This window comes from Cupressus sempervirens, chromosome 8 (assembly GCF_028749045.1).
Source record: "Cupressus sempervirens isolate cs-2001-9-10 chromosome 8, ASM2874904v1, whole genome shotgun sequence".
Classification (NCBI taxonomy): domain Eukaryota; kingdom Viridiplantae; phylum Streptophyta; class Pinopsida; order Cupressales; family Cupressaceae; genus Cupressus; species Cupressus sempervirens.
Genome location: NC_143125.1, coordinates 519683657 through 519755745, shown reverse-complemented (window position 1 = coordinate 519755745; position 72089 = coordinate 519683657). Strand labels below are relative to the sequence as shown.

Sequence of the window (72089 nt, the reverse complement as noted above, 5' to 3'; positions counted from 1 at the left end):
AGGTGTGATACTTGTTACTCGCTATTTAATCGTTGATCACCATGAGTGTTTTTTCTCTTTCCAATAGAATCAAACCATCCATAATGTACTCAAAAATTCAAAAAAGGTTCCAACCACCCTCAGAGCTTTTAAGACCTCTCATTTCATCAAATTGATTCACTCCAATATGTCACTTTAACCTTGTAATACATTTAATATGTCAAGGCCTAATAAATGACCTACTAGAATTATGTCTTTAAATCACGTAATTTGAGTGTTATTCCAAAATATTCCAAAGGACCACCCAAAAAATCCCACTTTTGAATACCCTTTTCCAGATCACTTCAAGACTACCAATTTTCATTCCTTGATTTGGTAAATTGATCAGGTTTCTCAAAAACCCTCATATTAGGACTATTAGGCCTAACTTCCTACATGAACTCAACAAACCTTATAGCATGTTTTTCCTCTCTAGTAAAATCACTCCAAGATCATTCTTAGATCCCACCAACAACAAAACCCAATTTTTTCAATCTACACATCCTTTCCATCCAAACACCAAACTATATCACTCTAGGCTAGTCACATAGAGAAGCCTAGCCTTAAATGCTTCTCTCACCATCACTTGGTCCTTGTGCCCTTCAACCAAAATACTTGGAATCATGTAATATATAGGTAAATCCTCCATTACACCAAAGATTAGGAATTTACATCGATGAAATGAGGAACCATCCATTTAATGATTAAACCCTAGTTCTTAGGGTTTATGGACCTATGAACACAAAATTGATTAAAATCTTTGGATCTTTGCACCAAATAAGTTGATACAAATTTCAAAAGGAAGATGATCTCTCATCAATATCAAACACTCATACATATCATCTAATCCACCAACAACTTCTAGATGTTTGCAACAACAAAATTGAATGGTGAAAAATAGGAAAACAAAGCACAAGAATCCAAATTTCTTCATTAACTTTGAAAATACAAATTTGAAGGCTTAAAATAACCATTTCCAACTATTTCCTAGCATTTCCAACTAACCATTACTCATTTCCAAAATAGTTATTTGTCCAGAGAAACGTTTATGCAAAAATTGTCAAAATTGCATTGTTTCACAACTTGCTTATTTTCATCATTGTCAAATAGCAATAGCTTCACATTTTTGCAACTTGCCTATTTTATTTTTTTTTAGAAAATTTTATCAAATTCTCACATTTAGCATATTTGACATCATAAGTGAACTTGAGACATGAAAACATGAACATGTACCATGATTTCACATGGTTTAACTAGTGTTGACCAAGCATGGCCTTTATAGGACTTAATGGACAAACTAGCATTTTAATGCTTGTTACAAACCAATTGGTTATGGATGACCTTATGGAAAGTGTCAAGACTCATATAAAGACTTATTACAATGCAAATGAAAATTCAAAAGGTCCATGATCTTCATGTCATGGATGCTCTTCCACTATAATCTCACTACTTTTTTGCCACTTTATATCTTAAAAAATGATACGTGTTTGATATATGCTTAGTCTTTGAATGTAACACTATATTCTTAGACATATTATTAGTTCTTGTATAATCATAATGTATAATAATATGTTCATCAAAAGCTATACCAATGTCCTTCAATATTTGCTTCATACATATTAATTATGTATAGTTATTTGTAGAAACAACATGCTTTGCTTTAGTAATAGACTAAGATATACAATTATGTTTCTTGCTCAACCAAGAAACCAATCTCCCACCAAGGAATAAGGCTCCACTAGCACTCTTCATGTAATCAATATTACCTTCCCAATTTGCATCAATGTAAGCATACAATGTGAAATTCTTAGATCTGTCATACCACAATCCATAATCCAAAGCACCCTTCAAATATCGGAGAATTATTTGTATAGTTGTTAATTTTGTTCCCTTAATTTCTTCTTGAAATCTTGCAATAATTCTAATTGCATTAAATATGTATGGCCTTATGCTTGTTAGATATTGCAATCCTCCTATCGTAGATTTGTATCAAGTATGAAATGTACCAGGTGGATCATAAACAAAAGTCAACTCACAACCTGTCACCATAGGAGTACCTTCTAGTTTATAATTCTTCATTCCAACATCAACCAAAAAGTTCTTCAAATAATTAGTTTGTAATATAAAGAGCTCATTCTTATTCTGAGTTATTTGCAAACTAAGAAAGAACTTCATCTCTCCTATCATTAACATTTACAATTCACTATTCATCTCTTAAGAAAACTTGATACTCATTTCATCATTATCATTAAAAGCGATATCATCAACAAAGAATTCAATAATCAAGATACCTTTAGGACTAGTCCTCAAATGCAGATTTCTACCTTCATTACCTTTCCTAAAACCCAAATGTAAGAGATACCTATCCATTCTTGCATAATAAGCTCTCAGATCTTGATTCAAGCCATGCAATTCTTTCTTCAACTTGAAAACTATTTCTTCCTAATTTATCAAAGGAAATGCATCAAGTTTCTCAATGTATACTTTGTCTTCAAGTTCTCCATTCAAGAATGCAAACTTCACATCCATCTGATATACCTTGAAATCATTTTCAGTTGTATAAGCTAAAAATAATCGTATTGCTTCAATTACGGCCATAGGAGAAAACATATCCTCAAAATTTATACCTCTTTGTTGTGAATATCCTTTACAATATAATATTTCCTTATTTCTCACTACTTCTCCTTGTTCATTCATTTTTTTCCTGAATACTCTCTTAGCTCCTAATTTTTTTTTAATCTTTAGGCCTAGAAACTGATTCCATTGTATTGTTCTTCTCAATCTCTTATTTTCTTCCTAGATTTCTTTAACCCATGATTCATGTCTACAAGCTTCATCAATAATTTTAGGCTCAACTTGTGAAATCAAACATAATTCATTCCTCTTCCTTGCTCTAATCATAATACCACTACTAGCATTACCAATAATTTGATCATATGAATGATTCAAAGTAACATACCTTGGAGTTCTATGCTCTTCTCTTGGCTCTTTATTGTATATTTGTATTCTACTATCAAACTCAAATTATTTATCTTGCTCTTGGTTTTGATTATGATTATGACTTGTAGATGCCTAATTTGCTTCATTATCTAAATTATAATCAAATTTTCTTTCATGTATTTGAAATCTTTCATCAATATTCACATTAGCATTTTCAATCATCTTCCTCAAACTCAAATTATAACATGTATATAATTTTCTTTTAGTTGAATATCTGAGGAATATACCTTCACATCTAGGATCAAACATTTGTACGCCATCATCTCTTCTGATATAACACTTGCTACCAAAAATTATGAAATACTCAACTAATGGTACATGACCAAACCAAAGTTTGTATGATGTTTTACATGTACCATGTCTATTTTGAAATCTATTCAACGTATAGATTGTTGCATTAACTACTTCTCTCCTATGAACATGGGGTACCTTACCTTCAAACATCATAGTTCTTATAGAATCAAGTATTCTTGTATTTCTTCTTTCTTCTACCACATTCTATTGTGGATTTTTAGGGGTTGTCATCCTAAAAATTCCATGTTTTAAACAATATGCATTAAATCAATTTTGATGTGAATTCTCCACCTCTATCTAACCTTAAATATTTGATCTTAAAACTTGATTCTTTATCTACTTTTTCTTTATAAATATTGAACTTACCAAAGGTCTCATATTATCCTTGAGAAATGCAACACATGTCATCCTAGAATAATAATCAACAAAAGGAATAATGCATCTCTCATCTTCTTATCATATTAGGACCATATGGATATGTATGCACTATATCCAATATTCCTTTAGTTGAGTGTCTCTTGCTCTAAAAGCTAATCCTACTTTGTTTACCTAACACACATCCTTGCACATCATATTAGTAGGCTTCACTGACTTAGGTAGATTTCTATTTGTATTTGAATTAGAAATTCTTCCTATATTATCAAAGTCCACAGGACAAAACCTCTTGTTACACAACCAGTTGTCATCTATCTTCACAACAAAATAATTTACTTTAAAAGGTTTAACTAAAATACATTACTGTTGGTCTTTGAACCAAATGTAATCAAATTTTCTAATTAATCTTTGATTACACATCTTCCATCCTTGAAATGAAAATGATAACCCTTATCCACATGTTGACCAACACTTAACAAGTTATGCTTCAATCCATCAACAAACAAGACATCATGAGTGTTACTTTTTCCATCAAGGGTATTACAACATTTTATTTCAATCAAACACAAAGTGCTATCACCAAATCTAAAAGCTCCACCATCATACTTATTTGACTACAAAAACTTATCCTTATCACTCATCATATAATGTGAGCATCAACTATTGGTTATTCACATTTCTTTTCAACATGTAAAACTAGTGCTTTTTCTCTAGTATTGGGACTTTCATCTTTGATGGAAACAAAACCAATTTCATCATCATCACTATCTTTTGATTCATTATGTGTTACTCGTTTACTAGCAAAATAGAATTATTTAAGATGTTTAGACTTGTAAAGCTTTGGCTTATACTTGGGTACTCTAGTTGGAAATCTAGATGAGAAATGACCAATATTTTTACATGAAAAGTATTTCAAAGTAAATTCTCCTTCATATTTACCTTTATATTTGAATATTCTCTTTGAAACTAATGTCTCAAGCTCTTCAATCTCCCTTTCTTCTTCCTCTATCTCTGCCTAATCCTTAGCATACTCACCAAGATCTCAAAAAGCTCTACTAGTACTTAAAATTTTTGTTAGCATCCTCTAATCTCTATGAATAGTAGTCTTAAAAGAAGATTATACTTTAGGTAACACATCTTTTAATCTAGAAGTTTGAAAATATTGCAACTCAATAATCAATGTTTCCTTGTTGAATCCCTTGATGAGAGTTGTCACTAATTCTATAGTCATTGTATTGGTGTCAAAGATATCATAATCTTTTGTACAATCTCATCATCTATTATGGTTCCACCAATACTCCTTGTACTTGTAAGAGAGTATGTTATCCTCTGAACATTAAATTTGATATGATCATTATCTTGCATTCTTGCATTCTCTAACTTTGTTTTCCAATTTTGCAACTTCACTAACTTTGTGTATTTTCCTCCTCCATACAATGCTTCTAACCTAGTCGCAATTGTGTGAGTTGAATCTAATTCCTTGATCTTAGTGAACTCAACTTCAAATAAGGCCCTAATTAAGGTTTTCTTGGCAATCAAATTTAATGTAAATTCTTTCTTCTCCTAATATTTACATGAAGACAATTCATCCTCTATTTTTTTATGTTTTCCTAATTCTTTGCAATCATCAAATAATCAAGACCCAAGTAGATCATATGTTTTCTCATCTTGCTCTCCCAGCTATCATAGTTATCACCATCAAATTTAGGATTATCCTTCATGTAAGTGATCCTAGATCACCTCAACTTATTCAACTTCCTTATCAAAGAGGACCACAAGTTCTCATACCAATTGTTAGTAATCACAGTCCACACCACACAAATGAGAGGGTGGGGGGGATGAAGTAGTTGTGCACAATATTTAAAAACTTCAAACTTCTTAAACAAATCACCAACCACAGATATAACACTACATACCAAGATAAAACCCAATATCATAACACAAGAATTCTTGGTCTTGAGGAAATACCTATTAAGAGAAAAACCTTAGTGGGGATAATACCCACAAGATCATGCATTAATATGAAAATGTCCCTTTAAAGGACTTGAACCTGTTAGGAGTCAATTTTATACATTTAGTACATTTGTCCATGTTAAGGGAATGAATCCTTGTTAAAAGGTTTTAACCTTGTTAGGAGCTTATGAGAACACAAGGCTCACTATAAGAGCACATTGCCTAAAGATAGAAGGTTAAATCCATCTTCAAGGAGACTCACTATCTAAGATGTGAAGGTAAAAAAAACCTTCAAGGATTTACAAATTTGAATAATGAGTTCTTACTAGTTCCAATGAAGTGCATTTATGAATGATAAAAAATTCCACTCATACATTTACCAAAGTATTTGATAATCCTTCAGCTCTTCGTTGATATCCAACATTGAGGCTCACACTACAATTTCATTATGGATTTATTCCATACATTACAAACAAGGAAATTACTTTCCTTTATACAATTTATAACCAAGAAATTAGGTTGTCATGTTAGGACTTCCCCAATGCACAAATAAATAAATAAATCCATGCTAAGATGTAGAAGATACATTTTACAATTATATTACGCATCATGATCCATGATTAGCACTTGTCACACCAATTAATATGCTATACCATCCCGTCAGCTCCCAAAAGAAATAATCCATACACCACATGCTAGAAATCAACACAACATGAACCAAGTGACCCAAAAATCCTGAAGCATGCACCACCCCAAGTATTCTACCATGTTATATTCTTGTAAAGTTTAAGTCTACCTTGCCAACATGATATACCCAAAATAAAAAAACTACCTTTGGCATATTTCTATGTTAGTGGCCTATAACCAATCTTCACTAAAACATATGTAACTTACACAAATTGTCACATAAAGAGATACGACCAAAGGCATAAGGTTTACACTCATCCTAAAACATATATCCAAGACTTTATACTCATAAATGTTGTACATTGTTTGTACTATTCTGATAAATATACTATAACACACAAAATCTAAGTTTTTCAAACTCCATTCTATAAATCTTGAACATATGTCTTGCATGTCAACAACAATTCTAACTCCTTATTATCAACAATATCCCCTAATCTCAACACATCAAATAGAAATATAAAGCATACATGACAACCATACACATACAAGTATGGGGTCAATATAACTATAAATATACAAAACATTATCATATGCAAATCATCATCATCATCTAACTAATATGAAAACAGGCAAGCAATCTTAGTATCAATATTTTACATCATCAAAAACTATTGTAATAACATCAAAACATCATTGAATATGACTAAAGATCCGACATGTTCATGAAAAGTGGTCTAGAAGAGTTTCGTATCATAAACTAAAATGGTAGAAGATGAATGGGTATTACACATTTTCCTTTCTAAATTCACTTTAGCAATTGATAAAGAAAAATAGGAAATATAATTTATAATTTATTTATCTCACTTGTATAATTTTTTTCCATTATTCTTTTTCATTAAAAATATATTTCAAAACTAATTATAATTGAGCTACATTCATGAATTGATACATTGGGTGGGACACCTTTATATCTAAAATGTGGTTTTAGAAATCAAGTCATTCTATATTTAATTATATATACATTTATTATATTCGATAAATTTTAAACAATAACATATCATTGTAATGCATGATGAAATTTGTTTTTAATTTAGATATTTTAAAATACTTATCCCTAAAACATGGATATCTTTTCATTTCTTCTTTTATCTTAAAAAAATGAAATTGTCGATTAGTTACATTAGGTAAACAAGATATAATTGATCTAACATAATGATTTGTTGGAGGGCTTCCCAAATTATATAAATGCATGTTGGTAAGACATTTTAGCTTTCAAAAGTAGGTGGTCCCATGGATTTTGTTATATCGTGTATGCTTAAACTTTAAGCTTCATAGGTTTTAGAAATTTGGTAGTCATAGGATTAGTTTTTAGAAATAATTACTATAAAATCTATAGCTAAAACTATTATCATATAACTAAATCTGAAATTGGGTTAATCTTAAAATTGTATAGATGGATGATACTTATCATTACAATTTAAAATAGCTACCAGTGGAAAACTTTAGCCCCTTTCCAAGAAAAAAAACTTAAAATAAGGGGTCTATTTGATTGCACAAGATTATTATTTATTGTGTAGGAAATATTTAATCTTTTCATGGGCCCATCACTTCACAAATATAGTTTCTACAAAAAGCACATAAGATAGCTTCCTAAATCAACAAATAATAATAAATATTTAATCAAATTATATTGATGGACTATGAGAGTGGGTCCTATGATATACCTTTTTCTTCTTTATGATTTTGCATGTTTTCGTAGATTTTAGGGCCCAAATATACGACATCAATTGTACTCTAGGACAAACATAATATTATTCATGTGATTGCAGTGTGACCACAGTTGTGAAATGTGTCACAAATGCAAGGTTATTTGATGCATGTCCATTTTCTCCCTATAAGCATGATTTTCATAATCCTGCCCACTTGAATCAACACAAATGTTGATGTTGGGTGTCACAACTACTTGAGTCAACACAAATGTTAATCCTAGAAATCACAATTATGTTCTAATACGTAGTGCCTTGATTAGCATCAGATTTGGCTATAGTGCTAACATTGATAATTTTAGCAACATTATTGTCTAGTTAAACTAAAAATAAACCCATTCTATGAAATTTAACTTTTCATCCAATCCCCTGTAGATTTAGTAATGCAAGAGCATCCTGTGGTAGTTGGTCATCCTGCATGTTGGAGGGATTTTGGTGGAGCTGAGTGGACCCATTTGGGTCTTGGTTAATTGTTTTTGATGTATTTAATAAGTGTTGTAAGCCTTTAAAGATATTTGGTATTTAGTTTTTATTGGAGGCCGACTTGTGGTTCTTCAAGTATTTAATGTAAAGGATATTTAATTTGTAGCTTATTGGGCCAACTTGTGGCTTAGTTGGGTATAAGTATGAGGTATTGTGAAGTCTTTAGTCATTATTCATCCATATTGGAGAAGTGGATGTGGTAGAGGAGAAAATTTTGAGAAGGGCTAGTAGCTGAGGCTTGGGAAATAAGGAGATTGTTCGGTGGGCTTGTGAGTACCAGTTTGGATCTTCCTTAGAGGTTTCTACCAGAGTGTGGATCTAGACTAGCTAGAGTTTGGATGGGATCTTGTAGAACTATTACTTTCTTTCTATTTGGTTGTAATTGGGAAAGCCTTATAGCCTGACACATTGCATGTAATCAATTATTTTATGAATGAAGAGTTGTGATTTGGTACAAGATATTGCATTGTTGTTTATCTTCCATTATGTGGTTATTTGTTGGGGGCTAGGACATCTCCTTTGGGGATTCTTTCATCAAGCGGTATCAGAGCTAGAGTTCCTGAGTGTGTAGACTGAGTGCTGAAGTTGAAGCAATTTGCACCAGGAATTGTATGGAGGTTGGAAGAGAAGGTTGATCTTGTGGAACTAATTGATCTTCTGGATTTGTGAATTTATTGCGAAGGGTTTGCGAAAATCTTGGAAGATGCGTCCAAGAATATTGGACCCTAGGGCAATTGATGATCTTATTGATGCTATGGAGGAAAGGATCTCATAGAAGATTAGATTAGAATTCAAATATGAGATTGCATTGATGAAGAGTGACTTGATTGCTGAAATTGTGAGTGCTTTAGGTGGTGTACCTCAACATTTGGGTACTAAAGATGGTTATGAGGAAGTTTTTGAAGACTTTGAAGTTTCTAGATCAAATGGTGAGGACAAAACTAATCGTGTGGAGAGGCCTATTGGAACTAGGGTTGGTTAGTTTGCTAGACCTAGATCTCAGTTGAAGTTGAAGCATAAGATGGAGGTTTCTAATTTCTTAAGTACTTTGAATCCTGAAGACCTGATTGATTGGATTGGTGAATTGGAAGACTACTTTGAGCTTGAGGATATTGAGGATCCACTCAGAGTAAGGTTGGCACAAACAAAGATGAAGGGACATGCTGCTCTTTGGTGGAAGGAATTGCAAAGAGATAGAGATGAGGAAGGTGAAATGAAGATCACTAGATGGAGGTTAATGGTAACTAAATTGAAGGCTAAGTTCATTGCTTCTGATTATGAACTTGAGTTATTTAAGAGGTTGCATAATTTGAAATAGAAGGATATGGTTGTGAAAGATTATATCGAGGAGACAAGTTGATTATTCGGTCCAGGCATAGATAATTGTCAAAGGAGAAGGTAGCTTGGTACATTAATGGTTTGAGATTCAATATTCAGGATGAGGTTGGTATGCTAAACATTTCTTTAGTTGAGGATTCTTAGTAGTATGCTTTGAGAGTAGAAGATGTTAGTGTAGTTTTTTATTTTTTCCATTTTGCTAGGTTTTTCCTACACTTTTAATAATCTCGCTTAGGTTAATAAAGCATGTCTTATTAGGTGAATGGTTGTGAGGTGTCACCTTCCTACATGTGAGCATCCATTAGCTATCTTGGGAAGATACTTTGCTATCTTTAGTCTGATAGATGGTTGCTCCTCATTGGTTGGTGTTGCCACCTCCTCCCTCTTCCTTGCCTATATAAGCATGCTACCTGGCTTGTATTTGTATCTCTTATTTTTGCATCCTCTTAATGCTATTTTGCTTCCAGCATTTGCATTACTCTCTTGGAGACTAACTCTATGATGCTATTTTGATTTTGTATCATTTGCATTCATAGTTTAGAGATTTACTCTTTGCACTAGTTTTCTGGGTTATTAATCTTTTCAGATTCTAACATGGTATCAGAGCTTTTCTATGTGCAAGAGTAGATTTTAGTTTCCTTATTTAAGAGATTCGGGGGGGGCGGGGGCGGGGGGGGGGAAATAAACTTTATTGTAGTTTTTTGTAAAACAAAGTATGCTCTTCTCTTGCATCTTTGGATGATCCTGAGAATCAGAAAATTTTTGACAAAAACAATTTTTCTCTGGGGTTTCAATCTCAAATTTGACAACCAACTTGCATATTTGGAGTTTTCAATCAGTTTTGCAGGTTCCAACATGCCATTGATGGACTTAAGAAGCTGATCCAGCATTTGCATGTCATATTTTGGTTGCTGGGGTCGTTTTCTGATTTTTGGAGCCGTTTTTTACTGTTAAAGGCGTCTAATTTACACTACAGCAACATCTTCTGTTCATCAGCAAGAAAAATGCTTTATGGGTTTTGTTCGCAGCCCCGAAAAATGATCTAGGTATCTTTTAGATTTTGCATGCAAGTTGTATATTTTTCAGAATCGAGCATGCAAAGCTATAGCCATACTCCTCTCCGTTGGCAGTCACAGATTTGAATGCAATTTTTTTTCAAATCAGGAGGTCAGCGAATTTTCGGAGCACTTTTAGCCCAAACGGACATCACCATTGGATTCGGAAGGCCATTTGCAGTCAGGATTCATATAAAGCTTTTCGTTTTTGGAGACAGAGCTCTAGGAGGCAAATTTTTTTTGGTTGCAGGGCTTCCGTACGGATCGTACGAACGATTTCGGCATCAAAAAAAATAATTTTAAAAAATATTTTTCGGGCACTCAGTCGGGCGGCCACTCAGCAGCCGCCGCCGCGCAGCTCGCCGGCCGCTGCCACCGGCAGCACTGCCGCTGAGCCGCTGCGGCTCGGCGCCGCCCGCGGGCCACTCCGGCACCGCCCTTCGGCCACCGCCGCTCGGCCAGCACGCAACCTCCGCCATTCGTTCCGCAGCTCCTCCGCCCGCCGCGTGGCGTCACGTCACCAGTCGCGTCTGACACTTTGGCAGTGACACGTGGCGTCTTCTGCCGCGTCCTGTGCCTGACACGTGGCAGGCGTGCCACGTGGCCCCCTGCCACGTCATCATCTGTACTGCCACGTCATCATCTGTACTGCCACGTGGCACCCTTTTTTGCGGCGACGGTCTCCAAGCCGTCAAATTTAATCGTCTGACTTGCTGACGTCAGCGGTGTGTCATCATCGCTGCTTGCACTCTCCTTCTATTTGGTTTTGGACCTACTTTTGATTTTTTGGCCATAACTTTTGCATACAGAGGTATTTTTCCGATCCGAAAGAAGCGCCAGAAAGTTGGTTCCGAGACGGAGATGCTGGTATAGGTGTTTTTGAGTTTTGATTCAGTTTGGTTGCCTGTTATGGCAGTTGAAGCCGGATGTTCTATTTTGCACTCCGGAAGGCGTATCTTGAGCTTCCGATCTCCAATTTTGGACTTCTTTATATCGTTGGAAAGATATTTCTGTGCTCTTTCTAGTGATGCTGGTTGTTATTCCAGATTCTGTTCCAGACACATCCTATTCAGTCTTTTGCATTTTAGCATTCTGGTGGATATTCTGTTTGTTTCAGCTCCGGAGATCGATTTTGTTGCTTCAGTTGCTTCGTTTTGGACTTTACCTTCTGTTGTTTCAGCCTTATATTTTTTCTGATCATTGTTGATATTCACTGTAAGCATCTTTATGCAACGCACTGAGATAAAGTGCCACTCTTGCGTTTTGGGATCCTTTTCATCATTGTGATTCGTTGTACTCGCATTATTATATAAAGTGTCATGGGGGGGATAGTTGTTTGCCGCTTATAGGCTCTCTTTCTCTAATTCCTCATGCAGTGTCGACGACACATGTCTTTATTTGTGTTTGTACCTCACTCTCGGTGAGTTTGGCTCCTGTGTTGTAGGAGATTTTTGGCCCATCTTTTCAGCTGCCTGTCACCTCACCTACCTTAAGGGGAGGTTATATTGTTGTTCTATGCTTCTTTGGTTGATGGTTCGTGCCTTCTATTTCCATGGAGGTTTCTTTGGTTGATGGTTCGTGCCTTCTATTTCCATCGAGGTTCCTTTGGTTGATGGTTCGTGCCTTCTATTTCCATGGGGGTTCTACAGATCAACATTTTGACAGAGTTTTGCGGTTCTTCATGCTTCAGTGATGCTGCTTCTTCATGATCACTCCTTGTTCCTATTTTAGGAGACAATTTCCCTAGCGGGAGACTTCTTCAGTTCTTCACTAGGTTCTTACCTCTTTTGGGGGAGGGTTTTTCCCATGTGGTTTTCTCTCTTTCCCCGCTTTCAAAGGTTGCATCTTCTTGCATTGTACTTGGGTACCTAACATGGCCTCGTTGCCGGGACCCATTTCTACATCCACCTAAGCTTCGCTTATGGGGGGGTGTTAGTGTAGTTTTTTATTTTTTCCATTTTGCTAGGTTTTTCCTACACTTTTAATAATCCCGCTTAGGTTAATAAAGCATGTCTTATTAGGTGAATGGTTGTGAAGTGTCACCTTCCTACATGTGAGCATCCATTAGCTATCTTGGGAAGATACTTTGCTATCTTTAGTCCGATAGATGGTTGCTCCTCATTGGTTGGTGTTGCCACCTCCTCCCTCTTCCTTGCCTATATAAGCATGCTACCTGGCTTGTATTTGTATCTCTTATTTTTGCATCCTCTTAATGCTATTTTGCTTCCAACATTTGCATTACTCTCTTGGAGACTAACTCTATGATGCTATTTTGATTTTGTATCATTTGCATTCATAGTTTAGATATTTACTCTTTGCACTAGTTTTCTGGGTTATTAATCTTTTTAGATTCTAACAGAAGAGAAGTTAAGGGAAGAATCAAGGTAGTTCTTGAGGGAAGGAGAAGCAGGACTACTCAACAAAGGCTAAACTGAGTGCTGAAGATGAACCAAAACCTATTGATCAGAAGAGAAGGACAAGTAGAGGTGAGTTTAAGGGTACTTGTTTCAGATGTCATGAATAAGGACATTGATCTTATGAGTGTTTGTAGAAGATTGGTGATATGAGAGCTACTGTTGTGAATGAGGTTGAAGACCATGAACCTAAGAAAGGAGAGAGTTTCTTGGCTCGACGAGTATTGGTTGGTCAAAGGACATTGGAATATTTTCAAAGGAGTAATCTGTTCAAGACTCATTGTAAGTATGGTGGTAATATCTGCAATGTGATTGTGGATGGTGGTAGTACTGATAACCTTATTGCTAAGGAGATAGTTCAGAAACTTGGTTTGAAGAGAGCGAGACATCCTTATCCTTATAGGATTGGCTAGTTGTGAGGTGAGCATGCTTTGGAAATGAGGGAGTAGTGCCTTGTTGATTTCTAGATTGGGTAGTATAAGGATCAAGTGTTGTGTGATATTATGGACATGAATAGTTGTCATGTGTTTCTTGGTAGACCTTGGCAGTATGATTGCAGGGTTGTGCATGATTGTGTCAAGAATGTGTTTACAATTGTGAAAGGTGGCAAGAAGCATTCCCTGATTCCTTTGTAGAATGAAGAGGTCAATAGAAGGAACTTGAGTATTGGTAGCCGAGTTGAGTTGATAGATTCTAAAAGGGTTAGCAATAAGTGTGGCTAGAAAACCTATGGAACACTAAGGATGGAGGTGAAGAAGAAGAAGAAGAGCAAGGGAAGGAGTGTACAAGTTGAAGATTTGGAGGGCATGTATGTGAAGAACCAGTTTGGGATTTGTGTGTTGAATCTTGAAAGATGTTCTTCCAGCTATTGAGAACATCTTTTCACACTTAGGGAGTTTGATGCAGGAGCATCCTGGGGTAGTTGGCTATATTGCATGTTGGAGGGATTTTGGTGGAGTTGAGTGGACCTATTTGGGTCTTGGTTAATAGTTTTTGATGTATTAATAAGTGTTGTAAGCCTTTAAAGGCATTTGGTATTTAGTTTCTATTGGAGGCCGACTTGTGGCTCTTCAAGTATTTAATGTAAGGGGTATTTAATTTGTAGCTTACTGGGTTGACTTGTGGCTCTTTAAGTATTTAATGTAAATGATATTTAGTTTGTAGCTTACTAGGCTGACTTGTGCCTTAGTTGGGTATAAGTAGGGGGTATTGTGAAGTCTTTAGTCATTATTCATCCATCTTGGAGAAGAGGATGTGGTAGAAGAGTGAATTTTGAGAAGGGCTAGTAGTTGAGGCTTGGGAAACAAGGAAGTTGCTTAGTGGGCTTGTGAGTACCAGTTTGGATCTTCCTTTGAGGCTTCTACCAGAGTGTGGATCTGGACTAGCTAGGGTTTGAATGGGATCTTGTAGGACTATTATTTGCTTTGTATTTGGTTGTAGTTGGGAAGACCTTACAACTTGACACATTGCATGTGATTAGTTATTTTATGAATAAAGAATTGTGATTTGGTATAAGATCTTGCATTTTTGTTTATCTTCCGCTATGTGGTTATTTGCTAGGGGCTAGGCCATCTCCTTTGGGGATTCTTTTACCTTGCACTACATCATTTAGTCATAGGTTTACATTGACTGAGTATGCTAATTGAAAATAGGAAATATTGTTGTCCTTATATACTCATGAGACTATTCCTACATCATTGGATTTAAATCATCAGTTGGATGAAGGTAAGAAAGCTTGTCTAAATGCCCTATAATTACACCACATTACATTTGCACTCAAGATCATAATTGATTAGGGTATTATTACATCATTCCTCGATAGATAGTTCTCAAAGACCAACTCTTTCAATTTGTCCATAAAGGGGCTAACTAGGGCCTTTTAGAAAACATGTTGATAAAAGATAGTCTATGAGCCTAACTCTAGTATTATGACTTTGGTTTGATCATCCAAGATTGATGTTTTATCCATATTGTTTTTAGTTACATGATGTGACCTATAAAAGTCCACATGGAGTGACACTACTCTAGGTTTGGGTCTAGGGGCATATTGTGCTTTGTTGATCTATTGTTGGCAAACATCTAGAGCTAAAATTGTTTTATGTATGTTATTATAGAGGCATAGTCAATCAATCTTCTTTAGAACATGATATGTATTGATGACATATTTTGGATCTTTTTGTTGAGTTTACATCAAGACCCTGTAGACAATTGCAACCCTAAGAAAATAATGGAGACCACTTTCTTTATTGTAGGAAGGCTTGGTATTTAATCAAGCATCTTTATTGTAGGAAGGCTTGGTATTTAATCAAGCATGCAATACAATCACAAATTTTTTTGTTGAGAGATAGTTCTTGAGATTTATCCATAGTATAGGGAATGACATAATGTTCCCCTTGGAGAGGCCACTTTGCTTGTTCATCATGAGATGTATGTGATTGGGGGTTGGTTATCAATTCATGAGTTTTTTTGTTAGAGTTTGATGATGTAAAACCATACAACATGGAGTTTGTCCTCATCTTGAAAATGACACAACATGCAAGTATGATACATTGTTTGCAACACAGTCATTACCTTCCAGCTGTAAACCTCCTTTGCATCGATCGCCCTCTTTCTGCCCATACAATAATAGGGCCGCCGATAGATCACCTGCCCGCCCCTACGGTCCCGACCAATTCCTCATGAACCTCCCCCGCTACTATAATGAATAGAGATTGGGAACAATTGATAGAGGAGATTGGGACCCGTAAACCTCCAATTGATAGAGATTACCCCTCCTCTGATCCTAAATAACCCTCCCATCCGCCCGCCTCTTTCTTTTATTTCTTTCTCTTTGTTTGGCCACCCGGCTATAGATATGCTCCGGCTCTGGATAGGTATGCCCACCGCCCCTCCAGCCCTAGATTAATATGTGAATCTCTGCATTGCATAATTATGCAGCTCTGGCTGTCATTGTTGTAAGACCCAAGAATTCATATCCCATGGAAAATGAAAGGAACAGGTAGGAGAGGGAGATTGGGAGGTTGAGATTGAGGCAAGGAAGGTGATGGCGGTGATAGAGGGAATCAATATGGTGGTGGTGGTAGTGACCTATGAAGGAGGTGTTCTAGTGGTATTGATGGATAGGTAGTAGTGATGTAGGTACAAGTAAAGGTACAAGTATACATACATGCAAAAATTGGGAAGGATGAGCTCAAGGGGGAGTTGAGGATGTGTTGATTAGTGGCCTGGACATTGGGTTGATGATGGCTATGGATCTAGCTATGACATTGGGTGAGTTTGTGACTCTTTAGACACATGTGGGGGGCTTTAGAGGAATAGATGGCTAAATTCACCACATAGAGGGACATGTAGGGAGTTGCCAAGAATCTGGTAATTATTAGAGCACAACAAGAAGATCGGGTAACCAGTAGATTCATTAAGAGTTTGGAGGTAATGAATGATGTTAACATATTATTTCCTATGCAACTTTAGTAATCTTAGTTTATGCTTTGAGCTCTATTATAATAGTGTCAATTCTTTGTTATACATTTTATTGTTTATAGTGATTGTAGACTTCACCTTTCATAAAGTCTTGTCATGTTCTTACTATTTTGAGCTTTCTCTTTCACTTCTAGCACATAGTAAAATGTTTTTCCCCATATACAAAACACTCACTTTTACCTCGATAACAAAATACTTATTTTATAACTCATCAAATATGAATTTAATATGATATTTCTATTATAAAAAAAAATTAATACTATTTTTTTATGAAAATTATTTCAAAGTTAATCACAAATAAGCTCTATTCTTCAATAAATATAGTGGGTGAGATACATTATATCTAACAAGTGATGTTAGAAATCTAACTTGTTCAATATTTAATGAGATGGACATCACTTATACTCTATAAATTCGAGATAATAACACTTCATTGTTATTTGTGACAATTACATGTTTTTAAATACTTATCCCTAAAGCATGGATATCTTTTCACTCTTTTTTTCTCAAAAAAATAAAATTGTAGATTCGCGACCTTAGCTAAACAAGATATAGTCGATCTAAGGTAGTGGTCCCATAGAGGTGCTTCTCAAATTATTTCAATGTGTGTTGGTAAGACTTTAACTATCATAAATATGTGGTCTCATGTATTTTATTGTAGTGTGCAAGCTTAAACTTTAAGTTCTACACTTTTTAGAAAGTTGGTAGCCATATGATTAATTTTTAACATCCACCATTGAGATTACAAATATAATTATGTAGCTAAATCTATACAATATTGGTCAATTTAAAAAAAAAAATTATAGACAAATGATACAAGCATTAAAATTTTAAAAAGCTAGTAGTGAATTTTTTTAGCCCCACCCCAAAGAAAAACCTTAAAAAAGGGGCTTCATTTTCTTACACAAGATTCCAAGATTCTAATTTATATGAAGAATACTGCTCTTCTTTTCATGAGCCTCTTGCTTCACAAAAAAATTGTTCCTAAAGTGATCTCTTAACATTGCTTCCTAGATCAATAGATAAGAATAAATATTTATCCAAATTAAACAAAACTACAACATTATTGGACTATAGTATTAATTATACTTAATTTATCATTAATAAAATAAAAATATTAACAATATTTTAAAATTTAGCCAAATATTTAAAGAAGTAGCTTATGATCATGCCATTCAAAATTAAGTTGTTGCAATAGTCAATTTTATCCCTTAAAGATTAAATTTCATCTTTTGATATTTTTTGAAAAATGAACATTTTAAAATCAGGTAATTATGAATTTACGAATATTTAAAATTTGGTTTCTAAGACTTTATGATATACAAATAAAACAAAGTATGCCACATGCATATAAGATTTTGAACTTTTTAAAGTAGTAAAATATTATAGTTTAATTAGTTGAATACAATTGATAAAGGTGATTGTACATTCATTACACATGTATGAAGTTTTAAAGTCACCATAGGTGTAATAAATAAAGGGTGATGTGAGATCATGCACTAGAGAAATTTGGCAAATTGATTAATGTCAATCTCTAACCTCATCATGTTATTAAACTTTGTTAGAATGGATAATTTTATTCATGAATGTGAATAAAAATGTTTAATTATTTGTATAGTTTAGATTCATAGTATCAATAGAGGAAACATACCAACATCCATGATCGATAATTTTGTGCATCCACAAACCTCTGCTTGCAATTATTGTTAAGGCTTTTGGACAGTAATATTGTTTATGCAAACAATGGTACAAAAGTAGTCATTCCAAAGTGTCATCTAATACCTAATTATGATGGCCTATACACTATCCCTGCCTCAAAAATTATCAATACTGAAATAGAAATGCCCTAGTACTTATGTGTTATAGGTTTAATAACATTGGACAAATCCTCCAACTGAAATATACAAATTCTAATTATATGTAATACAAGTGACTGACTCATGTAAAATTGATTAATAGATTTTTTATTGTCATTTAACAAAATTAAAAGAATGAATTAACAAAGAGTGATTGACATAGACCATAGCTCCTAACTAGGAATTCAAATATAATTGAGGATGAGATCTCATCACCTTAGGGGCAAGTGTGAGACGGGAAGATGGAAGATGTCCAAAGAGGCTTGGGAGCAGAGAATTTGCATAGAAAGGGAATGCCATTTTCTCTCACAATGCGTGGCATACGACAACATCTGGGTTGTTCTTCGGTCCCTTAGGCAGGGGTCCCATGGAGGGGGCTTCAGCTCTATATTTAAGGAGTTGGAGGTCCCATGCTTATTTTTTGAGGGTGCTAAAGCTTAATTTTGAATCTTTTCCTATTAACTAGGAGCCCTTACTTTTTAGTCGGGTGGATGAAAATGGGGTGGGGCTGGAGATAGTTCCACTAGTTTAGGGAAGAATTCTCCCACTTGGCAAGAACATCCGCTTCATTTTCTCTCCAAAGTGAAATAATCCGACCAAAAAATCTAAAAAGAACAATTTATATTATCATAAATTTAAAAGTTTAAGCTGATTTCATTTTCAAATTCATGGGACCACCGGCTTCCTTCAATTTAGGCGCTAATTTTTTTAAGTAGATTTATATCTATAATTCATGGGACCACTCCCCCTTTAAATCTTCCTAAAAATGCTCAGAAGCACCTACTCTATTTTTAAGCAAGCGGGTGCCCATGGGACCCCAGCCTTAGACTGCTGTGGTCTTATGAACGTCATTTAAAAAAACTTTTATTTGTTCATTAAATCGAAAAAAGTATTTGAAAACCTACCAAAAATCTCACTTCCACAGTCTTCCGCCCCTCAAATCTAACCTGCGGTTCATATTCTTCAAAGTCCATCAATGGAGATGAGACCCTTCTCGCAGTAAATACATCGCACATGGGGAAAAAACCAAAAGAAAAATCATACAAGCATTTCAATTCTTTGGAATCATCGGAACCGTCCACGAACAGATCCAGACTTTGAAATAATTGGGGACGAGGAACATGTGGGATTCCAAATTCTTGCCTACAGCTAAAATACTTTTTGGGATAGCGACTGATTTTCTACGAGTATGGGTCGGTACTCCGAAAAAATTGTAATTACCACTGCCAGCAAGGACTGGATTGAAATTGAGGCTGACACGACTTAGAAAGATTCATACCCCACCTTCCAGATTTTACCACCCATTTTATATTTCGAATCCACGAATATACGATTAAATCGTGATGTGTAAGAATAATTCGAACAAGAAAACTCAGATCATGCCGCAAACAAAATAGTTTAAGGAAACTCTAATTTCGATAAATCCAAGCTAAAAGTCAAAAAAGAGCTTTTCTGGCATTTAGTGCGGGTCAGAAGTCGGACTAATTTTATGAGATGATTTGGGTACATGTGACGAATGCATTGAAAAGGAATTGGATCAAATTGAACGACAGAAATACAGGACTAATTAGAGTTATCCTGGAAGCAACTGCAAATCAAAATTACTGTCCATACTTTGGATATATATGGTATATTGTTCTTTTCTTGAGAGATGGATTAGATTGAAGCCGATGCTTGAAGCTGGAGAATGCAAAAAATCTGTTTTGGTAGAGGATATGCACGCTTCTGCATTTACAAAAGTGTTTGTCCAGCTGGGATTGGAACGGGAAAATAACTTCAACTGCAATGGATTCAAATGCAAAGCTAGACAAATCAGCAGCTTTTTATGAAATGGGGTTGAAAACCATACTATTTGGGGTGTTATAGTGAGGTGCATTTTTCATGAACCAGGTGCCACTTGGGGTTTAAGACCGAGGACCTCTCAAGCCTCCTTTACATCATGCTCTTAGTCTACCTCTAAAAGCATGTTGAGTCTTTTAATGGACAAATCCTTTTATTTCCTTTTGGGTACTCAAGACCTAGCCAATTCTCCTTGCTGGTAACTAGAGGCTTAACTACTGCTCTACCTTTTGTTTGCTGAAATTGCCCAAGGCTTAGCTACTTCTCTTTGTTGTGTGAATCATGAATGATTTCCAAGCTTCTGCCTCTTTCAGACTTGTTAATTTTTTTTCAAGTTGGTGAAGCTTAAGGCTTAGACGGGAGCCATCCAAGTTCAGAACAGCGCCGCTGGCTTGAACATGAAGCTCTACATGTCAGCAAAGATGAGGAGATGACTCTGGATATAAAAATATGAGATAATCTTTATCTGAGTGCTTTGGTTTACTATATTCCTATCCTTTAGAGAGAGAAGCCTTTCAGTGCTCTGAAAATTGAGATCTGATGGATAGATTTGTGGCTTGTGATTTCTGTGAAGAATCACAAGCAATATTATATTGCGAAGCAGATGATTCAAAACTCTGCCTGTGCTGTGACAATGAAGTCCATTCTGCCAATTCACTGTCCAAACGCCACTTTCGAGCCCAGCTGTGTCATGTATGTGGAAATAATCAGGCGTCAATTCGCTGCTGCACCCAAGACCTCCTTGTCTGCAAGAAATGTCAAAACTGTCCCAGGGGGGCACAGCATGAGCATGATACCATCGAGGGATTTGATGGCTGCCCATCTGCGACACAATTGGCTTCCAAGTTTGGAATTGATAAGACTCTCTTTAAACAAGTTGGCTTTTCAGGTTTAGGGACTCATGGTATCGCTGATAGTCATAAAACCGTCAGGAGTTACATGTATGATGATTATGACACACTGGATTGTGTTGTTTCGGGAAGGAAAACAGTGGATCCGTGGCTCGGTGACGGGGTTGTTCCACTTGAATCGTACATGACTTTGCCCTCCTACGATAAGCCTTTAGCTCCGTGCGTTGAGGTACTAACTAATCTCAAATATACTCTTTCTTAAAATCAAATTTAAAGGTGTCAATGCTTCCAGGATATTATTTTGGCGAAGAACAAATTAGTAGCTATTGTAATCCTGCGTTTCCCAAAGCTTTAATATGATACGCATGAAATTTATAGCTCAAAAAATGCAGCTGAAAAGCGTACAATGTTTATGAACTTTATGAAAATGTACGATTTACTGAAAGGACATTTTCTTCAAAGAGTCTAACAGCGTCCTTGCAATTTCATATAAATCGTTAGCAATGGCAACCGGAATTTCTGCTAATTGGGGATTTAGTTCTGTGAATTAAGCTTGGCCAATTGGCAAGAAAACAGCCCAGAAAAGTTAACCTTTTCAAACTTCTTATTCTATGATGCTAATACTACTGGTTGTGTCTAGATAAGTTTGAAAATTAAGTACATTATTGAACATTTGTAGTAGCTATTAGAGGAGTGCAAAACAGTCTCGGTTTGCTGCCAATTTTATTGAATATTTCGGACATGTTTTCTTCCAACTCCAACGACAATCAAGTTAGTTTTCTTTAGTTGGTGAGCCTCAGAGTTCAAAATCTCCTGTCACCAATTACAACTGTGACATTCAAACCTCGGGTTGGAGAAGGCAGTACTGAGGGTTACAGGTAGGAGCACAATGATTGTCCACTGCCATACTAGTAATCCAACATTACACAGAATTCAATGAAAACCCACTCCAATTTAGAACATGGTGTTACACCGATTGAAGGTTGAATTTCCCTAGCCCTAGGGATTGTAAAATTCCAACAACCTGCCCAACCAACACAACTCTCATTGCTGGTGTCAATTTAGCCTTGGATGACAGGATGATTGCTACAGTTTTAATCATACTCTTTATCTTTAGCGTCTTCTTGGGGGCCTCTTAGCCTAAGTCTTCCTTTATACATTTAAAGTTTTAGTGCTTTTTGCTTTGTTGCTATATTTGAAGTGCACCACTCCCAAGGGTGTTCACAATTTTGCAAATAAATTTTAAAATTGAATTAATTTAGTCCCAGGTGTCAGCTATAGACCATATCATCTATATGCACAAATGAATATCTATCTCCTAGCTGCCTCTACTCAGCATTGTGCCCTTTTTGGTGAAAATCCTGTTTATTACAGAATTTGAAACATATACAAGATAGGTCCTGTTAAAAAGGTAATGTGACATTCATTGATCACTATATTTACTGAATGTTTCTTGATTTGCTGCAAAAATTTCAGGCACAATGCAGCAAACATGAACAGATAATTTACCAACAGCTACTTCAATTGCTGAACCAAGAAAAGAATTCTGAGGCACAACAGAGGGGTAATGTTCAGGACGGAGCAATATCTGATTCAAGACCACGCACACCTAGATCACTCCAATGCTCTCCCATGTTACAAATTCCAGATACACCTCATCAACAAGATGGGGCAAACCAAAGCCAAGCAGGGATGGATCATTTGCAAGATCAAGCAGGATATTCGGAGTTGCAGTGCATCACACACCAGTCTCTGGAGAGAATGCAGCATATAACTTCTACTTCAATGCTAATGCCACAAGAAACTAGCTATCAAACAACAGAAGACAAATTTGAAGATGGTCTGTTGTGGTTATGCCAAGGAGAAATGCAGTCCGAACAGGTACATTCACGTGGTATAGTGATTTTAATGTCAGCTTAATGTTAATTCTTTCTAAATAAAATTCGTGCACTTCTGTGAAAAATTGGATGGTATTGAAAGATTCCTAGTTATATGTTGTTTTGTACTTTTCAGGCGATTTCATGATTTTTTGCTTTCTTGTTTATCACTTTTCGTTTTTCTTATCATTTCATAAAAAGTATATTTTCCTTTTTTAAATTTACTCATTCCAAGTAAATACCAATATTGTTTTCACAAAGTTTTTCATTTTTCGAAATTCATTTTGATGATGGTTTTCCTAAGCCATTTCATCAATTTTTCCTTCCTCTTTTGTCTTTGTTAATCAAATGTTCAAAAAAAATCCAGTTCAGTCAATTTGAAAAGACTTGAAATTGCTTCTTTGAAATGGAACTTCCAGATTAGATAATTTGGAGCAGGTTTAGATCCAGTGCAATCCTTGTTCCAGCACAGCCCAATTCCTCATGTTTTCCTTAAGTTTTCTTGCCTCACACTTCTGATTAACACATTAAGTGGCATCTTAAGTATTATCGTGTGGTTTTTTAGCTTTATTGTAACAGCTAGATAACTAACATTTCATAAATATTATTATGTTATTATGTGGCAAAATTTCAGGTTTATTAAAGTGAAGTTGCAATAGATTTAGCCAGAGGTTTTATTTCCTTTAAATTAACAACTTCCATCTCTTCAAATGTACATAATTTCTATTTAGACTCACAAATGTAATATTGTATTTCAAGCAAGTCTATTGTGTCTTGGTTTTCACGGAATGAATTAATTTTATTTTCTACTCCTGAGGGCATCTTAATTAATTTCAGAGCCTCACTAAAACTCTCTTTTCTGTTTAGTCGCTTCTGTGCCTTTTAGCCATGTTCCCTAACTCATTTTTTCAATAATTTTTTTGCATCTGTCTTAGTTCCTTATTATACGTTTTGCCTAAGTAAATAGCATTCAGGATGTTCAATAAGACTGTTTCATAAACATTTTTTCACTTTCTTTGGGATTAGAAAGTTGGCTTTTGTACCCCTGTCTGCTCAAACTTGGACTTCCATTTAATTTGATTGTTTTGTTTTCTGTTTTATTTCACCAGTGCTAGTTACTGCAGCATTGTTATAGTTGTGTTTCTTGTTATGAGATCAGTACATGGTACCTGAATGCTCACACACTAGCTGAACACTTTCTAGTAAAATTTAACTTTCCTAGACTATGTTTCTAAGTATATTATGGGTACTGGAAATTATTGTATTTCGCAGGAAGAATGTAATTTTATTAATTGACTTGTTTCAACAAGTCATTCATATAGGACAAGTGAGGCCCCTGGTTTCCTCAAACAGCTTTAAAGATTTCACGAGGACTAATTAGTTGGCATGGGTGATTATGAAAAGAGCCCAAATGCAGAAAGACTGAGAGTTAATCAATACAGGAGACTTTATAAAAGGAGCTCAACATACGAACTAGTTCCTGCCAAATCAATCCTTCAGTTGCCTAAGTGAATTTCTGAGTCCAATATCACATGCGCTAGAACCTTCCAAGTTGGTAATCATAACTCAAAACTCTAGGTCAGAATTCAAAGGGAGCATCATCATATCATGTTTGAATAAAGGTGATCTCTGATGATATTGTGAAGCACTGCCCATGTAATTCGAACAAATTATGAGACTATTTTTGAATAAAGGTGTCTTCTCATGATTGTCACTGTGAAGCACTGTTGGTTTGCAACTCCAATTAACTTCATCTTCTCAATCAAGTCGAAAACAAATAAGAACAACTAATTCCATGCAATTTAGTAGCTCAATAGAGTCCAGCCCCTTTCAAACAAAGGCATTTGAAATATGAAATTTTGGCTCACCTCTCCCAAGGAGATCCCTCAATCAAAGCAGCATATCATGGAAGTTAGAACAAGGAATAATATAGAAACCAGGTCCTTTGTGATAAGTAATACACCAAACTAGACTCTATCTTGATATCATAAAGAATATCAAGACTGGCCCCATCCCAAGATTCTTGATATATAATGGAATTTGCATGTTAAGATATGATAGTGTCAGTTAGAATTCAAGGATATACCAGCATGGCAACTGTATCCACATGTGTGTGCATGTAAACATGCATACTCACACATATTCATAGACTTATACAATTATCTTGCCGAGATCATCCTTGCATTGAACTAAGTATGAAAATCTGAGCAATCAGATTATGTCTATCTCTTGGATCAGGCAATAAATCTCTGATCAAGATTGATTGAATGACATATTCAGATCAGAGGCTTTAATGTTGAAATTGGCTTAGCAAATAATCATGCCCGATACCATAGGGTCTCTTGATAATATGTTTGGTGACTAATCAAACCTGATAACCTTTGGGTTTATTATCTAATTAAGTTTATGCCTTTGTGTCTCTACAAAGAGATATGCAGTTGAATAGTCACAATCACCCCTTATATGCCTCTTGATTACAATATATAATATGGCTGATCACAAGAGATAGATTATCAAAATTTATCTAAGTTACCAGATTCTCTCCAACAACTCTCAAATTCTGGTTCGATCCTGTAGAAAGTCTGATCCTTGTCAAATTCTCCCCAGATTCGCTTGTAGAGCTACGAATTTTCTGCAAATTCTGTCAGAGGAACCCATGCAGAATTTGCAGCAAATTTTGAGGAATTTGCTGCCCAGTGGCTGAACCTAGGCTGTTTTTGATCTCAAAACATTTTTTTAGACTTTTTCAAAGTGTTTTCTTATAGAGGAAATCCAAATTGATGATTATAGAGGAATTTCTTTAAGAAGATATGATGTTTTTGAATCCAGGGCTTAAAATTTGAATCTCAACTTTTGATCTAACCTTGTTAGAAATCCTCTAACCAATACAAAATAAAAATTCAGATAACTGCATTATCTTTTGAAAATTTCTTTCATTCTCAAACTGCCCCCTTGATATGGAAATATGTTCCATGCATATGACCAAGGAAGTGTATCATGCTGTATGTATGGCTAAATGATGCAATTAATATCTTAATGATCTGAAACATAGATTGTTGGAAGCATGAATGCTGATGATACTTCTATGGGCGAGTATTGTAGAAACATGATTAGATCATTATCATGATGATATGTTACATTCATGACTGTGTTTGTTATTGATGTCAACATAGCAGTTTTCTATGGTATCTGATAGAAGAACAACAAAAAGATCAAGTTGGTATGGACAGATTGTTGAGCACTTTCACTAAGCGAGGTTAAAGGGAGATACTATAAGTGTCTAGTATATGTAGCTAACCTTGGAAGCATAAGATATTAAGTGTGGAATAAATTATGCAAGTTTTAGTGAAGACTGTTATGAGATAGAGTGTACAGAAGCATGTTCTAGTAAACTTGTTATATCTCTTAGCAAAGTTGTTATTCTAAGAAACAAGGTTAAGGGCGTGTAGAAGACATGTTGGAGATGACGTGGCTAAGCTCGCTTGTCATGATATTACACGCATGGAAAGTTATTCAAGTTACAAGGCGGCAGATTAATGTTATCGCTAAGTATAATGTGTTCTTAATGAGGTCCTATAATAATTAATTGAGAAGGTGTAATAGCCGACGGAGGGAATTGTTTTATGGATTCAATATAAAGGAAGGACATTTTCCTTTGTTATGGAGGAATGTATGAACGATTGCAAGAAGCACGAAGAGCGGAACAAAAGAGAAACAAGTTGATATGCAGAGTAGAGCAAAGTTGGAGAAAACTTCATTGCCGAGGTTTTATTGTGAGATACGAGGTTTGATATTTGGATTTGAAGTTCGTGACTTGGTCTACAAGGTCTGACAGTGATTGGTCTGGTTGAGAAGACAAAGGAAAGGGGTTAAAGTACAATACAAACAATTATTCTACAAGGAATAGTTGAGAGATCAGTTGGATAGTGAGTTCAGTGGTCTTGCCCCAGAAGTTGTTTGGACAGTGGGTCCTTTTGTCTTCGACAACTCCTAACAGGGTTGGTATAATTCCTAACAAGGTTGGAATCTCCTAACAGGGATTCAAAGTCTCCTAACATGGACTCTTATGTACTGAATGTGTTTATAGACTCCTAACAAGGTCCATCCTCTAACAAGGAATATATATATATTAGTATATCTTTGTGGACATCATTCCCACTGGGGTTTTCCCTTTGATCAAGGGTTTTCGTAGTTAACAAATCTAGTGTAGTTGTGTATGTGCATCTTGTTATGATTGTTGTTTTCTTTGATTGAAAGGTTAAAATTAATTAAGGTTGATAATTGTTTTAGTTGGATAACTAATTCACCTCCCCTCTCAGTTATCTTGGTGGACTATTGTTTCTAACAATTGGTATCAGAGCACCAGGTCCTTGAAGGATAAGCTTAACAACTTTGGGAGATCAGTGGCGAGTTATTTCAAAAATGATAGTTCTGAGTCTGATGGAGGAAATTTCGACACCCAGAAGATGGAGCTTCTTGGTAAGAGATCAAAATTGTGTACAGATTTGAGCATTGAGTTTTTGGATAGAGGCACAAGTAAAGATATATCGAGATTCGAAGAAGACATAAAGATCAAGGAAGGTTATCGATCTCCTCATGAAAAGAGAGCCAGAAGGTATGGAAGTTTTTGTCTGTTGGACATGTAATGAGTTTGGTCTTTTTTCATCTACATGCCCTAAGAGAGTAAGGAAAACTAGAAAGAGTTCACTTTCTGATGAAGATGAAGAAATTAAAGCAAGTGTGGAAAGATTCTTGAATGATTGTGATAATGAACCTGAATTAGTTAAGAAAGAGGAAGTATTAGAAGAGATAGCTTTGGTAACTATTGTTGATCCAAAGGCTAACCATGAAAATGTGGAAGTTATCATTAGCAATGATTTGCAGAATGAGAATCAGATTAAAGAGAAGAGATTCAATCCTAGAGCAGAAGAAAGAGTTGAGTTGAAGACTCTTGAACAAAATGGGATTGAAAGAAAAAACAGGTCAATAACAGAAATAGCAAGAGTTGTGTTAGTTGAGAATGATGTATCCAAGATGTTTTGGAGAGAAGCTGTGAATACAACAGTCTACACTATGAACAGAGTGCAAGTCAGGAAGGACACAAACAAGACCCCTTATGAACTGTGGTTTGGTCACTCACCTACAATTAAGTATTTCAGAATTTTTGGCAGCAAATATTATATTAAAAGAGATGATGATGTTGGTAAATTTGATGCTAGAAGTGATGAAGGTATGTTTCTTGGTTATTCATTACAAGGCAGAGCTTATAGATGTTATAATCTGAGAACTAAGACTATTGTTGAAAGTGCAAATGTAAGAGTTGATGAGAAATTCAGGATACAAGAAAGAATAGTTGACTATAATTCTGATGATGAGAATGTTGTTACTAAACCAAGGAATGATGAAGTATTTTTTGAGATTAACAATGATTTGCAGAATGAAGGAGAGCTAAGGCAAGAACAAATTTCGAAACCTAGAATAGAGTTAAGAGTTGAGATAACAACTCCTACTTCCGGTAAGAATATGACAAAGAATCATCCACCAGAGCAAATCATCGGTAGCAGAGATAAAGGTGTGACGACAAGAAGCAGAATCAATGAAGAATTATGTCTGATATCTCAAGTAGAACTAAAGAATACAGATGAGGCATGTAAAGATGACTATTGGAAGCAAGCTATGAAAGAATAATTGGATTAGATAGTGAAGAATGGGACATGGGAATTGGTTCCCAGGCCAATAGACAAGGATGTGATAGGAACAAAATGGGTATTCAGGAACAAGATGACTGAACAAGGTGAAGTTGTAAGGAACAAAGTGAGATTGGTATGTAAAGGTTACTCACAGCAAGAAGGAATAGACTATGACGAAACCTATGCTCCTGTGGCAAAAATATAAGCAGTAAGGTTATTCGTAGCCTATGCAGCACATAAGAAATTCAAAGTGTATCAGATGGATGTCAAGTTAGCATTTCTGAATGGAGAACTTGAAGAAGAGGTATACATAGAACAACCTAAAGGTTTTCCTTTAATAGATGACAAGGACATGGTATGTAGATTGAAGAAAGCATTGTATGGCTTAAAAAAAGCACCCAGAACTTGGTATGCAAGGTTGGACAAGCATTTGACAAAGTTTGGATTTAGAAAAGGTATGACAGACAGTAATCTATATTGGAAAGAAATAGATGATGGATTGATGATTTTGATAATATTTGTTGATGATATTATATTTGGAGGAAATGATGATGAAAGTGACAAGTTGACAGAAGAGATGGAGGAATTTGAAATGAGCATGATAGGACAGATGAAGTACTTCCTAGGATTACAGATTGTGCAGGATAAAGAAGGAATCTTTATTTAAAGAATGAATCTTTATTTCTCAGTATTTGAAAGATCTATTGAAAAGGTTTGGTTTGGAAACATGTAAACCAATTAGAACACCTATGATAACTGGACATAAGTTATCTACAAAGGATGAGACACCTACTGTTGAGCATAAGAAGTACAGATCTATGATTGGAGGATTGCAATATTTGACTCACACAAGGTTGGATATAGCAAATGCATTTGGAATTGTTGCAAGATTTCAAGTTGATCCCAGAGAAGCACATTATGCAACAGTTAAAAGGATATTTAGATATTTGAAGTGAACACCAGAGTTCGGATTATGGTATGATAGATCTAATGATTTCACTTTATATGCTTATACTGATACTGATTGGGCAGGTAGTATGGATGACAGAAAGATAACCAGTGGTGGAGCTTTCTTTCTTGAAGGAATATTGGTTTCTTGGTTCAGCAAGAAGCAGGACTGTACCTCACAAAATACAACAGAGGCAGAATATGTTGCAGCAGCAAACAATTGTAATCAAGTTGTTTGGATGAAGCAGATGCTGAAAGATATAAGGATAGAATTCAGTGAACCTGTTGTCATACATTGTGATAACACAAGCACAGTGAATATGTCTAAGAATCTAGTGTTGCATTATGAGACTAAGTACATTGCTATCAAATATCACATGTTGAGAGAGAGTTGCAGAAAAGGAAATTAGGTTGGAGTATATAAGCACCAAAGAGAAGATTGCAAATATTTTCACCAAGCCTCTTCCCAAAGAGACTTTTGAGTATTTGTGAGGTATGCTAGGGGTTATGCCCCTACCTAAATCAGAGTAGAAGATGCAAGAATGCATCAGTCTAGTGTTACAAAACACTATTGTTTGTCTGGACTGAATGCTAATGCTTCTTGTATGGGGGAGTATCTGTGATGGACAGAGTCATCTAGGACTCTTGATAGATATTGTTTTGAATAGTGTCTTTGGACACTTGAGCAAGTCAGAGGCAGTTGTTGCAGAGATAGATGGTTGCTGAAACTTTGACATTGATGTCAATGGGGGAGAGATTACAACATGAAAAATAGTTTGATATAGAGCACATTGAGGTATATCAATGGGGGAGAATGATTGATAAAGAGGATTTGAAAAGAAAGGATAACAGTCTTTAATGTTGGTATTTTTGGAACTAGATGTTTTTCATCTATGTTGCCATCAATGCCAAAAGGGGAGATTGTTGGAAGCATGAATGCTGATGATACTTCTATGGGGGAGTATTGTAGAAACATGATTAGATCATTATCATGATGATATGTTACATTTATGACTGTGTTAGTCATTGATGTCAACATAATAGTTTTATATGGTATCTGACAGAAGAACAACGGAAAGATCAAGTTGGTACGGATAGATCATTGAGTACTTTCACTAAGTGAGGTTAAAGGGAGATACTACTATGTGTCTAGTATATGTAGCTAACTTCAGAAGCATAACATTGTCTAGTATATGTGGCTAACTTCAGAAGCATAAGATATTAAGTCTGGAAGAAGTTATGCAAGTTTTGGTGAAGACTATTCTGAGATAGAGTTTACAAAACCATGTTTTGGTAAACTTGTTTTATCTTTTAGCAGTGTTGTTATTTTGAGAAGCAAGGTTAAGGCATGTAGAATACATGTTGGAGATGATGTGGCTAAGTTCGCTCGTCATGATATTACATATACAAAAAGTTATTCAAGTTACAAGGTGATAGATTAATGTTATTGCTAAGTATAACATGTTCTTAATGAGGTCCTATAATAATAAATTGAGGTTTAATAGCCGACTCAGGGAATTGTTTTATGGATTCGGTATAAAAGGAGGACATTTTCCTTTGTTACAGAGGAATGTATGAACGATTGCAAGAAGCAAAAAGAGCGAAACAAAAGAGAAACAAGTTGATATGCAGAGCAGAGCGAAGTTGGAGAAAGCTTCATTGCCGAGGTTTTATTGTGAGATCCGAGGTTTGATATTTGGAGCCAAGGTTTGTGACCTGGTCTACAAGGCTTGACAGTGATTGGTCTAGTTGACAGGATAAAGGAAAGAGGTTAAAGCACAATACAGACAATTATTCTACAAGGAATAGTTCAGAGATTAGTTGGATAGTGAGTTCAGTGGTCTTGCCTCAGAAGCTATTTGGATAGTGGGTCAATCTGTCTTCTACAACTCCTAACAGGGATTCAAAGTCTCCTAACAAGGATTCTTATGTACTGAATGTGTTTATAAACTCCTAATAGGATCCATCTTCTAACAAGGAAAATATATATATATATATATATATATAATGTATGTATGTATATCAATATATCTTTGTGGGCATCATTCCTACCGAGGGTTTCCCTCTGATCAAGGGTTTTCCTAGTTAACAGATCTGGTGTAATTGTGTATGTGCATCTTGTTATAGTTGCTGTTTACTTTGATTGAATGGTTAAGATTAATTAAGGTTGATAATTGTTTTAATTGGATAACTGATTCACCACCCATAGTTGTCTTGGTGGACTATTGTTTCTAACATAGATATGGCTGTATATTTTGCTATGTCGCTTTACTACTAGAATAGTGATGCATGGATTTATTTGTTGTTGTTGTTGCATATATATACACACATACACATATTTTTAAAAAAACATATGTTTTTGTACGGATGAACCCAAAACAAATCTGAATCCAACCCTCCCCCAAAATTGGACAAATTTCGAACCAAAATCTGTACCAGAATCCGAACTGGCAACTTAGAAATTAATAAATGGTTCTATCTCTCTACAATAACATCAGATCGAGCATCAGAAATAAATTGCAGTAAGACTTATCTCTCAATTGGATAGTTATCTAATTCATATCTGTAGCGACTTATTATATCATAGTTTGATATCACAGTCTGATATAAGTTTAACAGTCATTTACATGGTGTTAGAGCCAAGTTAGGAAGATCAGAGTTGAACTTGAGAAATCAGACCACCTAACTTAATAAGTACAGTCGCTCATGGATTTTCACAATCTATGAAATGCCTGATAACAGGCCTGTGAGCATAAGGAATGAATATTATTCTGTAGTGAATATTATATTTGCCATGCCAGAGGTGATATCATTATTTACAAAACATTAAACTGAAGCGGCTACCCTTAAATCTATAGATTGCTTAATCTGTCCTGTATAGTGGAAGGTGGCTGATTCATCTGTATACATATGAAATTGTTTACATTAAAGGTGACGTGGTTCTTATATTTAGTGATGGAAGCTAACGTATCATTAGCAATTATGATTATTTCCAAAGTTCAATTGCTATTTGGAATTGTACGGTTGGAACGTGGACCGAGTCTAAAGAAATATAGCAATACAGTGATGATTGTCAAGTCAACATCACTTGTTGATGAAGACATTCACAGTGATTTGGCTGTTTTATCAAATTAGCAGAGATAATGTGTCTTAAACATAGAGATTATAGTTAGAAGAGAAATAGTTATTTTCAGGAACTGACTTAATCATGACTTCAAAGATAAAGAGACTAATGACAGCAAATGAACTAGAATTGGGAATCTTATCAATTGTCTTCCATATTCAAATTAGAAGAGATAAACAGGATAAATATTAAAAAATAATCTGTATGAAATAGAATGGTCTTGTCTTGAAATTCTTGGACATTCTACAACCATGGATAGACGGAAATAATTGATGCGTATATATTGGGTCAAATATAATATAAAAATGTGTGGTGTGAAGTGTACTGATGTAAAAGGTAATACTGAAAATGTATGTCAGCTAAGAAAAGAGTTGTTGAATGCTTGTGGTGTGCTTCTGCGAATTGCTGGTTTCACTACCACATAATCACTTATCTAATATGTCTGAGATATAAGAGGATTAGTGTGGACTTGGCCACTCCTATTGTTGTAATATCATGATCAGTGCCATCTACAATACTCTTTTCAATTTATGTCATACACAGGGAATCAAAACATAGAGTTCTCAAGTGATGATTAATAGGTCCAATTACAGATGGTCTGTGTCATTTTCAGAAACCTGAAGCTATTATTGCCAATGAATAAAGGTGAGGATAAAGAATGCATGTATGGTTTAACAAATAGGGAGCCAAATGTGCATTGAATCAATATCCTAAAGTTGGGACTATTGGTTGATGTTTGGAGCAATTTCTCATCCAACAACATTCATTATGAGAAAACAATATTATTCTACTTTTGTTTTGTGCAAGGAAAGAATCCTTTATAAATAGGAAGTTGGAGTCTGCAGATTGTGATGACTGAGATGGTAATTATTATTCAGAGTTAGTCACTGGAATAGGCGGTTGGTGAACTGACTTTGCATTTTAAGTTAAATCAAGAAAATGTTGATTATCATTTCTCTAGAGGCAGTTATTTTGGAGTGTGTGTCTCTGCAATGATCTATTGTTGGCTGCAAATTTTATGTGATCTAAAAGTATGATGCAAACTAATAATTTATAGGAAGTTGCATAAGATAGGTGCAACAAATATGACATATTGCGAAATAATAAGGAATGGTGATTAATGAGCGAATATGACTTCTGTGTTTAGTGTTGAGCTCACACGTTGGAGATGTATGACTCACGAGCTCTCTGTTGAAGTGGATCCCTGTAGAGTTGATTTGAGGTTCCTTGACCAGTACGTGATTGGAGCATTGCAAATTGAATTACCAACACTATAGCGGTGAGATTTGCCTGAGACTGCATTCTTAGCTGAAACTATGACCACAGGTCCAGATGTTGCAAAACTTGTCCTTGGATAGTGAGACAAATGATGAAAACAAGAATGGCACCTTACATTGATAGAGAACTAAAAGTTCAAATTACACTTGGGTATCATGGAATGGAGGATACTGCATTTAAAGTTTCTTCTAGAAAAGAAGAGTGGACCTGTAAAGATTGATGAAATACAACAATTAATAATGGCAATGATTTGAAACAGAAAATGGCTGCAAAGTACCACGTACAATCTTGATGTGTGTAGTCATGAGATAAAATAATGATTGAGAACTCTATAAAATGGAGTAAGTGGGAAGTTTACATTGTGGGGGGGGGGGGGGGGTGTAATGATAGCCAATGTTCCATTCCCATTGTTTGACAAATGCTTATGTCGAGACGTTTTCAGATTTGATGCATATGGACCTTCATTAAAGCAACTTGTGTCAAGGATGTGCAGATAAGTATTCATTTGTTCGTTGCCTTGATCTTTTCCTTTGTCTATGAGGATAATCTTGTAGGAAAAGAAGAATGGTACATTAGGCATGTTACCGTATATTGCGGAGGACTCAACCCTATGACAATAGCTCCAAAGAAGTTTTGATGTAGGATTCATTAGTCATTTGACGTTCATACTAGATAAATTGAGGCTATTGGAGCAACAGATTTTTAATGATCAGAATCATGAGTATCCTTATATAAAAAGAGGGAGTCTGACACTTTGTTAGAGGCAACCTTGGAAAGAGAAGAAGCATATAGAGGATATGATTCAGTCAACTTTTGATGATCTTAGTTGTATTGATGTAGATGGAGAAGATCATGTCGGGATAACTTCTCTAGTGACTAGGAAACTATAGCAATCAAGAGGGAGTTCGATAATCTACCAGAAGAAACCATAGATGAGGAGGTTTGAAGGTTGATATCACATTCAAAAAAAAAATCTAAGGCAACCTTGGACGAGAAGATCAAGGGGTTGATGCATGTACTTGAAGCTTCATATAGAAGCCACATTATCATGAATATTAGTGTCACCAAGCGTGGGGATAAATCCATAGTTTATTACATTCACTCATGTTACTATGAAATCAGACAAGAATGTTTGAATATGAGAAGCTACTCCTACAAATAATGTTGTGATCAGAGCAGAGAGAGTCACTAGAAGCTCTGTCAAGTGGATCTTTGATCATAGTGATTTAGAGGGAGTAGACCATGAAGATTTTTTTTTAGACAAGGTACATTACTACTAAAGAACAAATGGCTGATATTCTCACTAAGTCTCTTACCAAAGTTTGTGCATTTGGAGACTAGCTTGGAGTTGTGAAGAATGAAGCCACTGCTAAGACGCAGTCTTCACATCAGTGATTTCTTGAAATGTACTTTATTGGACTCTTAGTGTGAGAGAAACTTCAAGTGGAACCCTTGTTCCACCCTCTAATATGATGGATGCCATTTGTGTGATTCTATGACTTTATGGGTCCCTTGTATACATTACTTAAAGGTGACGATCTTTCTGATAATGTACACTTGTATTCAACATTGTAAGGTGATGACTTTACAATGTTCACTATCATGATGAATACCATGTTGACTTGATATTCATGGAAATATCTCTTGAACTTATTGATAGCTATCATGCTGACTTGATATCAGTTATGTATCAATATGTTCTTAATGAGATAGTCATGGTGGATATTATGTGCCGTAATATCCGTGGACATGTCATGATAGGTTATGGTAGACATCATGTGACGTGATGTTAGTGCACATACCATAACTAGGATATATGAATGTCATGTGACTTGATGTTCTGTATTCTCCTTGATATCATGTGTTAGGTGATATCTAAGCTAGTTCATGCTTAGTTATCTTCCCTAGCTAAGAGGAAGTGTTAAGATATGATAGTGTCGGTCAGAATTCAAGGACATACCAAAATGACAACTATATGTACATGTGTGTGCATGTATGTATACTAGTTCACCATGAGAACTGATATACATGCACACACACACATGCATAGACATTAAAATTATCCTATTGGGATCATCCTTGTATTGAGCTAAGTATGAAAATCTGAGCAATCAGATTATGTCCATCTCTTGGCTCAGGCAATAAATCCCTGATCAAGATCGATTGAATGACAATCGTATGGGATCGAGTTGTGATCCTTTATATTCAGATCAGAGGCTTTAATGTTGAAATTGGCTTAGTAAAGAATAATACCTGACAACCATAGGGTCTCTTGATATTTTTTTTGATGACTAATCATACTCGATAACCTTTGTGTTTGTTGTCTAATTAAGTTTATGCATTTATGTCTCTTCAAAGAGACATGTAGTTGAACAGTCACAACTGCCCCTCATATGCCTCTTGATTACAATATATAAGATGACCGATCACAAGAGATAGATCATCGAAATTAATAAATGGTTCCGTCTCTCTACAATAACATCAGATCAAACATCAGAAATAAAATGCAGTAAGACTTATCTCTCAATTGGATAGTTATCTGATTCATATCTGTAGTGACTTATTATTACCTGCAAAGCCAGAGTTCAGATCAGTATTATTAGAGTCTGATATATTTAGATTAGTATTTTCACAGACTGATATAAGTTTAACAGTCATTTGCAGTGCACAAATTTACACAAGGAAAATAACTGAATGTGGACTCCCCTTGGGTCAAGAGGTATCCCACAAAACACCAAATCTGGACAAGGAAACATACTAGAAGTGGGCTCTTTCTTGGATCATAGAATGTAACAAGTTTGTTTTCCATCTCAAGGTAGAAAATGTAGTAGAATTTCGCCCTCACTCGGTAACATGAATGGAAACTCAACCCAGGAGATACTAAACAATGCTTTCACTCAGTACATGGAGACTAATATTATTGATTTTAGCTTGGTTCACCTCCTTTGCAGATTCAAGGGGTACAACCCCAACAATAAGTCAACATATTTCATTACCACCACCTAGTTTGATGTGGTGCTACCTTTGGAATGATTTCAGAAAGATGACTTGTCTCATCTTCAATGAAGATTATTACTTCGTATATTTGTTGAATTCATATTTGTACAATGTGCTTCCTTTTGAGGAGATTTGTCATGTATAGAACTATTAACATTAATACAAATTTCATTACAATTTTTATTGTCAATATTGTTCTGAGTGCTATTAAACACGTCTATTTTTTGTTTTCCATTTAAATACTATTTACATTACTTACTCTATAGCAAACATTTATCCTATTGTGTTCTCCAAATGTCTTCCAGGATTGATCACACGTAACACAAATATACTCTAAGCAAGTCCTGTTTCAGTTAAAGGAACCATAGAAGTTTCTTGCCAACCACCAGAACTAATAACACGCAAAATAATAAAATTCATCAAATTGTAAATGCAGCATTAAAAGCCCACAATAAATGTAATATAAGTCCCAACTCCAAAATGATCAAACAGTCAAAAATACAAATAAATGATCAGTAATCCAATTTCACATGGCAGGACTAAAGACATACTTAGACATTCAACATTTCATCTGTGAGCTGATAAAATGAAAAGATCTTGAGATAGTCTACTGTAGCACAGAGAATAGGGCAGCAAATATGTACCTCAAAGGACAAAGGTAAATTTCACAAATTTGGAGATAAATTTCAAGTCTCACCAAATGGTCATTGTGGTGAGGAAATGTTGCAATAATGCCCATTTGAAATTCACATGGCCATTTGAATAATTTTGTAGTTGCAAGTAGTTAGTAATTAAGTATATGCATAGAAGTAGATATCTTTCAAATATCATGATATATTCCGATATATCTTTTCTTGGCAGGGTTCCACTTTCTTAAAAATATTTTGCTGAAAGTTTCACCAATATAATGACAGTAAATTAGTTTATTTCAGTGTTCCACAGGAACATATCCCTTCCAAAAATCCCGATGTTCCCGAGCTGCAGGGACATGGGGGAAATATCCCCTGGCCGTAAGACCATCTCCATCAAGCACTTTATGGTCTTAACAGAAAGGAACCTTACCAAACTGAATGTGTTTAATGTTTCAGTGAGAGGTGTAAATCACTTATGACTGTGCCAACTGAGAAGTATGCTGGTGGAATACTTGCATGGTTATACCAACAAAAATGTATTTTCATCAGCTCTTCTTTCATCCCTCCATTCTCCCCAAGATTAGGGCTTTGTTCCCCAAAACCTGTCCCCATGACCCCCCTTCAAGAAACTCCATGGAGCTATTTTTTTATATAAGCATCATACCTACAAGTTCTTGGTCATTTTAGTCTAGAACTTTAATAAATGGGCTAGAAACCTTGAACAGTCTTAAGTAGCTGTTAAGATGTCCAGCTGCTGATATTGAATAGCAGTTATATCTGTTTCCAAGTAATAAGACAATTATTGCTGCTGTTATTTGAAAAACGAAAGTAGTTATCTACAGCTGTGAAGACATCTGCTATAATTGGGTTTGAAAACCTTGTAAATAGAAAACTTGACTACCTTTATTCTGATTTGTGATGTAATTTGGTAAAATGGGGAAGAACTCCACTTACATTAGGGAATCAATGGGGAAATCCTTTCCCACAAATGGAAGAACTCCACTTACATTAGGGAAGCAAGTGCTACTAAGGAGGAAGAGCAAAAGTACAGGACCTCAACCTTGCAAGTGTGGAAATCTCTTTGTGTTGATCCCTAAAGTTGATATGGATGTAATATGTGAGATATGAACGTGTGTAAATCAGATCTAGAAAAGGAAATGTAAGTAATGAGGATAGGGAATTTTGTACACTGTGTGAATCAATGCAGAAAAGAGGCCAAATGACCGATTTACTGTTTATCAGAAGCCCAAAATGACCCGATTTCTGTTTTGAGGCATTGGAAATTGTCAAATCTAAACTAGGTTGAACTATGTTTCTGGACTAGACATGGATGACCTGGGTGTTAGGGACAATCTCGCCCTTGCCCTCTACCCGAGCCTGAAATTGGTCTCAGAAACTACAGATTTGCAATCTGAACTCCTTGATTTGCAACTGAACTGTGTCTGTAACTGCAGGGTCAGGGATGACCTCGACCTCGACCTTGGAATGTCAGAATTTGGAATGAAATATGGATCTGGAAAGTGCTCTGAAAATGATCCTCAGATCTGTTCTCAAAATTGTGATCTGAATATTTCGAATCTAAGAAAGTGTGTGTGGGTGGCGATATAGGTGTTTGCCTTGGTCAACCCCATGGTTTGGTGATTTCCACCTCCACAAATAGTCATTAGAAAAAATGTAATGTGATGTGCTTGTGAATCTAGAATTTGGATCTAGAATGCTAGGAGCTATGTAGTGTAATGTAAAAATGTCAAATTCTAACTCTAGAAAGTAAAACCCTAGCATGTAAATCTAATCAATGTGTACTTGAGTGCATACAAAACGTGTAAATATGAAGAGATAAAGTGTAGATCTCAAAAATAACAAAGAAATCATATCAAGCCACCAAGGGCTAAATTCTAGCTATCTTCACATTCCGTTTGCAACTCCATGATGTTTTGAATGCTTGTTCGAAGGTTGTTTGTAGTGCTTAATTGAAAATGCTTGATCAACTCTTTTGCTTTGATGGATGAATCACAAAGCCTTTGGTCTTCACCTTGCAATTTCTCTTACGTCAAATTGGGGTGTCCACCAAAGCATTCTTTTTCTCTTGCGCAATGTCATTCATGTTTAGATTACCAAATGAAGCCAAAGAGGGTGTTTTATAGTGTTTCGGAGACGAAAACCCACAAGCACCGACTAAATTAAGCGTTAAAACCCCAAATTTGAAATAGACCCGAGGTCCTGAAATTGTGGTACCCAAGGTAAGGGACGATCCCATCCCTTACCCCAAGTAGAGGATGAGGTCATCCCCCACCCAAGAGGGTTTTAGGCATGAAAAACCCCTCAAGATCTCAAATGGTCAGTTTTCATATGGATTTTCTCAATAGATAAGCAGGAAACAAAGTTTTAAATGCGGAAGTAAGGTTAAAGTGGTAAAAGAAGAGAAGGCCCCACATGGGTTAGGTCTTACCTCAGTTTTTGCACAGTAAAAAAAGGGAAATCAAGGAGGATGTGTTACATCCTACCCCGAATTCGCCTAGGAAATAGAGAGAGAAATTGAGACAAGTTTGTGCAGAGTGCAAGTGTACAATGCAAACACACTAAAGAGGAGCTAAACAATCACTAAATTGAAGTGCTTCCAATTTAGGACAGTACAAGTGACTATGGCTGTTGCCTTTGATAACAATGAATACTGTTGTGATGTGAATATCAGGATTCACATCACAATTTGACTAGCTGTGGAAATCATCTCCTACTTATCAATGAATACTGTTGTTATTATTTAATGATTTGTGACCATAGTTATTGCTAGAAAAAACTATCAAATGATTATGCTCTCCTTTGGATTGTCATGACTCATTATTGTTGCATCACAAATGTTAGTGCTCTGATTTCTACTAGTCAATAGATATTGTTGTCTTTATTTCATTTGTAAATGGTTATATGGTTGAGTTATTTGTTTGGGAATTTTTATTGGTACAGATCAGCGGTTAATAATGTCGTACTCATTGAGATTGTTGTCATCATTATTGTCTTTTAACATAAACCCTTTTGTGATTAATAATATTCTTACGATTCCTGATCAGAAGCATCCTGTAATTATTGTGACATCTACACTCTTGATTGGTATGGTGTTCAGGTAGCATTCTTATTAGTTCTGTGTTCAATTAATACGAGCATCAACACTGATGTCAACATTGTAGGAAATATTGCTGATCAAAGTGACTAAGATAATGTTAGGTCATAAGTTGTTCTGAAATGCCAAGTATAAGCGTTGCCACTTCTATTCTTAAGACCAATTTGAAGAGGTCAGGGGGACTTTTGTTGTCAATAGTAGTTACCATGTTGTGGATGTTTCAAACTTTATTCTTTTCGACTGAGTAGTTAAGGATAACATTAGGGTTAACAAGTCATTTTTACCTTACAGACATTTTATTGCATTAATGGTTCATTATCATTCTGGCAGTGTTATTTATTAATGTGGTTAAAGACATTTATATTACTATTATTTATGATCAGCGAAAGAAATCCATATTCAAATTCATGCTGTACGCTCTTGTTTACTTTCATATTCACTCTATGTAATTATGATGGCTTCAAATGTAAAAAAACATCAGCTATTCTTCTCTTCTTTAAAATAACTATTGCATTTTTTAGTTCCCATGTTTTTCCAGTTCTTTACCAATAATATCCCCATCTCTTGGGATGCCAAGAAATTTCAAAGAATGATATTTGTTTCTGACACTCACTCACTGGATTGACATGCTACAAGCTTTCTGCCTTCACCTCTGGCATTGGCTGTGTCATGGTTCAAACAATGCCTCCACTGATCATTGGCCAAGTGGACTGTAAACAATGGGAACACCTTCTCACCCTCTGTTCTCATTTGAACAATAGAGTCTAGTCTTATTATGCTTGTGAGTATATGTTCATGTAGGTAAGACGTATCTTTATGTACAGCCATTTGAGCAAATAACTTTTAGTGAATATCATTATGTGGAGATTGATAAGATGAGGGACATTGATACGGGTTCTCATCTTTGTTAGTCGAGTCATCATTGTCTTAAGTCCATGTGTGTTGAAGGCCAAGAGTCTATACGGTGTTCAATTTTTGTTAAGAAGTTTTCAGTTCACTAATGCTACTTTCTTTAAGATCCAATTTTTGTATTACAAATTCTGTCAAATGGCAGATTACAAATTTTCTCCATCTTGAGACAAATAGGCTTAATATTAGAGATTGACAACTCCTCCTCGTAAAATATAAGAAAATATATGCCCTGCAAAATCAATCTTATCTGATAAAAGAAATCTTGTTTCATAAAGTTGATCACTGTGTTGGGTACTGTCTTTTGATATAACTAAAAGTACACAATTTTTTATTGGAATTTATTCAGAATTATTTTTTGGCTGGTATATTATTTTTAATTAATGTTGAACAGTGAAAAAATTCATTCATCATATGAATTTTAATATTGTTGATTGTCAATTTTTCAAGGCCTGCACAGCCAGTTGAATTATTATACATTTGGTTGTTGTGACTGGAACTTATATGTATTTCTTTCATAGTTCATGTACAGGCATTTGTTATCCTTAGAGGTATTACGATGGAAGAGATACATATAAGATAACAATATAAAATTGGATGGTCACTACCCTTGTTCTGAGTGAATTTTAAATGTGCTGCTGAAATAATCATATATATGTATTTTCTATCTTTGTAGTTTCCAAGCTTGAGCGCACAACCCTCCAAAAGCTGCAAAGATTGGCAACCATCAAAAAGATTCAGTCCTCCTGATTTGGGCATCGACATTGTTACATGCGATGATTCATATAAAAGTTCTTCTGTTAATTCAATGCCAACTTCCTGTGACTTAGGGGTGTTAAAGCACTCTTCTGGATGGCAATCTAAATCTTCATCAATTCTTCACTTTGCTTCAAAAGATGTAAGTGCATCTTTATTCTCTTATGCTAAATTTCTCCTGCAGGTTATATAAGTTTGATATTGTTTATTTTGTTATTATGGTAAAATAGAAATTACTGTTTCTCAATGTCAGGAAATAAAATGTAATATGAGAAAGAATCTCCTAAGCATCAAATCAGGACACGTTTTCTATGCTCTTAAACTTAAAACCCTAAACGTTTTCTGCTAACTTTCATGTACTCGATGTTTTACACCCACAAGTTATATGCTGCAGCATTTCTTGCACAAGTAACCTTAAAATTTTTGATATTTTTTCAAAAATACCCTTTGAGTTGTGAAAAAAGCTAATATTTTAGAACCCTTGTTTACATGCTAGCCATTTTTATAAATATTTGACTTGTTAAAGGATTTTTGCATCATTAAAGAAACATATCCTATCTCGCCATATGTATCTTGGAATCAATTCTTCATTCCATCACAATTGTAAATCTTGGTTTATTTTTGAAAATAATTTATTTCAAAGATTCTTGTTTCATTTTATTAGAGGCTGTTCAAGGGCTCATAAATAGAGATCACTTTAAACAAATTGAAGACATCAACACAATGACTTGGACAAGCCAATGACTTGGAATAATCTACTATCATGGAATAGCTCAACACAGTAGTACATTAAAACAAATGTGCAAACCAAGGATTATTTTAAGTGTTAAGGGATATAAGCAGCAGTGAAGGAATGATGAATACGTCACTCACAAGAATGTGAAGGAAATTACAGAAGGCCAGCCAAAAACACCACCAAATTAATCTTGAGGCCATTGAAACGTCAAGTTTCTTTAGTAAATTGGGAGAAGATATTTAGATGGGTTTTAAAGGGAGGCAACAAGTGTGTACCAAGCAAGCATATCATTGGCACATATAAGATCACTATATAAATACATTGATGTCATGCAAAAATAACTCTCAACATCTGACTTCTAGGCTAAAACATGACTGACTTCAGCTTGCTGCATGTGAAAAAACTTAACTTGTGATGTATTCACCCAAAAATATGGCAGTTGTCGTCTATTCTCGTAGTGTTGTACGAGAGAACAGAGTATCTCATATTTGCTAATCCCCATACACAGTACCAATCTGGGAATCTGTCTCAATGTGACCATGGTAGATTGTGTAAGAGAATCAAATGCTTAATCCATGTTTCTTATATGGAGTGAGAAACCAAAATTGAGGAGACAAATTCTAAAATACCAAATGTGAAATGGAATAACCACAAAAGACTGTTGCTAGATTCTTTTTCCATAAAATACATGAAGGTGATAGAACTAACATGGTATGAAATTAACTAGGTCCTACGGATTTTATATTATCTGACATTTGGGATGTCAGAAACCAATATAGTCCAAGTTACACTAACCTAACCAAAGTCACAGTTCCAGTCATCTGATGAAATTTTATTAATGCCCACCAGGGCGTGCAGGGGATGAGTATTATTGTTTTGTTGCTTCACCGAGCCATGTTAGAGAGGTTTTCCAAAGCCTTCTGTTACCTAGATGGAAAATCAACAGCACTCAGATGCTCTTTCTTAAGAGAACACTTTGAAGACTTTAATACTATAGGATGCACCAGACGAGAGGCAACTATCTTGCCAAGATCCCCAAATGTAAAACTCACTTCACCTTCTATACTTAAGTGAGAAATGGGTTTTCTGTTATTACAACTGAAGTATGTGTTATTAGCTCTATCAGATGGTAAATATATCCACAATGATGATTACATGTCGAGGGCCTTGTATCTCGGGTGGAAGCTCTCTCTGATAAGATTCTTTAATAGATGTTCAAGCTGAGGGAGGGAGTCCCATTTTGGAAACTTGGAAAGTCCAATCTACGCTTGGCACAGTGGGCAGCAATGTGTCTTATTTAAAAACATCACCAGCATCTAAAAGGACTTTAATTATCCAACAGCAGCAATCAGCAATCTTTTGAGGTTTTTAACAAGGTTACATGGAGACAGTACTTGATTACTTTGGAGATGGGTATGGGTTCTATTGGTTCCCAAAACCGCAGACTGAAATCCTACGAGCCTTGCCTGCTCGATGCTGGGATATCAACCGGTTAAGGCCAACTTGATGGAACTGTACAATGTGGTCCAAGTTCTAGCTCTGCAAAACCAAGGTGGGTGTACCTAATCCTGGAGAACAACCTTAAAACCAAGATGCTCAAAGCAAATTGGTTAGAACACAAATATAATGAAAGTTTCCCAAAACGGCAAGTGTTATAGAAAATTTCAACCTTGTGATTTATGAGAATAGAACAGAAGTAAATGATTGTATAAATGTGATAATGTTTGAAATAAAGAATAATTATAGATTAATGCAACAAATGAATATATTAATTCCTCAAAGGAAAAAAAATGAAACAATTGCCAGCATATGGATTATGAATAAAGAGTAAAAGACCAATGCTTAATTAAATGGGCAATCAGAGTCAATATTATTAGTTGAAATGTACAACTTTATAAAGTTCAATATATTTAAACTATAAACAATTTTAACAAATCAGATGTGACGGATCAATTATACAAATGCAATTTTAAACTAGTCTAGAATGCTCTTTAACTCCTGTGATATGGAGACAAACTAGACATAAATATAGAAATAATTAAATATTTTACAATATTTATGTTTATCAAATTTAAAATGCAATAATGACCCAGTCCACTTATCGGAATATTAAAATATTTATAGAAAATAAATAAAATATTTATAGAAAATAAATAAAATATTTATAAATGACAACTTAATAATAATAATTTAAAACTCTAATGCAAATAAATTAAAATAAATATTTCTTACTAATCCGGAAGTAAAATTATACTGGAGACACTCCTTACGGATGATCCATCCAATACAGTTCAACTCCAGAACCGCACAAGAATTCATTCGATAATCCACCATCCATAGGCTTAGTTCAAAAAATTATTTCTTTACTGATGAAAAAATAAATTATATCACAGTGCATATATATCTTGGGTATAACTTTTTTTTAGGAAAATATGAATTGTCTTTCTTGAATGATTTTTCATGTATTTATAAACAAGTGAAAGGGTGCAAATAAAAAGTCACCACTTTTCACAACACCTAATCGCACTTCAACTGAATGATTATGGTGTTAAAAGTTGACCATAACACAACATAATCTTTATTTTTGTGTAATAAAGCCCTGTTAGAAACTCTGCAATGGTAATAGGAAGTTATTAAATATATCTCAAATATATTATAGAGGCTGGACGGTTGTTGCAGGAACCTCTGCGATTTGGATCCATATTTACCATTTGGCACCTTTTCTTTGCCTTCGTATCCACCTATTTGGATGTGTGATGGGCGGTTTGCATGACCCAAGCCTTTATCTCCATGAAGTTGGGCACATCTTTTCAATTCCCACATACATCTTCAGACCTGATGGCACCATAAATGAAAAGGTCACTTAATGCATCATTCTTTCTCCTTCCGCAGAAGCTCTACTCCGTTCGAACTCCAGTTCCTTTAGCAATGTCAAATGTAGGCTATTGGCATCACAGGGGCTCTACAATCTTACAAAAGTATCATGCCATAAACACACTGTGCCTTTTCATGATTCTTCAAATTCTGAGTTCAAAATCTTCAATACTCTTTGGTGCTAACTCCATACTTTGCCTCCCATAAGCATTCATTCCAAGGCATAGGAAATTTTTTCATTTTATATTCTCTGTGCATTTCCAGCCCGTGGCTAATCCGAACGGGAGATAAACTCATGAATTCTTGGACGCAATGGTGGACTGGGCTGTATGAGGTGTGTGAAGATATTATATTCCCATCATATCTTTGTCTGAAGCTGACCTACGATACAATTGTTGGACCATGTTTCTCCTCTGCCGCATATGTCTCCAGATCTGCAAGGAACACAAATCATCATCAGATATCAAATGGTGAGAAACAATGCTCCAGTGGTTGTGTGTCAGATATTTGTTTCTGAATTAAGAGAATTATCCTGTAGGTAGCTGAAAATAACTGTCAGCTGTGGATGTTGAGAAATCACCAATGCCACTGCTACTTAATTTTCAGAATTAGAAGTCTCTAGTTGTAAAGAACTGAACTGTTCGTGACAACACAAAAAAATCCCATTATGCCGAGCAAAAGGTTTGTTTACCAAACTGGTCAAAGGTGCCTGAACAACTGTCCACGTGCCACAATATGGCGAATCTGAACACAACATGCTGTGCTTGTTTACAATATTCTCAATGTTATTGGAAAACCTTGTGGTCAGCTATTAAGTCACAATTAATTTAATTGCCATCATTTCCTCCATGTCCATTGAAAACATCATACTAATTTCTCTTATTGCAGAACTTTAATGAATAGATCTTCTAAATCTCTGTTGAAGACATCTGAGTCTTTTCAGTATTTCAATATGCAAATACACTGATTGCTGCTTCAATTATATGATTGCAATTTCTCTTTTATTCATTCTTCAACTATATGTATGCTGCAGTAAGCCTTAGATCATCAAATATCTTTTTGACTTCTGTGTTTTGGCGTCTAACAAGTTGATAGTTATGATTGTAAAGTACACATTAGTTGCCAGTACACTTATCTCTGCATCTCTGTAACATGGATTTGACAGTAACCTTCATTGTTCTGGGGCTGCACTTTAATGGTTTGTCACTCATCAATGTTTCATGCTAAGAAATCCTTCATGCTGAATCTCTCAATCATATTCATAATAGTGTTTCATTGGTTGAAACTATTTCGTAAAGAACAACACGAAATGCATATACATCCGCCTTAGGAAAAACCTCTCAAAATATTCCAACTAGATGGGAAGGTGATATTGATGATGTGCCTCCAACTTCAGGTTCAAGTGATGACATGTGTAAGAACCTTTAATTCAAGTAAGAACTCCTTTGTGACCAGCATATCCATTTTACTTATGGTTGCCTTCTCTCCTTGAAGTTTCTTCAAGATAAAAATGGAGACTAGAATTTTGGGCTCCATCAGGTTCAAAAAGGAGACAGGTGTACTTTGGGTACGTCAATTTTTTTAATATAATTTATATCTTACGGAAAATTGGAAAATATAATGACATTGAGGTTTCAAAACAAAAACAGTGATAAAGTTTACTATCAAACATTGACTTTGAAGATTAAGTACACAAATCAAAATTTCACACAATCATTGTATCAAAGTTTCAAACTGATTATTGATTACATATTGAATTAAGTTTGATAAACAACTATCTAATACACAAACAAAAAACTGAAACAAAAATCAGAAATCTTAACCTATCATCTAGTCCGTTGCACCTTGATCATCCATATCAAGGGCCCCAGCTAGAATGCTCTCCAGATAAGTCATCGCTCTCAAACTCAAGTTCCTCTGTTGGTAGAATAACATGGGGTAAGTTAGTAAGCCCATCTACTTCTACTTCTTCATCTACAAGAGCAGCAACTTCCCCATCAGGTGGAATTTGATCCCATTTTGATGAAGGATCCTCATTGTATACAAGATTACATGAGAGAAGACAAAGTGAGCTATGAATGTACACCAGGTTCTCTGCTTTCTTTGACCCTAATAGGTTTCTCTTTAGTGAATGAGTACTCTAATTTCTCTCACAAGATGAAGAGATAGCTACTTGTGAGAGCAATCTTATTGCCAGTGATTGCAATATAGGGGTTTCGCCTCCATGATTCCACCACCACTCTATAGCGTCTTTCTTTACTTTCATATAAAGCTTCCACGAAACCAAACTCAGCTGGCCCATGTAAAAACTTATTCCAAGGACATCTCAAAATTGAATCATCCTCACCTAGGCCATTGATCTTTTTTGTTGCAGCCCCAAATCCTTTCATATTCTCTCTATCCTAATGTGGAGCCCTCTTCTTAGTCACTTATGTACCATAACATATATTCCATCTTCCATGTAATTTCTCTATCAAAGGATATAGAGGAGGACCTTTTGCATCAAGTATTGTCTTAACAGACTTAACTCTTCAACACACGGAGTTTACTCCTTCATAGACTTCTTCGAAGCATGCCTTTTTTGAATCTGCAAATCTGATCAACTCGCATATGGGCTTAATTAAGTCCACAACAAATTTTATATCAGCTCAAAAATGCTCATGAAGAATCATCCTTTTCACTTCAAGTAGATTCTCCAAGCTACCCACACATCACTAACAAACATGGAACACATAGCTCCTTTGATTTCACAAAGGTGGTCAAGAAGATTGAAGTAAGAAGTAAAATGTGCATCAGCAGGTTTGAGTAGTTCCAACTTGACAAATTTAAGACTAATGGCTTGTGTTTGGTGATGGTTGCATATGAACATCTATATTTTTCCTTCCCTTCTCTATGAGATCTATAATCATTTGAATTTGCCAATGTCTTTCAATGTGTTGTTCAGCGAATGCATGCAACATGGTGCCTGAAATATATGCACGTACCTTGTTTGCACCAACAAGCCTACTTTAAAAACAAGAGCAATATTTGTAACAACTTGGACCATCTATGTTTCCCCCATCTTCTCAATTCCCTGACATAGCTGGGTATGTAGAAATTTTGCATTCTACTCTTGCCTTGAACTGTCTATTGCCTTCAAAAAATAAGGCCCTTTGCTACATGTTACCATGATATTAAGCAATCCACAATTTATAGCATCTGTCCACCCATCCACCACAATACCGCAACCTTCTGTAGCTCACACTCTTTTTATTGGTGCAGTTTGTTCATCTAATCGAGTTTTTTCCTTTATTGATTAGAGTAAGCTTTTCATACCTAGGTGGTTTATACCTCGCTGGTGAATTATTGATAGCATAGATCATCTCTGTCTAAAAAGGTCAGTGAGTAACATTAAACACTATTCCATTAGCATAAAAGAATTGTGTAATCAATGCATCAACTGCATCTCAAGCTTGCACATCAATCAATCTTCCAATGGGTTTGAGTTACCGATGTGTAGTCTCTTGCAAGCATATTTTACTACTAGATCTGTAGACTAAACATCCACGTCTAACTCCCTATTCTAACTGATTTGGCCCTGTTATTGAAGCATGGGAGCTTCAATTAGCAACTTTCCCTGTAGCCATCTCTTGATCCCTTACAATATTACATAATTTCTTCTCATTTTTACAAGGCTCAACACCTATCCCACTTTGGTGAAGGAAATGAGCCTTCACCTCGTGTAAGTACCTTTCCATGCCACTGACAAAGCTTACACTTGATTATGGTTGTTCCACCTAAACAATTTGGCCCTAGGACACGATCAACATACTTCCACAGTGGAAACAACCCTTGCTTTCCTCCGCCTGACATTCTTCACCGAATTTTTTTTAAATATTAACTTTCAGTTTGAACTTTACATAAATAATTGGCTATCACTATCACAGTCACAAGAACATTTTTATTTATTTTAAATCATGCAAAAATTATAGTAGGCTATAGCTTGTTGCTTTGTATAAAAAGTTAAAATAGCATCACACATTCCTTCCTTGCTGTTAGTGCAATTTTTTTTGGTAGTTAATGGGCTCAAAGAAGATTAGTTCTAGTGCTATTCAATTATTTTCATTAGTTCAGACAGACTTCCTTAAAGCATTATATGTATATTCCTACTATTTTTTTCATGCAAAAACAATGGTAGTAGAACCTTCCTTACCTGGTGGCTGAAGATTGATCTTACCTTTTTCCATTCCCTATACCTGTTCCAACTACTTGTTCTATTATATACATATGTCACAAGTTGGCCCTTCTCATTAGAATTGATAGCATATTAAAAGCCGAATTTTATAATCACAATGCTAATCATTTAGAGCCACATATTTATTACGTTCCTCTATCTGTTGAATACCAGTTTACATGCAATTCATAGCCCAATATTGCCTTATAGCTAGTTTATTGCTTCTTAAGCATTTTGTTTATCAATCTACTTCTAGACATTCTTTATTACTGTATTAAACAAGGCATTGGCATTAATGTTACTTTTGATTAAGACATGTTTTTACACAGAGATGTTGAATTCATGCCTTACCCATACTTTCGTTTTCAGGCTAAATTGTGATCTTTAGCAAATCTTTATCATTTGCATGTTCTGATTTAATCCTCGTAGTATTCCTCTGAGTTTAATGTATCTAAGAAAGAACATTCCAGAAACCCATATAAAACTACACGTTGCCCTGGTAATATTCTTGTTCAAAATATTATGAATTCTTGATAATATTTCTGAGGGATGACAGTATGATAGCCACCTCTCAAAAATCTAGATAACTGATAAATCTTAATTGAAGGTCTTTCAACTATATTTCTACCTCTTTATAAGGTTAGTTCCTAACTTAAGGATTGCTCAAAGTCCTCATTTTAATTATATTGCAAAATAATAAAGTTATGCAAATATCAATCTTAGAGCATCAAATGAGAGCCCACCAATGCCAATCTTAAACTTGAGAAATTATTCTATCTACTATGAGTGAACGAATTGTCATAGGTACCATACTGCAGATCAAAATTGTGTAAAAATGTTTACACCATAATTTGTATTAATATTGATTTATTACATAACAGAAGAGTGTAATTCAAAATGTTGGCCAGACCAAGTGTAGTATATCTTCCCTGATCTCAATTGCTAGCCACACTACTATCTTAGAGGCTCAAAAACTACTATACCTACTGTAATTGATTCATATATAAACGAAGCAGCCCTAGCAAATCCCTCTGCAAACCAAAAAACCTTCTGATATTATGTTATTCAATTCAAAGACCATTGAAATTTTGAGTTTGACTCCTATCCCTTTACAATCTGCAGCTTCCTTCCCGCCTTGAATCTCCACTGAAGCCCCTTCTTCGACAATGGCGGTGGCATTAGCTTTGTCTGCTTTGTCATCCTCAGCATCCACATTGTCTTCCTTCAGGTAAGCTTCAAACCAGTTTTTATGGTTGGGCCTTTTTACATGCATAAACCCATCAGAAAATCCAAATTCCTGGTGATAATAGGTGTCCTCTCTTCAAACTGCTCCCAATCATCTGTGGCTAAGATTGGGAGCCTAGGGACCAATTATATTTTTCTACTGCCTCCCTATATTTTTCAAAATGCATGGAAATAGCTACAAAGATAGCAGGAATATCAAGATTTTCTCTATGCCTATCATCGTTTTTGATGTAATTATCTTCTAGAATTGTCAAAACAACCCTAACCACAAGGTTATGAGGAAGCATAATGATTTTCTTAAGCTTGTCAATCTTGACCTCTCCTAAGAAGGTCATCTGCCTCTTCTTACCCTTCAGCCTTATGGAAGTTGCCATGGAAAACTACTATAAATTCAGGTAATATTGAAACACACAATCAATTATGTTGGTCTTGTATAGTTTAAATAAAATCCCATCGAAGATTAGAATGTGTCGGCAGGGTTAATTAACCTTTCTTGGCAGTATGAGGCTTGGTTACTACAACTGCAACTAGGTAGTCATCATTGAAATGTCATTTAAGTGTGTCCTTTGTAAGTGCCACGATGGCTTAGATCGTGCTATCTCTGTTCTTGAATTAATTTTGTTAGTCTGTTGTGTATCACGATTCACAATTTAATCCTTTCGATCATTTGTTTAGCTTAATTTAGAAATAAATGCGATGATTGCTTTCGAGACTATTTTCTATTAATGTCGGTTTTTGCTTTTATTTTGCCTTATGCACTCGATTTCGACAATATAGCCAGTTAACAGTCTTGTAATCTTGTTGCCAATTCCTCATTATTATCTCAACTATGATAGAAAACTTTAATAAACTCATGTTATAGACTTACCCATATCAATTGATCATTCAGCCCATCTTTGAGAAAACAGAGTATAACATAAACTAGTTATTAAATTAAGAAACCTAATGTTCCTTACCTTTAACCTTAACCTTTTCTATAATATATATGAATTCTCTCAACATTTCAGCCAAATCACACTCATTACTATGAAATATCTGGTAGCAATCAAGCCTTATCTTGAATCATGGCTTTTAATTTAATTAAAAAACTGTTACCAAACTTCTTAGGGAATTATATACTGAGACCATTTTTTATACTAGTGCTCGATTTTAGCTTCAAGCTTCACTGATACAGCTTCCAAATTCAGATCCACAAAAATTTGTGAAACTAATTATCTCAAAGCAATGCCAGTTCACAAACTAAGAATAGCATATTTCATAGGGATAGAATTTAACTATGAAGTTTTATTTCATTATATTTTTCAGTTTATACATGTTAAATAGACACTATGTTAATTGGTAGCTTTCCAAAGTTTACTGTTGAGAATCCATATTGTCCATCTGTGCATCGTATCTAGTATCATCTATATAATCTAGTATGTTCAGATTATTTCAATATTGATATTCTTGATACACCTATACAAGTTAATATCCTCTGAAAAAATAACTAGTATTGTCTTACTACCCTTATAGTACTGTCTTGCTACATAATTAATTCTATAAACAAAATCATACCACTTCTTTCTAAAACCGTAGTAACAAACCCTAATGACCTGGATCGAACCTTAAACATATCTCAATCTTCTAGCAAGCTTTTGTTGGTGAATTCACTAGCCCTTTCCACAATGACAAATGAGCACAGCCCAGCTTTCTTCGTGCCAATGCAGGATTAAACTTTGAGCTTGATCTTTTTTTAAGGGCTTACTCAGCTTCTGCTAGCCCTCATCATTACTGGAGGTAGAAACTGATTTTTTTTATCTCCACACCTTGCAAGATTTCAAGGCATGTGGATCCTTCAGCTAGGAGATACTCTATCCAACAATTATTCCCATTATGGGTTTCATATGAAGCCATTTTTTAAGGAACTCAATATTCCTAGCTATATCTGGCTTCCTTTCCTCGAAAGCTTTCTTCTCGTTAATCACCAATACCAAGTGTTTAATAACCTTCCTTGTAGGGTTTTCTGTCACATTTGCTTTTGTCACTCTAAAAGAATCCTCTAGGTAAGGAATCGTCTTATTTTCATCTACATTTACCACTGCCACATCTGATCCCCCTGGTAGTAGTTCCTTTAACACCCTTCTACATAATTGTATAGCCTCCACTTTTGGGGTATCCATTACTAACAAAATAGACACTAATATTGGAGGAATGTCATAATTAACTTGAAAATAATATTCATTGTTAATATATTCCTCACCCATTATTTCTTTCACAGCTCAGTTGACCAGATTGTCCAGATCATTGAGAATTCTCCCCCATCTTCCATGTTTTACTGCAGCCCTGAAGACCATCATCTGTTCTCATCTTCTGGCACCAAGCTCAAATATAAATCCATGGTGATCACCCTACTTCTTCCTATTTTTGTCTCAATATACTGTAAATTTTGCTGCATACTATACGCCTTTCTCAAAGCCCTTTCCTTCCTAATGACTAAGTTCAGTCCTACGTGAGACATCTCCTATGTCATCTCGTATATCATCAACATGTGTAATAACTTAATAATCTTTCATCAAAGGTCGTGAAAATTCACTTTGAGAGGCAATATCTATTCTAGATTGTTCCATGTGGCAATATCAATTGCCACCTCAACTCCTACATGTAAGTACTTTCACAAGACCCTTGTCTACTCAATTTCTAAATGCCAACTCAACTTAGGGTGTAACCCTCTCGTGATAGTTTCCCAGTTATTAACAACTTCTTTTTTTAATTTTAAAATTACAAATTATAAAAGCTTCCTTCATACAAGTCTAAACATATCAAGTTATATTTCTGACTTTTGTTCAATGAGGTCCAACCTCAATACCTTACCTTACCACTTTAACTTCAGCTTCCCCATTGTAATTTCGTCAATTGTTAAGACTTATTTTCCTTGGAGAATTTCTTTATGTTAAATAACAGTTTCCTTCCCAATCTTCTTCACAACCTATTTTCTCTATTATGTTAGCATTTGCACCTTCGTTGGCCAATTTATTTGCTTGCTTCCTGTCTTCTCTGCATAATGATTCATCATTACTTCTTCAAAGAATTCGATTAGTTTTGTAGCTCTCCCCAGTCTTGAATTTAGTTTCCAGTTTAGAGTCTTTCTAGTTCTAATAGCATTAATTATTATTTATGAATCACCTTTTATTGCTAATTTATCAAATCCTAGATCTTGACTCGTCAACTGCCCTTTTATTAGGGCCTCCAATTCAGCTAGGTTGTTAAAGGTCTAACCTATTGGGTTTTCAATTTTGGCACATGTGGTTCCATTTCAATGGTGGATGATACATCGTATCCCAGCTATCTTAAGGTTGCCTCTTGCCACTTCATCGAAATTCAACTTATGCCATCCAAAATCAGGTCTTGCGCATTTTGCTTAATTCCCTTTTAAGCTTACTTCCCTTACCCCATTTTCCATAATGGGAGGAATCTTTATACCAAAGCATTCCGTAAGGGTCCCAATTATCTAAAGTATTTCTAAAGAAGTTAACAATTTCTTCTAATATTACTTTTAACAATTTCTTCTAATATTACTTTTGGTTCTTCTATATTGTTTCTCTTTTCTCCTTTTAACTCTGGTGATTCTATTGATAGTTCTCCTTCGTTTAGTAGCATTGTGAACTTTTAAAAATTTCTATCTCCCCCTGCCAACCACATTTTCCTTGATTCTTGTTTCCAAAATATCTCTTGTTTTGTTAAGACTTCTTTGTACTCGTTGAACAATTTTTTCTCTCTGTTGTACCTCTCTAAATTGATTCCCTCTTTGATGACTCTTTCATTCAATTATGTATCTCAGCTTCTAATACTTCTTTATCAGTGAATATATTCTTGAAATGCTCTTTGTTCCACTGTAGCATTTTCCATTTTAATAATTTTAACTTAGAAATGAAGCAAAAAAAAATTGTACCCTATGAACCTTCTACTAGTCCTAGAAATTCTTTATCCTGTTGCCACATCTTTTTTTCAAATTTGAAGGGGCAATTTCTAGTTGTATTCAGAAACGATCCGATCTAGCTGTGATCAAAATTAAAGAACTTAATGTATTCTTAAAACTCTGTTAAATCCCTTTAAATAATAATCTCTCCAATCTTTCTGCTATATGACTGAACCCCTTTATTCTTTTATTTCAAGTGAAAGTGTCATTGCTTGTTCAAATATCCGTCAGATTGTTGTTTGTAACCATATCTCTAAAATCGTTGTATGCTTATGATTCATGTTGAATACCCCCACTTTTCTCAGTTATGTTCTTTATTGCATTAAAGTCTCCTCTAGTTATAAAATTTATGTTTGCATTGTATCTGAGAAAAGTTTCCACTTCAGTCCAAACTTCGTTTTGCTATCCGTTCTTATAGGGCCATATATATTGATAAGTTCAAATACATAACGAAGTTGCTTATACTTCCAACCCAGTCTGTGCCAATGTGTTTTGTTTATATGTTTTCCAAAGCTAACCCTTCTGAGGTCCCATATTTTTGCCGGGCCTCCTTCTGTTCCTTATGCTGTTACATTTTCAAGTTTCCATATTCCTAACTTCTTACTAAAATGTTTCATCTTTCTCATTCAGCTTAGTCTCTTGTATCATATTTATTTCAGATTTTAGAGTTGATAAACAATACTTCAATAAATGTTGCTTGATAGGGGCATTCAGACCCTAACATTCTAGGTAGTGACCTTCATTTTTCCTTATGTTGATTTTTTTAGGATCTGTTGCAAATGTACTAAGCACTGCCATATTTTTTTGGTGTGTGTGCTCCAAATGGCAGCGACCTCTTATTTATAATGAGAAAATGATAAGAAGAGACATGCCCCTTCATGGGACATGTCTATTCGTTAATTTGATAATCAATATAATAAACATTTAATCGTTGTTATATATATATATAAGCTACCAAACATCAACACTCCCTCTTAGCAAGGGAGGATAAACACACGTATTACCTCAAAGTAATATCAAGTTAGCAAGATTAAGGATGTCTTTGATCAGAAGATATCCATCATTTTGACATCACATTTGATATCACTAGTATTGGTCTCGTAGAATATCAACATATGATATTCACCAAATACTCAATAAAATTTGAAATCACATCTGATATCATATATATATAAGATACCAAACATCAACACTCCCTCTTAGCAAGGGAGGGTAAACACATGTATTACCTCAAAGTAATATCAAGTTAGCAAGATTAAGGATGTCTTTGATCAGAAGATATCCATCATTTTGACATCACATTTGATATCACGAGTATTGGTCTCGTAGAATATCAACATATGATATTCACCAAATACTCAATAAAGTTTGATATCACATCTAATATCATGAGTACCATTCTCCCAGAATACATGATATTTACCAATTACTCAAAAGTGTTGGATATCACATATGATATCATGAGTATTGGCCTCCCAGAATATCAATGATATTCACCAAATACTCTTTGAGTAATGGCCTTCCAAAATGTTGAGATGTAGGATATTCACCAAATACTATGAGTAATGGCCTTTTAGAACATCAAGTTGTGTGATATTCACCAAGTACTATGAGAGTAATGGCATTCCAAAACATCAAGTCGTGTGATATTCACCAAGTACTCTATGTAATGGCCTTCCGGAATATCAATTTGTATAACATTCGCCATGTACTCAAAAAATGTTTTTAAGGTATGTGCACACGCATTCTCATAATGCTTACCATATAAACATGCACCATGCAAAGTATAATCTATCATGATCTGCATAGACATCGTAAGATATCCATCATAATAGAAAATTAAGTTATTGTAAGATTGTCACCTTTTAATAACTTCTGCAAATACAAGTGACATTATTTGGAAGTCGTCAATTCCTCATGATGTACATAGGGGGTAGGCCCATTAAATCACAGTCACGAGGTATATTCATGAGTCATAGCCCTCTTGATTGATACACTTTATGTATCACTGAAGAATCCATTTCAACATGGTTTACTCCCTCTGAATCAATATGACTAAGATCACCGAAGGTTGACTGAATCATATCCTCTATTTGCTCCCTCTTGTTCAAGGTTGTCTCTAATGAAATGTCAGGTTCCCTCTAAATCTCAATCTCCTTCCTGTAACTAAATCTCAATCTCCTTCCTGCAATTACATTCTCGAAGGAAAAGATCAAGGCGCATGGCTCTTATTGTATATACCTAAGTTACTGACTTGGCCTCCTGGAGGCTGGATACGGAAGCGGCTATAGACGAATTCTAGAGGCAGATGGGTGCACTATGGGTGCAACTTGGAAGCCACTCACAAGCACCTAGATGCAGAGAGATGCCTTTTTCAGGCATCTAGATGCATTTGGGTGCCTGTGAGTGGCATCCAGATGGCACCCATAGGGCACCCCGGAGAATCCATGGGCTTCCTTGCTCAGAAAAGAAAGACAAACATTTATTTAATATTTTTTTAACATGTCGCGTAGTTTTGTTAGGCTTAAATCATGAGTAAAATGAGTGAAATAGACAAATGTAATGAAAGATAAGAGTGATACAATAGATTTGAACAACAATGCGACATTGATGCCTCAGAGAAACTCTTTGTGGGTGAAAACTTCAGCCAAATAATACTATATGTTGAGTGCTTAAAATTGGCTTACAAAACTGATTCCACAACTCCTTTTGAATTGCAATAGGTTTCTTTGCAAGGGTTTCTTTTCGGCTGCTGTCTAGTTGAGCTTATATGGAAATGCATTTTGCAAACCTTTTCAATTTTGAGAGGATTTTAAGTTGCCATTTGTTGTGACAAATAGTGAGGAAATTCTCTCTTCAAATTATGGGGCAGGAATTTTTTAAAATTAATGTAGGCCTAAAATCTGAAACAAGTAAACAGATTGTAGATTATGTACCTTGGACAAATAACTTTCTAGGAGTTTTGCATCAAAACAAAATACTTGAAAGAAACAATGTAAATCATCTTTTGATCTTGAAGGTAAGAATCAAAGATTGAAATTACTTATCTGATTTCTTTGCATATATATATATATATACGCATCCGCATCTCCCCCCCCCCCCCAAAAAAAACCCCTAATCCCATATCCGCTTCAGAATTTGCATCTAAATCGTAGGTATATACAAAAATACATATTAGATAGATACTTCATTGATTAGTTAAATAAAATAATGAAGGATAATAAATAATTCTTAATAATAATATAAGATCATTCCAATGCAATATAGATAAATATCTAATTTAGAGATATACTTTAATCTATATTCACTTATATTTATAAGAGATTATATTACTATCTTGTTGCACATCAACTAATCCTTTTACATTTAATGATGTCAAATTATTAAAGTAAAGGATATTTCTACATGTATATGCTTTTTATATTTATTAGATATTTAATCATTTTGTCAAATTTAAATATTTATTAAACATCATCCCTTTGAATTGACAAATATCTCAAAAAAAATATTTAAAAAATATATATATATATATATATATATAAATTGAATACTTATTATATTCGATTATAATATCTAATAGATTGAATATATAGAAATCAAAATTTATGAAATGAACTCCTACCTTTTTACTTACCTTTCTCTACACACATGTACCTTGGTGGTCATCTTATTATATTATATCAATGTTATTTTCTACCCACTTTCAACAAAGTAATGAGACTCGGACCTGCTCTGGACTTGGCAAGGGTAACTTGACTCGTGACCCAGCTCGGACTTGCTTGTGACTCGACAGTGACTTAGCAAAGTGAAAAAAACCTTGAAATTTAGAGATTTTCTAGGATTTAAAGAAGTTCCATGCACCCATTATTGAATAAAGCTTAAAGACACAATAACATCATGTAATAGAAGGTAATTTGACCACATACATAGCATACATCGATTACATAAGTACAAAAGTTAATTTTAGATGTATTAAGAAAATTTTGAAAACAAAAATTAAAAATCAGCCAAGTCAGATGAGTCAGTGGAGTCAGCTAAGCAAGCCAGCCGAGTCAGCCTAGTTGACCCGCCGAGTTAGGGTCATGGGTCATTTTGATCCAATTGAGGTAACTCGACTTGCCATCTCGGAGGACTCACTCAACTCGTGGCGATTCTCGTTAGTCTATTTTCATATAATATAAATAAGGCCAGATCTGTGGAATAAGGGATAACTACATAGTGAATGCCAAAAACCATTGGTCCACAACCAACTGCACCAAATGCCAGTAGTTGGATCTTCACAGCACTGGCCAGAGAAAAATGCAAATGGGGAATCCATTCTGTCTACACAATGACTGCACAGGCAAGGTGTATGCTTGAGCAAAATCTTAACAATCTACCGCAATACAAAAGTCCCATGAACTGGCCAAGGTGAGTAAGCCAGCCAGCCAAAGCACAAAAGACTTGTGCCAATACAAATCATGCCGACTCCAACAAAATAGCCGCTTGCTGGAAACACCAAACAAAATCTGGCTTTAAGGCAAGTTTTGATGGTGTCAGTCAATGACCACTGGGCCTCCAAGAGAAGATCATGGGAGTGATGAAAGATTACCAAGCCATCATGCAAAGAAAAATAGATGCCTACAAATGAAATTGCCCGTGCGAAAAGAAATGACCTCCGCTGCATTAAAATTTGTGGTTTGTTGGGCGCTGGCACCAACAGCAAACCACTGGCAGAAAACACAGGTTTGAGAACCGTCACACAACCAACTTGGGATCTCAAAAGCTCACTGGTGAAAACTCTTTAATCTGGAAGGGGATGCCAGGCTGATGGCTCTGCTAGGATGTTGGATATGCTAGGAACTCACATGCAAAACAAGAAAACACTTCACAAGCAAGAAGATAGTAACATGAACAAATGCAAGAGGCATCTCAAATTTAAATGGAAATGCGATGAGGTACAGGACAATTGCCAATAACAGCCCCGATTGAAAATATTGAATCCACTAAATATTATTAAATAATGTCAGTTAATAATAAAATATCTCAGTTAACTAAGTAAACTTAAGCCTACACGAACAAAATTTCTGTTCATGACCTTTTAAGTTTTATATTCGTGATGTCAGAAATCATCATAATCAGCAGAAGCTTTTTCCCCCATTCTTGTAAGAACACTTAAAAAATAAAAAAGTATAATACCGTTGCCATAAATTGGCAGTATTTCATTTCAGCAAGCTAAACTATAGCAAAACGCAACTTGTGTTTGTTGTTTCAAGTTTGCCTGTTTAGTAACACCAGCTACATTGGGATGCTCTTGAGTTCTAACATAGTGAGCTTGTTGATCTCTTGCAGTCTCAGCTGATAAACTCAAATTGCCTTCCTGGGTCACCTTCAGCTTCACTGTTTTCTGCTCCAATTGCAAGGTCTTATTCAGAATTAGCATCACATGACCAAAAAATTGGTACATCTGTTGTTGATAAGGAGCAAAATAAGCTCAAGAATGAAAAAGCATTAGCTAAGGCTAGAGATAATGCTATGGTACGCTACAAAGAAAAAAAGAAGACAAGAAGGTATATCATGTTATGTATAATGTTTATTTATCTTTAGTTGGTTTCAATGTGGAAAAAAATCAAGAAGAGAGTACTTACTGTTAATCATGACCACAGGTTTGAAAAACATGTGCGCTATGAATCTCGTAAAGCTCGGGCCGAGGTCAGGCTTCGTGTCAAAGGCCGCTTTGTCAAAGCAGAACACATAAGAGAATACATGCCTGTAAACTATAACTAAAAATATATCAATGCCCTCGTTTATCAGATACAGCTCTTTGTAACAACATACAAAAAGAGCCTCCTGCACTCAGACAATGTTGTGGAGGAGTAAGTTTCACCAAATTACAAATACACTCTGTATCCCCTGGAACTCCAATATTTATTTCCAACCTAAGCAATGCAAAAGCCTTATTGCATGGATTCGTAATTTGATTTTAAAAAGTTGTTTTAATTGGATGGATGCCATTGTGAGCTGCACTATTCAATTAGATACAACTTGCGGGAATTCATGTTCAGTTCGCCTGCAAATTCACTTTTAGGTATGCAACATGAAATGCATGTGATTCTCAGCAGATCACAGTAATAGAGAATAATGCTGTTTTAAAGAATTGGGAGAACTAAAACTGCAGACGCCTTCAAAAGAATGGCTATCTCCTAATTTTGAATAATCATTTTTAAGAAATTGGGTTTTCTTGGTTGAAAGAGGAAAATTAACCATAAGCGTTCCCGCAGGTTGCTAAAATCTGTCAGAAAAATCTAGAAATAAAATTCTTGTTTCTCATTTAACATGCATCTATGTTTAACTATGCTCTACAAAGCTTTCAGAACAGAGACGGTGGTTTTGGGGGATGATGGAGAACGAAAAATATCAGAATTGATAGGCAGATGAGATCGAGTGTTTTTGTTGATTCACAATGGAATGTTAATCAATTCTATTTACATCAGATTTAATTATGTTTAAGCATCAATTAATATCTTCAATTTAAATTATATCTTTACATGCAGATTTAATTAAATGTTTAAGCATCAATTAATATCTTGAATTAAAATATATTCATCAACTCTTTTTATGTTTGTATTTTTTAAGTTTTCACGTCAGTTTACTTCGGCAATAGTAAAAATTCTCTTAATCTATGGTTTCTAATAGTTTTATTTTATTAATATATTTTTTCTTCTATTTGAGCCATCCTTATTTTAGCTTAGTTAGTGGTTAAATTGATTTTTTTGGTTTTAAAAATACGTACTTGCCTATTACATTCACTTTTTTTTATTTACACTGTAAATATTTTATAGGATCAATTTTTTTGGATGTGCGATTTGTTTCACATTTTTTTAGGACCATTTTTAAATAGGCCCAAAATTAGTAAAAAATTAGGTACTATATTTTGAATCAAAGATTAAACAATATAATATTAAATTGATGTTGAAATATTTCATTAAATCAAATTAAAAAAAAAAAAAAATATTAATAAAATGAAAAGTTATGATGTGAAAAACATTTATTTTTTAATTACAATATAAATAATTTTTTGCTTCATTTGCAAATTTTTTTAGAGATAGAATATAGATTTTATTATTTAGTATCCTCCATGTTGTGTGTAGGGCAAGTACTAGTTTTCATATTTAGAATTAGGTAAAACAAAGGAAGCTTGGAAGTACCAACTCAAATTTCAGAAGTTTTCCTTTGAAATTATATAAGAATTATTAAATTCCTTTACACTAATTCTTGAAATGTTACTTTAGCTTGTTCAGATTTTTCAAAAGACCCACATGCTTTTTGAGAGAAATGAGGCAAAAATCTACTCCTATTTACAACACTCTACACAATTATTTCAACCTTACTAAATTTTGTTTTGGTGTTTTATTTATCTATGCTAAATCTAATCTATTTTTTTGGCAATAGGTGGGACTTTAGCTCTATAGAATTCTTGTATTATCTATATTATTTACTTTTATCTTGTTAATTTCTATCAATAATAACTGTTTATTTTTATTTATTTTTTATAAAGTTCAATTTTTTATGAAGTTTGCAAATAATTTTTAAAAATCTATTTATAATATTATTGGTTACCAATAAAAAGAATTTGTGTTATAAGGGTGTCTTTTGGTCTTTTTGAGAGAGATGTTATTATGATGCTTTAATTTATTTTTATCTTATATCATGTTATACATATTCAAAATTGGCATTATATAATAGTAAATTTCATAATAGATTATATTAATTTGGCTCTATGACATTTTCTTTTAATTAATAAAATACTTTATTACTGATCAAAGAAACAAAAAATTATTAATTTGAAAAAAGGTAAAATGTGTGAACATTTGCAAGAAACTTGTTAAAGCCAAACCAGCTAACAATCAAAGCAAACCCTCATTTGATCAAATACATTGTATTTGAGTAGGCAACCAATTTACCCTTCTTGACAATCAATTTGGTAACAATATGGAAGTAACAAGGCATGGGTGTATCTCTGCAAGAATGTAAGCTAGGGTTCCTAAATAACCCTTGCTCAAAAACCTAAGGAAGGACAATCCTATCTTCAACAACAAAGGCGCAAAATATGCATTTGTGGTTGTACTACATGAAGGTTGGAAGCAAAACCCTAGTTTTGAAAATGATAGTAATCTAGAGAACTGGTTGGTTGAGGAATGATGAAAGTAAAATTAATATTGAGCGGTCTTGGTTGTAGGGATTCATGGGCTTTGTCAAAGCCGATTTTACAAAAATAAAAAAGATATATAGGGCCCAAAGTTGTAATAATAAATTTGGCACAAACAAACTCAATGACAACCCAAAAGGAAGGGTTAACTAGGAAGGGTCAAAGGATACAAAAGCATGTCATCCAAAGCATAGGGTTCATAGGCCTTGTCAAAGCCCATTCTGAAAAAATAAAAATGATATACAAGGCCCAAAGTCATAATAATCATTTTTGCATAAACAAACTCAATGGTTAAAGGATACAAAAGCATGCCATCTAAAGCATAGGGTTTAGGGAGGTCACAAGAAAACAAACTCTAAAGATGAGGATGATGGTTGGTGCATGGTAGCAAGAAGGAAGCAAAAATGAAGGCAAATAAAAAAGGATTGATGGAATGGTTTGTGGGTTATCCCACTCTCCTCCAAAATTCCCTCTTTGGTGTTTGGAGCAAATAAACAAGCCGTAGGGAAAATAACCTCATCCACAACCATTCCTTCAAGACAACAACCTTAGAAAACATCCATGAATAATCCCCCTTGAAACCCTAGAGCTCTAAAGGATATGCCCAAATGTCCCTTAGAGAATTATTATCATGATGAAAATTGAAATATGGTTTGATTAGAATTGACTTTTGAATTATGTTTAAGTGAATTGATGTTATTGTGATAGTGTATGATGTTTGATTTTTGTATGTACTTTAGATGAAATTGAATTGTGAATATTGCCTTGATAATTGATGGACTATGGGGATGCCAAGTATGCATGTTTAATATGGATTTATTTAATTTGCAATTAATTATATATGTATGATTTTGATTTTCTTGGACTACTAATGTTTAGATTTAGTGTGCAAGAAATTAACCATGGAATTAAAAACAGAGAACCAAGGTTAGACCAATGTGAAATAGTAAAGCTAAGGTTAAGTCTAATGAAGAGATGAAGCTTCGTTGTATTATATTTTATTTGTACACATAAATATTGAATGGTTGTTAATTAAAGTATCTTGCATTATGTATTCTTAAGTGCACATGTCATGTGTTTATGTGAAGTGTATTTTTTGTGGTGGCACTTGACACTTGGATTTTGTGTATGTGCTAATTACGAGTCCATTCAAGGTTTTGGTAAGTGCAACCTAACCTAGGGTAGTATTAGTAGGCTACCTAACAAATCCACTTGAGTAGAAAGTCATAAGTGGATCAAATCACATTGAACCTGTAGGTAGACTCAAGGTAGACTTTAGAGGGGTTAAATGAGACCCTAGGGTGTTGTTTGGGTCAAAAATAGGTGTACATTGGGCTAGGAGTTATTTGTTTTACCATTTTAGTGTCATAATCTTATTTATGACCCTCCAAAAGTATCACTTTTCAAAAGTGACAAAGAATGGAGGAGGACAAGTCCATCTCATTTCCCTCACTTTTGATTCACCTCACATTTATGGGAAGGGACAAAGGTGGAAAACGAAGGACTTGGAGTCTTTTCCCGTTAATTGCAAGTGGTTGGGAAGTGGGTAGGAGGCCTTTTTAGAAGGACTTTGGTAGAACTTGGGGGTTGTTCACTCACTCTCCAACTTTGGAGACACCTTAGTTTAGAGAACATTTTGGAAGGACAAAGGGAAGGATAGCTCTTCTCAACATTCACTTTTCCTTAAGCTTGGATTAAGGTTGGTGCACTCTTTCCATGGAAGGAGTTCTCACATTTTGTGTTGTGTTGTAGAAATATAGATTTCTTGTTCTTGTATTGTTGTAGACATTTCTTTTCAAGTTTTTGTGTGTTTATTTGTTTTTCATGTGTATGTTATTTATGAGAGTTAAGGCATTGCTCACCCTTGAAAGGGAAGAAGTAGCCTTGTGGGTGAAGGGTTTTTGGATAGTCCTTACAGTGTAGAGTCTCTTCTCATGGAGAAGAGGGATAGCACATGGACTCCATTTTACCATTTTTAATTTACATATTTGGGGGCCACAAGGGGAGATTTGTTTTGTGAAAGAACAAATAAGTATGTGTGTTTTATGAGCTTTATGAAGGTGTGTCTTTTTTAATTTTCTTGACATTTCTCATCTTGGGTACTTGGTCCACCTTCACCCCATTAATGAGTCTTTCTTGACCTATCATGCAAGCTTTTATTGAAAGTTTCATGGTTGTATATTGTTGAGTATTTACATTTTGTGGGTTGTTTGATGTAACCTATCTTATCTTGGTTCTCCAAGCTCGAGGGTGGCCTCTTTGAGGCATAGGCTAGGAGGTGAGTTATCTTTGGTTACATGAATTTTTATTGCAAATTAATTTCTTACATCTCAAGTTGGAAAGAAGAAAAGATGATTTTATTTGATGTTTCAAGTTTTTTTTGAGTCTTGCTCAATAAGCAATATAAATGGAAGAGTTGCCTGTTAATAGGGTTGCAAGGGTTGATCCTAAGTGAAGAAGGGAAAATTTAGTTGGAAACCACCAAAGGAGGGGTGGATTAGAATAAATTTCAATGGGGTTGCTCAAGGAAACCTGGGTATATCTGGATGTGGATGTATAACATGAGACCACAAGGGAAATTCCTTAGCATTTATGGGAAAATGCTTAAGGGATGGCATGAATAATGTGGTAGAATGCGAAGCAACCAAAGAGACTTTAGTTTTAGGAATAAAGCTTGGTATTCGTAGAGTGCATCTAGAAGGAGATTCAAATATTATTATCAATGGAATCAAGAAAGGGAAAATGGAGTCATGGCACCTCGATAAACACAATAGTCAGATTAAGTGCCTATTGGTAGAATTTGAAGATTTCAGGATAACCCACATCTATAGGGAGGCAAATAAGGTGGCAAATAAGTTGGCCAACTTTGGAGCAGATGTTTCCTTGGGGAACCATAATGATATTTTTGAAGACCTTAGGCATCTCAACTTGGAATAAGAGCTATGGTGATGGAGTGGCTTTTTTGTGTGTTTCTATTTCCCCATTTTGTGCGCACCTCTCTCAATTATGATTTTGAGCTCTCCAAAGGAAGGGCACTCATGAAGGATTAATCCCTCGAGCATGATAGGGGATATGAAATTATTAAACAACACCTCTTGAAGTTTGGACTTTTAGATTCTTCAAGGGTGAGATTAAAGAAAGGAGGGGATTGTTTTCAACAGGGAACTTTGCTTGGATATCGGAGATGGAGGCCAATTTTGTGCTGGAATCAGACAACTAGACCCAATCATATGAAGGGTAGATCATAGCGAGGAGATTGAAGAATATTTTCCTATTTGATGACAAGGAATTTATGAGTGGCATCCATGAGATGTTTGGGCTGGAATATCTAGACACTTATTGGAGGAGAAGGTCCAATTTAGACATTGCGTCTCTCTTTGTGGCTCTGGCTCTATTAGTTGGTGAAACAAAGGAAAAAGTCCATAAGGTTATGGCAACTTGCATGGACCTACAATGGTTACTAGGGATTGATGATGTAATTGACAAAGCCATGCTAGGTGTTGGCTTGGAAATGGGGTAGGAACCATAGAGGCTGATTGGGGGGGGATTCTCTAGTTCAACCTCTGGTTATTTGGTCATTCGCATCTCCACAAGGGGTGCATTTTCCCAAAGTTGTGGAAGGATGGAGGAAGGTGGTAACTTTCTTGGAGGAAACAATTTGGGTCGAGGATGAGGAGAGGAGGAGTTTCATGAAGTCAAATTAATTCCATGAAGGTAAGGGCCCTACTATTCTAAGGTTGCAGCGGATAATTTGAAGTGTCAAAAAATCTTTATCTCTCAACAACCTCCTTGTTTGAACACAGTGAGGAAAAGGGATAAACAATAACATTTTCTTTATTGACTGACTGGCTCATCATAACTTAAAAGCTAGGGTATCACTAATCAAGTAACAAATTGATTTTAGATTGATCACCGACGACACAGTCTTCTATACATAATATGAATAGTGTCGGGTAGGATGGGCCTTAGTGAGGATGCCAGTGGACCTAGATGGCAAGGGAAGGAAGGGGAACTTTAGGAGAGACCAACTCGGTGGCTAGAGCATGGATTGATGTGTTGCTAGAAGTGGAGGCGAGCACAACTTCAATTGGTTGGAAGTGTCCTCAAGGATTAGAGTGCAAGGGCATGCCACGGGTAGTGGAGGATGATCAAGAAATTCCAAATTTCACTAAGGAGGACACAACTAAATGGTTCAAGGAATCCTAAGCTTTTGATTACCTTTTCTAGGGTCCTGTTTTGTCTAGTTGTTTACGTCCTCCATGGAAATTGAAAACTACTATGTATGGGTCTAGCTTTTTGATGGGTGTTGATGCCCTTTCTATATATTGACTATCTAATGTGAATGGGTAAGAGAGGTTAGGAAGGCTTGTGTGTTTATGGCCACTTAATACTATGACATATATCTTTGTAAGTATTATCTTTACTTAATATAAAAAAACTTGTTACCTATAAAAAAAAAATATATGGGAGAGTTCATCTTATGTTATATCCCTATTTTAGTATTATTTTATTTTATAGTTGCAGATTTTATTGTATGACAAGTTAGGGATATGATTTTTATAAATCTTTGAAATATTGTTAGTTCAAACTAAAAGAAAGGAGCTTGTTTCATTTTATCATTATAGTTATTAAACCTATTTGAAAGTAAATATTGTTTTAAAAACTATTACAATTATTAATATTAAGTATGCTTTGGTTATATCCAACATTGTTTTATGGATAGTTTCCAAACTTGATTTAAAAGCTTAGTTACACTTTTAAAAAAGACACGTGCATTCATTAAATTTAAGATCAAAGTGAAACTAGGATATCCCTTTTAACTAAATAGAATTCTGATTTATTTTTGTAGAGATACAAATGCTATTTTGAAAACTCAAACATGTACAAGTATACAAGCTACTTATTGGATATATATATATATATATATATATATAGAGAGAGAGAGAGAGAGAGAGAGAGAGAGAGAGAGAGAGAGAGAGAGAGTATTAAACCAATGAAGGAAATTCTAAAAGAAATGGACATATAAAAAGTTTATTTTTTCTAATGTTATTTTATAACATGGGGTAGTCCTTTTTTTCTAAATAAACCCTTTTTGTACTTATGTGTGTGTACGTGTGCGCATGTGTGTGTGTAGTTAAAATAAATCACCGCTTTAAAAAATAGCTGTGATTAAGTAAATATTATATATATCATAAAGTTTAAAAACATTGTACATATTTTAAACTTGAAACTCATTTTTTTAAAATAAAATAATTTTTTTTTGGGGGGGGGGGGAGGAACTGAAGCCCTATCTTGTGAGGTGAGCTCAACCCACCCCTTTGTGGCAAGGGTGCCATGATAGTGGCATCTATCTAATAGAGGAGCATCTTGGGTCTAGAAGCAATCTTGCATCAAACAAAAATATTTCTTGTTTTCTGTACTAGTCAACTGTTTGTGAAGTAGTCGTTGTTGCTTGAAGTTTTGTGGCATGCAAAGTTAACATCTTGTCGAAGACCTACTTGAGATCTTCATCCTAAGTGTGCAAGCCCTGACCATTTGTTTGTCTCGAGTTGTGTGTCATTCTTTGGGGTCTCCGTTTCCTTATTTTTTATCCTTGCAAGGCATGTTGTTTCTCTGGGTGTAGTATTCTAAGTCATGCTGGCATGTTGCAAAGTTAGGAGTTGACTCCTCAGACATGTGTGGATCTATCTTCATGTTTATATTTTCTTTGGTTGTAGTTTACATCTCTAAGGTTGGATCTATAATGTAATTAAATGCCTAACTAGCTGACTTGTGGCTTAGTTGGCTATATAAGAAACTTGGTTAGAGGTAACAATAAGAGGACATCAAAGAAGAAGATAGGATGCGAGTTTGGATTCTTATTTCCTAAATTCAATGTATATGGCCTTAACCCGGAAGGCCTCACAACTGGGCATGTTGCTTGATTTCTTCTAATTATGACAATAGTGTGGTGGCCAATTGTTGAGCTTTATGTTCAATGTGTTGCTTATTAATTACACCCAAGTAAAAGTCTGGAATCTTTCCTTCTTATGTGTTGCTTTTGTGTGTAACTCTAAGCAACGAATGTTTTTAGGCTTATGTTGAGTTGATTCTCTTTAAGCTTGTCCCTCTCCTCGCATTAGGTGGTATCAGAGCGAGTCCTTTCTTGTGGATTGGATTGTGGGAAACCTTATTGGATTGGTTGTAGGGTGGTAGATTTAAGATATGACCTATAACTTGCAGAAGGTTACGGTCTTGTAGGAACTACTGTCAAAATGGTTTGTGGAAAATGAAATGTAGACAATGCTATAATGGACATGTTGAGGCAGCTTGAAACTAGGCTTGAAGTTGTGGAGACAATGAAGAGAAGAGGAGTACATCTTGAAGATGTTAGTGATGAAGAAGAGGCAACACTTAACCCGAATCCTAAATTTTTATTTGAACAAGATGAAGAAAGGATTTTGAGAGTTTTGTCTAGAGAAAATGATTGACCTATTGTTGAAGTTGCTTGCTATGATGGGAGACTTGAGACTAATGTGGTATTGGATTGGATCTCTAAAATGAAAAAATATTTTGAGTATGAAGGTACTCTAGATAATGAAAAGGTTAAGATGACAGTTACAAAATTGAAAGGTCATGCATCTCTTTGGTGGGATCATTTGCAAACTGGCAGACGTAAGAGAGGAAAAGAAAAAATCAAGACATGGATGAAGATGCTTGGAAGGATGAAAAAGAAGTTTCTCCCTATAGATTACCAAGTTTTCTTGTTGAGGAAGATGCAAAATTGAAGGCAAAAAGGCATGAGTGTGAAGGAATACATCGAGGAATTCTATAGATTGGTTATCATATCTGGACATGTGGACGATGAAGTTAAAAAGACAGCTAGATACCTGACTAACTTGAGGATATCAATTGAATATGAGATCAACTATATTAAGATTGATAGTGTGGAGGAAGCATATCAATTTGCTTTGAAGGCAGAAGAAATATTGACAAAGAAACATGATCAAAGACAAAGAGGAAGATGTGGTAGATTTCAGAGAAGCAGAGGGAAAACTTATGGAGAAAGTAGCTAATCTGACAATACAATGCAAGATAAAGGATAGAAGGATGAACGTGCTAGTAAAATATGTAATTACTCTAGAGGTAGCTATACTAGTTACTCTAGGAATAACAATAATTGAAAAAGGGAAGAAAGATCTTGGTTTAAGGGTACTTGTTACAAATGTAGAGAAGAAAGTCATAGAGCTTTTGAATGTACTAGCTCTGGAAAGAAGACCGGAGGTATAGAAAAAATACTTTGGCTTGTGAAGAAGTTGATGAAACATCTAATGAACTTGAGAATGGTGAGAACTTGATGGTGAGAAGAGGCTTGTGGAATGAATAAATTGATAAAGAACCTGTTCTGAGGAGAAGTTCATTCAAAACCAAATGTACGATTGCTAGAAAATGTTGCAAAGTAATCATTGATAGTGGAAGTTCTGATAATTTGACATTTGAAGAGTTGGTTAACAAATTACAATTGCACAGATTGAGACATACCAAGCCTTACCATGTTTCTTGGATTCATAGGGAGCATAAACTACTTTTAAGTGAACAATGCCTTGTCAAATTTAAAATTGGGGATTATCATGATGAATTCTTGTGCGATATCATGCCTATGGATTGTTGTCATATTCTTTTGCGTAGACCTTGGCAGTATGATAGACAAGCTTTTTGTGATGGTAAATTGAATCAATACACTATTTGAGTAAATGGTAATAAATAAATAATGTTACCTTTGGTAGAGTACTTGGATGAAATTCATTGTACTATGGTTTGAGTATGTTTGGTTGAGGGTAATAATTTTACAAGAGAAATGAAGGAACATAATGTTTTCTATGCTTTGATTCCAAGGAAAACTGAGAAACATGATGAATTAGAACATACACCTGAGATTGAACCTCTGTCGGAAGAGTTTGATGACATAATTTTTGATAATGTACTTGATGATTTGCCTCCTATGAGAAGGATAAGTCATGGTATGAATTTGATACCTGGAGCTACTTTGCCTAATAAAGCACCACATAGGTTAACACCTGATGATAAGATTGAGCTGAATAAACAAGTACAAGAATTTCTTGAGAAAGGGTTAATTAGAGAAAGTTTGAGTCTTTGTGCAGTACTTGTGGTATTGGCACCTAAGAAAAATGGAGAATGGAGAATGTGTACTAATTCTAGA

The 72089-nt window shown here is 35.0% G+C and overlaps 1 protein-coding gene and 1 long non-coding RNA gene across 2 annotated transcripts; one reads left to right on the top strand and one right to left on the bottom strand.

Moving 5' to 3' along the window:
* Positions 1 to 20154: 20154 nt before the first annotated feature.
* On the top strand, positions 20155 to 62021 carry LOC149543474 (zinc finger protein CONSTANS-LIKE 14-like). Its single transcript, XM_089798275.1, has 5 exons — positions 20155 to 21581; positions 22829 to 23233; positions 42599 to 42820; positions 61033 to 61250; positions 61347 to 62021. Exons 1-5 carry the CDS (start codon positions 21042 to 21044, stop codon positions 61465 to 61467), a joined length of 1506 nt encoding a protein of 501 aa, XP_089654401.1. The 5' UTR covers positions 20155 to 21041; the 3' UTR covers positions 61468 to 62021.
* On the bottom strand, positions 45757 to 61460 carry LOC149543475 (uncharacterized). Its single transcript, XR_016355643.1, has 2 exons — positions 61329 to 61460; positions 45757 to 46722 (listed from the first exon to the last, which is right to left on the bottom strand). It is a non-coding gene; the product is annotated as an uncharacterized LOC149543475 (long non-coding RNA).
* Positions 62022 to 72089: the final 10068 nt, after the last annotated feature.

Bases quoted from the DNA above. Each gene is read 5' to 3' on its own strand.
- LOC149543474 (XM_089798275.1), top strand. From the start codon at position 21,042: ATGGATAGATTTGTGGCTTGTGATTTCTGTGAAGAATCACAAGCAATA. The intron at 23,234-42,598 runs GTACATTCACGT...CTATCTTTGTAG, and splicing joins GAGAAATGCAGTCCGAACAG to TTTCCAAGCTTGAGCGCACA. The intron at 61,251-61,346 runs GTATATCATGTT...TCATGACCACAG, and splicing joins GAAAAAAAGAAGACAAGAAG to GTTTGAAAAACATGTGCGCT.